General features: G+C 43.1%; 2 protein-coding genes across 2 annotated transcripts; both read left to right on the plus strand.

The window, feature by feature from the left end:
- The first annotated feature begins 4,561 nt into the window (after positions 1 to 4,561).
- Positions 4,562 to 11,223, plus strand: LOC307076249 (uncharacterized protein). Its single transcript, XM_079737183.1, has 13 exons — positions 4,562 to 4,713; positions 5,190 to 5,395; positions 5,548 to 5,685; positions 5,967 to 6,105; positions 6,306 to 6,798; positions 6,998 to 7,139; positions 7,251 to 7,394; positions 7,555 to 7,607; positions 7,707 to 7,891; positions 8,025 to 8,425; positions 10,334 to 10,433; positions 10,518 to 10,701; positions 10,821 to 11,223. Exons 1-13 carry the CDS (start codon positions 4,588 to 4,590, stop codon positions 10,955 to 10,957), a joined length of 2,448 nt encoding a protein of 815 aa, XP_079593309.1. The 5' UTR covers positions 4,562 to 4,587; the 3' UTR covers positions 10,958 to 11,223.
- Positions 11,224 to 26,838: 15,615 nt separating this feature from the next.
- Positions 26,839 to 54,698, plus strand: mapk6 (mitogen-activated protein kinase 6). Its single transcript, XM_079736633.1, has 8 exons — positions 26,839 to 26,935; positions 27,792 to 28,589; positions 34,099 to 34,416; positions 41,239 to 41,383; positions 41,824 to 41,988; positions 51,796 to 51,991; positions 52,097 to 52,214; positions 52,323 to 54,698. The coding sequence occupies exons 2-8, from the start codon at positions 28,353 to 28,355 to the stop codon at positions 53,436 to 53,438; spliced, it is 2,295 nt and encodes a 764-aa protein (XP_079592759.1). The 5' UTR covers positions 26,839 to 26,935; positions 27,792 to 28,352; the 3' UTR covers positions 53,439 to 54,698.
- Positions 54,699 to 55,467: the final 769 nt, after the last annotated feature.

A 55,467-nucleotide genomic window follows, 5' to 3' on the forward strand; every position in this document is an offset into this window, starting at 1 on the left:
CTTTGTACGATGTACAAGCCCTATATATGCATATGATTCTGCTCGTGTTATAAAAAGACAGCAAGGAATATATAAATATATCAAAAATACTTTGCTACACATTCATAAACGTCAGCACTAGTACTTAAATATATATTAACAGTGTATCTGGATGCTTATTGTATTTGTACTAGATATTATTATTTTTAAGTCAAACGCTTATAGATCAGGCCAAAAAAAATTACAATTTCTCAGTCATGTATGATTACCAGTACCTTAGGTCTCCAAAAAGCTTGGTGCCCAAATCACCATAGGGGGCGCTATAAGTTCTGGTCTTAGTTAAACACTCTTCATGGCTTCCGATTGATTAGAAATTCTGAAACTTGGTGTATATGCCTTATTTCCCATGCTGAACATTTCTGCCATTTGGACCCATAATGTCTGTCAGGATAGATTTGGTTGTACAGTGTGATTCTTGACAAAATTTCCAAAATCATCTAAATCAATTTCAAATTTCACTCATCTTCAACGGCTTAACCAGAGTTAGATCGCGGGGGCAGCAGCTCTAGCAGACATCAACATTTTGCAATATTCACTCAATCACACAGTGATTGATGAATGCTAAACTAAACGCTAATCCTCAATTTCCATCGCAAGTCCTCGGCAGAAGGAGGCTGGAACACATCCCTTAACTTGTGTGTTTGTGTTCATTTTGCGTCAATATCTCATTCCAACGTAAAGCATTTTGGTAGAATCTGCAAAAACAGCGAATGCCTCTGATGTACTACGTACCACGTCACATGCATAATCTAACTTTTTTAAACATTTACCTTACAATAATTACATTAATTTCACTAGCATATATTGTATCTATTTACAATAATTGTAATAAAGAACTTAAAGTAGTTATGAATAACCAAACACATAAACACGTATAAAATACATATTCCTCCACGGCAAGTCTCTGGGACCGTTACAAATATTATCACAATGTCTAATATGTAAGGGATAATGTTCATAGAATATCAATTAGGCTACAATATAACTGACAGCAAAATGGTAGAGGCGCTACCAAGCTGCAGTGTTGGATCCATGTATAAGAAAGTCCATGGAGAGGGACTGACTGGATAGGATCACAGATGAGGACAAAGCAGAGGAGTTCATAAAGGTCCTGTACACTTCTACACTGTGTGTATCTAGTGAGAAAACCCCCACCTGTTGACAGATCCTTCTGATACTCATGAAACTGAAGGCCCACTTCACAGTTCAGGAAGGAGACTCTTCATTTGTATCCGACATTAAACAGAAGGTTTTGACTGACCTATCTGGACGTTACCAGGAGGAAAAAATCTCAACAGTTCTTGAAGAGGTGACAGCGATGGACCCAAGGTTTAAAGCCAAAAGTGTCAGGCACACCACCTGGGAACGTTTGCAGGAGGCAGCTGTACCAACAAATGCTACAGAAGCAGACGTCCCAATCCCTGAGTCCCAGGAGGACAGCGACACAACCGAGGAGGCTATGTATGAGAATTCTTGGGTTGAAGTCAGTCCACCACCACAACCCAAGAGTGCCTTGGAGGAGCTATTTGCCGAGGAGGAACAAGAGCGACGGACCATCCATATGAATAACTCCAACAGCAGCATTCAGCAGAGAGTACGTGAGGAAATCCAGCTCTACAGAAGCCTGCCTATGATTTCTAAGACAGAGGACCCAGTTCTCTGGTGGTGGACAAGGAGAGACACCCTGCCCCTGCTAGCGGAAATCTCTCACGGCTACCTTACTGTTCAGGCGTCTTCCACCCCTTCAGAGAGTGTGTTTTCCACTGCTGGGGACACCATCAGCCAGGAGCGTTCGAGGATCATGCCTGGCAAGGCAGACATGTTAATATTTCTGCAAATAAATACCTGTTAATTTATGAGCTGATATTTTATTTCCTTTTGTGTGACACAGCATTTTTTTTTTTAAATTCATATTCATTATGACATTTTATTTTTCATTTGGTGCTGCTGAAATATTCTTTCTTATTGTTAGTTTTATGTCATTTCAAAGTGGCCTTTTACATTAATCATGTTTATTCAAGGCTAGAAACGTTTTTGTTATGCTCACTTGTTAAGCAATAAAAGCAATACCAGTTCTGTTAAAAACAAATTGTCGCGTCCTCTTTTCCACCAAATAATAGAAAAGTATCGATAGTAGTATTGATAAAGACGCGGATCGGTAAGGAGTATCGATAAAGGTATCGATATCAATAAATATTAACGATCCCCATCCCTAGGAGGAAATGCCACCCCGTGGTCTTCTTTGTATCTGGATCCCTGGGTTATCCATCTCTCTTGAAGGCTGTACACCACAAGCTGTATCTTAATAAGCAAGGCCTGGTAGGTAGCCTTTCCCTTCAGCACATTCCATTTCAAGGAGGTCACCCAGTTCTCTGAGCTTGGTGTTGTCTTTGTTGGTTTGTTTTGGAAAATCATCAATCCTTTTAAGCAGTGCCTTTCATATGACTTCTGGAGTCCCATTACAGTCCTCAAGACGTTGCCACACCATGTTGAGACCTGCAAGGGGATTGAAAATGTGCACTGAACAAAGTCTCTTTGCTTGTTCTGCTGAGTCATCTCCTAGCCATTTGACCATCAACTTCAATTCTTCTCTGGCTGTCAAGTTCAAGTTCTGGCTGACACTCACAAAATAAGCTTTCAATGACCAGTAATGGCCAGGACAATCATTAAACTCGAGAAGGCCAGAGATGAAAAGTTCTCTGCGCATGCGGTATTTAGCGAGGTCTTATGCTTTGTGGGGTTCAGGTGCAAAAAAATCTCTGTCAGTATTGGTAGACTGCCGATAATTCTTAGATTGTCGCCTTTTGTTTGCTTCTTCTTCCTTGACCTCAGTGTCTCTCAAACTCACGCATTCTGGGCTTTTGTAAATAGGTGGTTCGGTGTACGGATTCATGAGTGATCTGTGGGATTCCATTGACATCTGTTTCAATGGAGGTTCTTTGTGGAACAACTCTTGAGTGCTGCTGAATGTAGCTACTTGTAATATCGACTAGGTTGAGGGGTTTTCAATAATGTGTGGTCCTGAGTGGCACTCTCCATTTCGTTGTCCTCTTTTTGTAGGCTGCAGCTTAACCCTCAGTGGTGGCAGCAGCCCTTTTGCGTCAAAGAATTTGAAGACTAGCATCAAGGCTAGCTTTCTGTAGCATTACGCTAACTTCTTCTTCAGCGAAAGCCACTTTAGCTTGGGTAGCCCTTGCCCTTGCACAGGCTCTGACAGTTGAAGAAACTGTTGACCCGGACGCTCTGCTGGACTGATGGAATGATCTCCAGGATTTCATGGATAACTTTGACTTAGCATCACGTTTGGGGGCCATATACAAGCAATATATTTTTACAAATTGATAATGTTTGGTTGACTTTTGGCCTACAACAATCATAGGAAAATTAATCCCATATATTTACATTTCTTTTTTTCTTTTTTTTTGGCCAAAGGGCCGTAAGGGCCTAGCCAAAGGGTCACACAGGGGGTACACAAAAATGATCTAGGGGTACGCAAAATTAATCTTTGATTTAGCATACAGTCCTGTTGAACAGCCAACTGCAGTCTCAGTACAAAACAAAAATGCAGGCACCCTAGTGCACCAAAAGAGTAATATTGTAACTGCACCGAAGAAACTGTTGACCCGGACCCTCTGCTGGACTGATGGAATGATCTCCAGGATTTCATGGATAACTTTGACTTAGCATCACGTTTGGGGGCCTCATGGTCCTCGGTTTGCTTATACCCATATTTTGTCTTTCTCTCTTTGCTAACTGCATCTTGCGACTGCATGGAGGCATCGTCATACTGGTTAATATTCACTTCAGCCTCATGGGACTTTTAAGTAAAAAGGCTATACTATATCGTTTAAGGGTGAATATGACCTCATTTGATCCTACAGTCTGGGGAAGACAAGCTTAGTACTTGACCCTAGAGTCTGATACAACACTACACTAAATACAAACATTAAATGCATGCATTAAAAAATGTTCTCTCCAGTGTGCTCAGGTTCCTCAGCGTGCTCATGCCATGAAAAATGTTCGATCGTACTGCGATCAGGACATTTGTTTGTCTTCCTAGTGTTGATGGGTTAGACTTGATGAACGGGGTGAATTCGCAAACAAGTTTCTAACAAGTTTTGTTTTTTTGTGTAAATAAATATTATTGTTTGATACCTGGTTTCACGGTTTTGTGTCATTGCACCCTCACCCTACGTCTGTTGCCTTATGTTGCGCCCTTCTAATGAGTCACCGCTAGGGGGCGTAACACCGGTAAAAGGATAGCTCACAAAAGGATTGTTACTTAGCAATAATGTAGACAGACAAGTTTTTAGAAATGCCCAAGATTTCCTGTAAGCATGCATCCTCCAATTGTTTCCTGTATATACACCCTTTATAGTACCAGAAATACCAGTTATCAACAATTTTGGTAAAGGCAGATGGACTTGGCACCAGATGTGTCAAACATTCTGGTATGTTGTGGGTGGGTCATCGACTGATGCTGAAGGCATAAGATGCTTAAGCACTGCTTATGGTACGCAAGTACTCTGGAGGAGAGATTCGGGCACAATGGCTTCCTTCTGGATTTTCTCAATCCAGTTGCTCCTGCTGATCTCCGTTGCATCTGCATCACATTTCACTGCAGGCACTGTTAGGGTCGTTCCCAAACAAAAAAACCTGGATGGATCAATTGAGGTAAGAACTTAAACAACATATATTTCAAGTAAGGTATCGGCATGAGGATATATATTTAGATTAGATTAGTTACAACTTTATAAATCTCCCGTAGGAGAAATTAGTTTGCCCAGCAACAGTGGAAAAACGCAGGATAAAAACACAATACAATACAAAAATACTTACGGTGTTCATGTTTTCTAATGGTGTGCATGTTAACTCAGGTATAAATGTAAACAATATTTTAACTTTTATTTTATTATTAATCGTAAATTAATGTAAATGTATTGAAAAGTGTTACCAAATATATATGAACAGGATATTAACAAAATACTAACAAAAAAGATTAACTTATGCTACTGCTCATAATGAACTAATTATTTATTAGTCAGAATTTCAACAAATATGACAAAAATGCTGCTACATCAAATTGCCTACCCTAGGCTTGTTGAAAGTTATTAGAAAGTGTTAACACAATTCATTTGTCTTCCTCACAGGTGTATCTATATTTCAGGCAAACTTACAGAAACTGCTATCACTATTTCGATTGGACATGCTTTAATGGTAACTGCGGAAAGAAATTGGAATCAAAAGAAGGTGTAATAGACAGCAGCACTAATTCAGCCCCCAACACAAATCGTTGGTGTGAAACAGAAGTAGTGCAGTCAAGATATTACCCCAACGACAATCCATTTGAACTGAGGTGATTTTTCTCAATATTGAATAATGCTTCTTATGTTATTCAATATATTTAAGTTTTGAGGAAAATAAATCAATCATTGACAAAAATGTGCACCTTTCACAAATAGCTCAAGAGTTCTGCTATTTAGCTGCAACTTTGTTTCCATATATTAGGAAAGCTAGCTGCTGTTGGATTTCCACTGTGAATGGCCTGGGGTCCTGGAGACTGTTCACACATGTGGACTTGAGGGAAAGATCTGATAACTGGCAGCCAAATGGTTCTCCAAATAATGCTATCATGCCCTTCCTGAGGTACATCTTTACCTGAGCTATTGCCCATTACATTTTTTTTTAAAATTATTTAAAGACATTTTATGTTTGGTGAAGCTAAATTAGCTGAAATGTAAGTATCGAAGGTGATACAACTAAAGTGTGTTAATAGTAATGAATATTTATGTCATTTATTACAGTGGACCATAATTGCCTTTAATCTACTGGTGACTTTTGTCACCTTTTATCAAAACATGTATCTTTTTAAAAGTTTATTGTTCTGATGATTGTCTGTTAATTGTAATTTCTGTGCTTAATGTTAGAGTTCCTTCAAACTGCCCAAGATCCTACCATCTGATGACAGTTGACCCTGATGGTGATCGGGTGATTTGCAGATACGGAACCATCTTAAACAGAGAATGCGCTACATGCAATCAACCCCAAGGTTTTGACCTGGATGAGGTTGGTAAAAAAAAAGGCATTCTGTCATAGACACTTACTTTAAGACTACATCTATCTAATGGTTTGAAGAGATAACAGAAGGGAGGGGTGAGGAGCAGAGTCTAGGTTTTCTGAATGAAGACTACAATCTTTAAAAGTGTACCTTTGACTTACATTTGTTCATGTTTCCCAATCTAACTTCTTTATATTCATTTTGTTAGAGAAACTGTGTCCTACACTACCGTTCCACATCATACACTGGGACATATGGGTTTGAGTTGGTGCTGGAAGACTTTCCAAGAACTACCATCTCCTTGATCTCCACAAATGGATCTTCAACTCAGAGGTTACCCTTGCCTTCAAACAGATACAAACGTGGAATCTACACATACTCTTACACCGCTATCCAAGGCCCAACCACCACCACAAGCCCAATCACCACGAAAAACAATATCCCATTGTGGTGGCAATATCAAGGCCCAGCCATCACCACGGCAAGCCCAACCACCACCACTGCAAGCCCAACCACCACCACTGCAAGCCCAACCACCACCACTGCAAGCCCAACCACCACCACTGCAAGCCCAACCACCACCACTGCAAGCCCAACCACCACCCCATTCCCAACCACCCCCATAACCAAAGGAGGGCATACTACCAGCAAACCGTATCCTACTCCTCTCAGTCGAATTCCTCTTCAATTCTCCGTTCTTGGTAGGCAAGCGAGTCACATTTTGTCGTAATTTCATGAATGATCTATGACTATATATGCTATTGTATAAACAGAACAGCATCCTTTTACACTTTGTTTCAATTTAGCATGATTTAAGTACTTACTTGAGATATGCTTTCTCTGTAGCTGTACAACGTATTGCATGCTTTGTAAGCTAAAAGATTTCTACTTAAACTGTAGTGGATTCGCCTGCTCCGTCCTGCACTGAAGGAGAGTACTTGCCTAGGTTTGTTTACCCAACACCAAGTCATGGAGACCATCTGAATGCTCAAGTCAATGAAGAATTTGAAATTACAGTCAAAGCAGTAGCTCAATTTTCAATGTAAGTACATGTGTCTGCCGACAAGATCTTACATTTCAATCAACTTAAGAAATTAAATGAATTACCCACAACTTGAAAATCGAGATAGTAATACATTTTGTTTGAATACAGAGTAGGTGATATCATCTTCACAGGACCCCTGGGTACCACCAAGCACAAGATTGAACAGGGAGCGTTTCATCTTAGATGGACCCCGACTCTACACCAATTTGGAGACCAGGTTCCAATTTGCTTCATTGCGGAGGCAGCTTTATCGTAGGTTTCTTTATTTTTAGCTCCCTCTCTTTATACACTACAATTATATGACTATATTAGTAACAATAGTTATTAATAACATATCACTAATGTATCTTTACAGTGCCAATGGTGAGAATACAATTTAAAGTGACTAATTCTTGGCTCAAATCAATTTCAGGTATCAGCAGCTTCAGTCAGAAATGCGATGCGTTTGGGTGCATGTTGAACATGGTGAGAACTGACATTTTAGGTTTATACTTAATGTGCCTGATTATGTTATGTATGTTTTTACATAAACAAGGAATAACTTACTTCAAATCTCTTCAACAGCTAAAGCACACGTGATCTGCAATGAAACCTCCATGACAGTAGAGTTGGAGAAAGCCGCATTCAAGGGACTAGATGAAGATCACCTGCGGCTAAATGATCCCAGCAGCACAGCCTGCAGACTACACTCCAATGGCACTCATGTCATTGGTTTCATCCCACTTAATGAATGTGGTACTATGATTAAGGTAATGGGGAAACTCCATATAATAAATGTTATGGTATTTTGCAAATGGTAATGTTTGTCTTGACATCTGCTGATTTGGTTAATTTCACTATATCAACTAAAACAGCGTTTTAAAGAGTGTTCCTGTTCTGCAGGAGGACGATGAAAACCTTTTGTTCTCAAATGAGATCACCACCTTTGAGGATGTCAGAGACATCGTTACCAGGAAACATCTTTTGGAAGTTCAGTTTTCCTGCCAGTACCCAAAGCGTGGAAATGTATCCCTGGGGTTTACAGTCCACAGGGACAACCGGACTATTACAGAGAAGGGCTTTGGGACGTTCACCTATAACTTTGAGTTCTACCCAGACAACCTCTTTGGTGCAATGATCAATCCACACTTTTACCCGCTGGACTATGAAGTTGGAGATAAGATTTACATGCAGATAGAAGCCACGTCTTCAGTCAATAACACTGTTCTGTTTGTGGAGTCCTGTAGTGCTTCACCTTACGATAACCCCAATTACCAGCCAACCTACCCCATCATAGAGAACGGGTAAGCTATCTTCCTACCTAACTACCTACTGGTCTTCATTGCATTATTATTATTTTTTTATTGTTTGTTCAGCTAAAAAAATTAAATATATATATATCCATAATAGTGCTGTCAAAATTAACATGTTCAGCTTTGCATTTATTTTGAAAGATCTAACGCTTTAATTTTCTTTATTGCAATTAGCGCGGCTTTGTTTATTTCCTTTGGCAGCTGACCTTTGTGCCGCAAAACAGTTGCTTGATGGATTTCTGGAGAAAACAAAAGTAATCTGCACAGTTTGCAAAGCCCCATTTAATAACCACAGAATGAATTTTGCTTCGAAATATCACCTCAAAGCAGAATACCCTCCCGAAACATCTGGGTTTCCCCGATCTAAATGACAGGAGCGCGGTCAGAGAATTCACTCAAATTGCATCGGAGACACCTTCTATAATCCACCCTCGAACTTATAACCAACTGTTTCAGATGTAATTCAACACTGTGATTTAAAAAAAACAACGTTTTGGGCTGAGAGGTTTTGGAAAGATGGGGGCGTGTTATCCCCATGTTTAAAACCCACAACAACTTCATTATACCTTTTTAGTACCGTCACTGTGTAACTGTTAAGATAGATATAATGAGCGATGTGGTTTCAGACTTGCGCCACACACAGTAGTGTTATACAATAGGTGTCCGGAAAGCCTACCCCTGACTCGGATGCGGACAATTAATGAATTGCTGCTCAGACGGAGCCTCACCATCCACAGAGACCATAGCGTTATTCGAAAAGCTCAATCTTCTTGTGGACAACCACTGCCCAGGCAGAGGTCCACACGTCCACACAAACCGCGCCACTGGGAACCCTTGTTCGTGATGTTATGGTGCGTTTAATATGCATCGTACCACCAGCACAAGTTGCTGTTGTGTTGTAATTTCCTGGCTTGTAGCACTTACAGCCTTCCCGTTTGTCTTTATGGGCATTGCTGCACGACGAGTCAGGGAAGAACAGTCATTGGCTAGTCATCGTTATTGTTAGCTACACTTGCCTCTTTAGCAAACCAGCTCAAAAACAAACAACTAAACTTTACATTGTCTTGCAAGCACAGCAAGACCATGCAATGCATAAATTGGTCACCAGATGAAAGCAGCAATAAACAAATCGACACATTAAAACGATCGTTGTGGTACAAATACAAAGAAAAAACATCTCATTACGGGCGAAGCCATCTTTGTTTGTCGGGTAGTACGGTTATCCTCGCTCTTCCGGGTGGACTCTCAGGAGCACGAGTCGGACAGGTTATATTATAACCAAAAGGGGCATAACTCACTGAAATTTCGCGAGAAAGCTGGGAGATTTCCTACTTTGCAACTTGTGCGGGTGGTGAACGATGCATCTCGAGCGCACCATTAGACTTCCTCGTAGTCTGTTGCCACCTGGGTGCGCAGTAGAGTGGAACGTCCGCATTGTGTTTTGTGGAGAACGGCAAAAACACAGTATTTTCCCCCCTTTTCTCTAAACTGGGGACTTATTTCAGTAACAGACAAAAACTGACAAAATGGCATTAATTGTTGATGATTATTGGACGATTGTTGACGATCATATAAGACAAATGACCACCTTTTCTCTTTATTTACATTGCATTTCTGGAACCACTTTATAATTTACAATTTACACACTACACATTATAATTTATAATTTTATTGTTAATTAATTTTTATTTGTCTAAAACAAGAAAAGTGGTTTTGGGTTAACTGGCTCTATAAGAGAAAGAAAACTATTAATCATGATTAATCCCAGCAAATTGTGCGATTAATTAACAAAGGAATGTAATAGATTGACAGCACTCATATATATATTTTTTTTTTTTCTTCATGTAAGGCATGGAAATGTGAATAATTAATAAATTATAATCTTTTTTTTTTAACTAGGTGTGTACGGGACTCCACTGTTGTCATCTATCCCCCAAGTCATAATAAACAGTTTCGGTTTTCAATCGATGCCTTCAAATTCATAGGATTACATGACCAGGTAGGACATAATTAGTAAATAGGAGTAAATGAGGAACAGCTTGAATGTGGCAATGTATTGACAGGTTATCTCATTATGGGTCAGGTGTACATCAGCTGTTCGGTCATTCTATGTGAGGCTGGGAACTCCAACACCAGATGCTCCAGGGGATGTCTCCCAACCACTCACAATGGTCGGCGCAGGAGAGCGGCTCTTATTGAAACAGGAGTGCACTTCATTTCCCAGGGTCCTTTGCGTCTGCAAAGCACACCGGAAAACAAGAGCAGTGGTAAGTAGTTAAAAACCCTTCATTTTAGCAACAACATCACCTGTAATACAAGTTTGTTTGACTTTGTAGAATCTCTGGAATATCTGTAAAATCAAAAATGTTGTATTTATTTTCTTTAGTAACCGGCCTGAATCTCAACATGGCCTTCGTCGCTGGATGCCTTCTAGCGGCCGTTGCCATGATCTGTGGAGTGATGATTCACAAATTCAAGAGGGCTGCTGTTCGGTATCAGCCTTTGTCAAGCATTGAGCAATAAGTTATCAGTGAACATGGCTGGGATATCGAAATGTATGGGAAGGATATTGTTAATTAGCCTCACAAATTAATTATAATAAATAAGTAATTCTTTCAAAGTCTGATGATACAAAATATATCGTTATTTCTTGTTTACTGTGTCGAGATATGTAATTGGTAATTGGTTCATATTATTATTTTAATTCTCCAAATAATAATCTCAGCTCTAATTTATGATGATGATAATATAACATGATAATTAATAAAGCATTTTTTCTTGCAACTAAATACACATCTGATGTTTATATTATTCTACACAATTATCACATCTACAATATTTTAAATGACGGTTATTTAATGGATATGGATTTGCTGTTGGTCAAAAAGTGATTCTCTCATGCTGAAAAGCATTTTCCGCACATAATTTATTTTAGATATTTTTTTCTCTTTTAATGCAAACATGTTACTAAGCATGCAAGGGGTTGTATAGACCCTATATCAACACCAGGAAGAGAAGCACAATCAAATCGAACACAATAAACACATTTATTTTCCTTTCAATGAAAACTTGTGTTTGCGATTGACCATCATGCGGATTCAGTACCAACGACATTGCCAATTCAATCGCCCCCACACAAACATATATATACAGTATATATAAAGAGACATATATACATACACATACATATATATGTATATATGTATATATATGTTAGACTTCAGCTTATTTCTAAACTGTTCTTATAGACTCTGCGTTGTGTATTTTCCGTCATAGTAGTAATTCTTGAAGTCAAAATCAAAGCAACCTTACAGATTGGATAAGAGTGTTGAAAAGATGGTTTATTCCAGGATCTAATACAGCGAGATACAGACTTAGGTTGAATAATCTATAGTGTATGCGGTTGAGGAGCAGTTTTGAGACGTGTTCCTTGGCTTTCGATCCTTCTTCTCACCCAACCAAAGGGTTTGGGCGAGTATTATATTAAAGAAAATGTGAATAACAAGAGAACAGAAGCGCTCTCACCCTTGAAAAAGGTATATGGCCCTGGCTATGTCCCAGACGAACAGGTTGGTTCATCCTTGTTGAGACATAACAAATGGCAGAGTGTTGGAAATAACACCTTGTATCAGTGTGAGAGACACTTGCCTGTTCCTACACTAGAAATGTGAACACAGAGAGACACTAAAATACACCAACATTCTATATACAGTGGGGCAAAAAAGTATTTAGTCAGCCACCAATTGTTCAAGTTCTCCCACTTAAAAAGATGAGAGAGGGCTGTAATTTTCATCATAGGTATACCTCAGCTATGAGAGACAAAATGAAAAAAAAAATCCAGAAAATCACATTGTCTGATTTTTTAAGAATTTATTTGCAAATTATGGTGGAAAATAAGTATTTGATCACCTACAAACCAGCAAGATTTCTGGCTGTCACAGACCTGTAACTTCTTCTTTAAGAGGCTCCTCTGTCCTCCACTCGTTACCTGTATTAATGGCACCTGTTTGAACTCCTTATCAGTATAAAAGACACCTGTCCACAACCTCAAACAGTCACACTCCAAACTCCACTATGGCCAAGACCAAAGAGCTGTCAAAGGACACCAGAAACACAATTGTAGACCTGCACCAGGCTGGGAAGTCTGAATCTGCAATAGCAGCTTGGTGTGAAGAAATCAACTGTGGGAGCAATTATTAGAAAATGGAATACATACAAGACCACTGATAATCTCCCTCGATCTGGGGCTCCACGCAAGATCTCACCCTGTGGGGTCAAAATGATCACAAGAACGGTGAACAAAAATCCCAGAACCACACGGGGGGACCTAGTGAATGACCTCCAGAGAGCTGGGACCAAAGTAACAAAGGCTACCATCCCTAACACACTACGCCGCCAGGGACACAAATCCTGCAGTGCCAGACGTGTCCCCCTGCTAAAGCCAGTGCATGTCCGTTTGAAGTTTGCTAGAGAGCATTTGGATGATCCAGAACAGGATTGGGAGACTGTCATATGGTCAGATGAAACCAAAATATAACTTTTTGGTAAAAACTAAACTCGTCGTGTTTGGAGGAGAAAGAATGCTGAGTTGCATCCAAAGAACACCATACCTACAGTGAAGCATGGGGGTGGAAACATCATGCTTTGGGCCTGTTTTTCTGCCAAGGGACCAGGACGTCTGATCCGTGTGACGGAAAGAATGAATGGGGCCATGTATCGTGAGATTTTGAGTGAAAACCTCCTTCCATCAGCAAGGGCACTGAAGATGAAACGTGGCTGGGTCTTTCAGCATGACAATGACGCCAAACACACCGCCCAGGCAACGAAGGAGTGGCTTCGTAAGAAGCATTTTAAGGTCCTGGAGTGGCCTAGCCAGTCTCCAGATCTCAACCCCATAGAAAATCTTTGGAGGGAGTTGAAAGTCTGTGTTGCCCAGCGAAGGCCCAAAAACATCACTGCTCTAGAGGAGATCTGCATGGAGGAATGGGCTAAATTACCAGCAGCAGTGTGTGAAAACCTTGTAAAGACTTACAGAAAACGTTTGACCTCTGTCATTGCCAAAAAAGGGCATGTAACAAAGTATTGAGATGACCTTTTGTTATTGACCAAATACTTATTTTCCACCATAATTTGCAAATAAATTCTTTAAAAATCAGACAATGTGATTTTCTAGATTTTTTTTTTTCATTTTGTCTCTCATAGCTGAGGTAAACCTATATTGAAAATTACAGGCCTCTCTCATCTTTTTAAGTGGGAGAACTTGCACAATTGGTGGTTGACTAAATACTTTTTTGCCCCACTGTATATATATATATAGTTAATATTTATCTCCCTTTCGCTGCAAAAGTGTTTCTAAGCTTGCCATGGGTTGCATGGACCTACTAACATCTGGAAGTAAAGCAACATCAATTTGAACACAAGAAGCAACATTTAATTTGAGAAACACATTGTTTGGCAAAAATGATCATTCGCTTTGAAAAGCATTTTTTACCACATAAAAATATATTTCTTTCCCTTTCAATGCAAATATGTTAATCTTGCCAAGGATTATACATGATACAAAACTCTGGAAGTGAAGCACCATAATTTTGAACATAAGACACAAAAGATACACACAATCTGCCCCCAACAACTGGGGCCAGAATATCACCGTCAATATAGGGCATTCGTTCTCAAAGTCCGGCCCGCAGAAACATTCCTTATTTTTTTAAATTCTTATATCAATATTAATTTAAACAAAAATAAATAAATATAAAGAGAAAAGTCGACTCTCTTTAACTTTCAATTAAATCCTGTTACATTTGTTAGTTTTAATTCGACTGTGTAGTGACTACATTATGGGTTCGTGTTCCCCTCTTACTGATCGAGTGGGAGGGAACTGGCTATGAGTCACGGGGGTCTAGGGGGACGGGTTATGCGGTTGCACCAGTGCTAGCCATGCGCTGCGAGTGATTGTTCTGCTCTGTCGTTGTTGGATTAAAACGGTTATTATTACGCTGCCTACGTCCTCCTTTTCCTCCGGCACTACATTGGTGACCCCGACGTTCGTTTTTGTTATTTATTCGTTTACAAAAACCGCACAAGCGAACACTGCAATTCTGCAACATGTCCGCCCGAGGAAGACGTTCAAAGCGGCAGACATCACCGTCTCCTGTCAGGGTGACGCAGGTCGTGCGCACCCCCACTCTTAAGCTGCCAGAGTTCTGGGACTCAACGCCTGCTGCATGGTTCACTATAGTAGAGGCACATTTTTACAAAAGCGACGTTACCGACGACGACGACCGGTACAACCATGCTGTGGCTATGTTAGGCAGCTCAACCGCAGCGCGTGTGGTGGGGTTTCTGTCCGCCCCCCCGGCGACAAACAAGTATGAGCGCCTCAAGGAGGAAATGTCTCCAGGAGCCCTGCTCCTGGAGACATTTGAGCTGTCCACCGCAGAGAGGGTGCGCCGCTTGTTTGACATGTCGGACTTGGGAGACGAGAGGCCCTCTGCACGTATGGAGAGGATGCTTAACCTGCTCGGTACAGAAGACCCCATGATCCTCTTCACGGAGCTGTTTATGCGCGCACTGCCAGCTCAGGTCAGGATGGCGCTTGCTAACACCACCGTCGTTGGACCCCGCGCCCTGGCCAGGGAGGCAGACCGGTTCGTCTTGGCCATGCCTCAACGGTCCCCGGACCTGCTGGCTCCCGCGGCTGCTCCACCGCCGGACCGTCGCAGGAGAGCGAAGGACGACGCCGGACCCTCGGGCCAGCAGGGTAACGCTGCGGGCCATTGTTTCTACCACGCCACTTTTGGCGCCAAGGCCAAACGATGCCGCTCGCCCTGCTCCTTTGGACCGGCGGGAAACGGCAGGGCCAGCGTTCGGTAGTAGCCCTGAGCGCTGGTGTCACCAACAGGCTGCTCTTCATAAAAGACACCATTTCCGGTCGCAGATTCCTTTGTGACACGGGTGCCCAATGGAGCATCATTCCGTCAGGGGGATCGGAGGTGGCGAAGGGGGAGCACGGTCCGCAGTTGGTGGGTGCGGACGGCACGCCTATCCGTTCCTATGGCACTAGAGCAGTGGATGTTTGCTTCGGTGGACAACGCTTTACCTGGGATTTTGTCGTCGCTGCTGTCACGTTTCCCCTCCTGGGCGCTGATTTTCTGTGCGCCCACAACCTGTTGGTGGACGTGGGGAACAGGCGCCTGGTCAACTCGCAGACTTTCGCTTCCTTCGCCTGTACGCAGGGGGAGGCGATCTACAGCGGGTTGTCCAACACGCTCGCCGACGGCGACCAGTACCTTCGGCTGCTCGCCGAATTCCCTGACCTCACTAAGCCCACCTTCTCCGCTCCCACGGTGAAGCATGGTGTGGAGCACCACATCGAGACCAATGGGCCTCCCCTCCACGCCAGGGCCAGGCGCCTCAACCCGGAGAAGCTGTCCGTCGCCAGGGCGGAGTTCGCGCACATGGAGCAGGTGGGCATTGTTCGACGCTCGAACAGCCCCTGGGCGTCTCCCCTGCACATCGTCCCTAAGCCAGACGGTGGGTGGCGCCCATGTGGGGACTTCCGCCGCCTCAACGACGCGTCCAAGCCTGACCGCTACCCAGTCCCGCATATCCAGGACTTTTCAGCGCATCTGGCGGGCAAACGCTTCTTCTCCAAGGTGGACCTGGTACGGGGGTACCATCAGGTGCCGGTGCACCCAGAGGACGTCCCTAAAACAGCCGTCGTCACCCCCTTCGGTCTCTTCGAGTTTCTGCGGATGCCCTTCGGCCTGAGGAACGCGGGGCAGACCTTCCAACGCCTCATGCACTCGGTGCTCCAGGACCTGCCCTTCCTCTTCGTCTACTTGGATGACATCCTCGTCGCGAGCACCACAGAAGAGGAGCACCTGTCCCACCTCCGGACCCTCTTCACGCGACTCAGCCAACATGGGCTGATTGTCAATCCGGCGAAGTGTGAGTTCGGACGACACACCCTTGACTTTCTCGGGCATCAGGTCTCCGCGGAGGGTGTGACCCCCCTACCCTCGAAGGTAGAAGCTGTTGCAGCCTTCCCGCGCCCCTGCACAGTCAGCGAGCTCAAGGGGTTCATCGGGATGGTGACTTTCTACTATCGCTTCCTCCGCCACATAGCTCACATCCTGCACCCACTGTACGAGGCCCAGAAGGGCAAGGCTCTGAAACAACCGGTCGACTGGACGGCGGAACGTGTCAAGGCCTTCCAGGACGCCAAGGCGGCCCTGGCCCGCGCGGCCATGTTGGCCCACCCCTCACCCTCTGCGCCCACTGCTCTCACCACGGACGCATCGGACTTTGCCGTGGGGGCGGTGTACGAGCAGTGGGTTGGGGATGCCTGGCAGCCACTCGCATTCTTCAGCCGCCGGCTGTCTCCCAGAGAGCGCAAGTACAGCACCTCCGACAGGGAGCTCCTCGGGTTGTGGCTCGTGGTCAGACACTTCCGTTTTTTGCTGGAAGGCCGTGAGTTTACGGCCTACGTGGACCACAAGCCGCTCACACACGCCATGTCCAAAACCACGGAGCCTTGGTCCGACCGCCAGCAGCGCCAACTCTCCTACATCTCCGAGTTCACCACAGACATCCAGCACGTGGCTGGGAAGTCCAACGTGGTCGCCGATTGTCTCTCCAGGGCGGTGGTCGGTGCGGTCCAGCTGAACTTGGACTACTCCCGCATGGCTGTGGATCAGGCTGCCGACCCCTCCGTCCAAGCTCTAAAGTCGTCGAACACAGGGCTGCGCCTGGAGGAGGTGCTCTTCAGTGACACAGGGGCCAAGCTCCTGTGCGACGTTTCCATGGGTCAGCCAAGGCCAGTAGTCCCCGCCAACTGGAGACGCCCAGTCTTCGAGGCGGTGCACAGCTTATCTCACCCGGGTAGGAAACCGTCCTCACGGCTGGTGTCAGCGAAGTTCGTCTGGCACGGGCTCAAGAGGGATGTGAGGTCCTGGGTCGACACTTGCACTGCCTGTCAACGCGCCAAGGTGCATCGCCATGTCAAGGCCCCCCTGGAACAGTTCGCGGTGCCCGAGCGGAGGTTCGACCATGTCAACGTGGACCTGGTAGGACCCCTGCCCCCCTCGCACGGCTTCACCTACCTCTTTACCATGGTGGACAGGACGACCCGCTGGCCGGAAGCAGTCCCACTCTCCTCAACGACAGCCCCCGACCTGGCCCGGGCGTTCATCGCGGTGTGGGTCTCCCGCTACGGCACTCCTGCTGACCTCTCCTCTGACCGCGGCCCGCAGTTTACTTCGGGGCTGTGGGCGGCGGTGGCAGAGAATCTGGGGGTCAGGCTCCACCGCACTACCGCCTACCACCCACAGGCTAACGGACTTGTGGAGCGCTTTCATCGCTCCATGAAGGCCGCCCTTCGGGCCGGCCTCACGGAGAGCAACTGGCTCGACAAACTGCCGTGGGTCATGCTGGGGCTCAGGACGGCGCCCAAGGAGGACCTCCGGTCATCGTCGGCTGAGCTGGTGACTTCATCCCCAAGCCGACGGAGCCCTGGTCCGCCTCCACTCAACGCGCCTCCCTGCTGGACGGCGCCAGGGCCTTCGCCCCGGTCCCGACCACGCGGCATGGCGTCCCTGCTTCGCGGGTGCCCCCGGAGCTGCAGTCTGCGGGTTACGTTTTCATCCGCCACGACGGCCACAGGGCTCCGCTACGACCTCCCTATGACGGACCCTTCCGTGTCATCGAGGCGGGAGCTAAGAGCTTCATGGTTGATATGGGGGGTACGCCGGAGTGTGTGTCTGTTGATCGCCTCAAACCGGCTCACTTGGACCTTGAACTGCCCCCGGACTTGGCTCTGCCACCGCACAGGGGCCGCCCCCCCGTCCTGCCCCCCCTGCCACGCCGTGGCCGTTCCCCCCTCCAACCCCTACAAGCCCCCACAGCTTGCGGCCCTCGGGTCGACGCTGCCCCCCGCCCCGCACAACAAGAGGCTGTGATGGACGATGTCACACCTCCTCCCGCACCTCCTGACTTTGCCTACAGTCGTAGGGGCCGGGCCATACGCCCTCCTCGCCGCGGGGATTTTGAATATTGAGGTGAACACTGGGGGGGCTGGTGTAGTGACTACATTATGGGTTCGTGTTCCCCTCTTACTGATCGAGTGGGAGGGAACTGGCTATGAGTCACGGGGGTCTAGTGGGACGGGTTATGCGGTTGCACCAGTGCTAGCCATGCGCTGCGAGTGATTGTTCTGCTCTGTCGTTGTTGGATTAAAACGGTTATTATTACGCTGCCTACGTCCTCCTTTTCCTCCGGCACTACAACTGTACATTACTTTGAAAGGATGAACCTCAGTTTCGTGATTTAGACCTCACTTGACCTCACTCCCAGAGGTTAAAGGTGCAATGTTTTTTTTAACCACTGGGATGCTGACGGCGTTTCCCGCCTAATTCTTTTTCCTTTGGCGGCCCTCAGTCAAATTTTGGGTTCCTAAATTGGCTCTCAGCTGTCAAAACTTTGAGAACCCCTGATATAGGGTGACCTACCCCTAACCCTAACTCTACTTCCGAACATCACCTTCAATGTTAGGTTATGTCACCCTAACACTTCTGCCCCACATTTACACCTGGGGGCAAAACAAGCATCGATTTGAAAAGGAAGACACAACGGTTATGGTTAGAAACACGTGTTGGTCAAAAATAGATTATTTCCCTCTGGCTCTCGCCCTTTCGATGAAAACCTGTTACTAAGCTTGACCAGGGTGTATAGACCTTATACCAACATCTGGAAGTGAAGCACAATTGAACACAAGACACAACGTTTAAGGTCAGAAACACAATTTTGGTCCAAAAAGTCTCTCTTGGCCTGAAAAGCATTATCCGCACATAAAAAGGAAAAAAGGTAGTTATTTATTTCCGTTTCAATGGAATCGTGTTACTAAGCTTGCCAAGTGTTGTATTGCCCTCATATCATCATACCTAACCTTCTGAAAGGGAAGTACAATAGCTTTGAACGCGATGTAACGTTTAAGGTCAGAAACACATTGTGGTCAAAAAGTGATTCTCTCGCTCTGAAAAGCGTTAAAAAGAGAAGTCTATATTTATTGTGTACTAGTGGAGCTAGAACACTTTCAGTGGGGTGGCCAGGGTGAAACCAGAGATTATTTTGGGGTGGCACATAAATATACATATGATATCAGGCATCTTCAAATGTAGGGAATATTCAAGGCATGTACAGTGTACATGCCTTGAATATTCCCTACATTGTACACGCTGTAACTCTACATCATAATATTAACTCAGACAGTGGTGTTATTGTCAAATACACTTTTACTTCATCAATTTCTTGCAGCTACCTATGAGTTGATTTTTTTTTTTTATCCAAGAACATCATCAGAGACTCATCATCGAAAACATTCTGACTCATTTTAAATGTCTCACTTCTAAAGGCCACTTACACACTTCATGTGTATGGATTGAACTCAGATTCGAAGACAACAAGTGCAGGTTGGTCTCAGCTTTTCAGGTCTGTTTCAAAAAACCCACCAGCTCGACCTTCTGATCTAACACTGTAAAGGTAAAAAGTCAAAATGCAGTGCATTTATCAGAAAATAAATTACACAATTGCAAAAACATTATTTTTTTAACTTTTGAATCCCTGCCTCTTACAGATAAAAAAGACATTACCTTGCCATAGATTCATCTTATAACAGCCGAATTCTGCTATTATTGTGGTTTGTAACAAAGCGATTCACAAAGTCACCAAAATCCAGGGCTTTTGCTCATCTTGACTACGCTTAAAACTCCTAGATTGCTGAGTTGAACATCATCCATGGTAGATTTAAGGTAGGTCTTGACCGGTCTGAGTGTGGAAATGCTTCGTTCACAGGTAGCTGTACTCACAGGTATGGCAATGGTACCTTTGCATAACTTGAACAGCTCATTGAATACCTATTTGAATGGTTCAATGATCTTTGTGAGTTCCACAATATTAGAGGGCATGTGTTCACCAAATGTTGACATAAGAGCCAGACATAAATCTATAAAGTCTCTGCAAAAATGCAAAATTATAAAAAAAAATAATAAAAAAAATACGACAAGAGTGGCGGGATGGGGTAGGCGGGATTCAGTCTAGGGTGGCCCCTCCGACCCCTGGCCACCCCTTAGATCCGCCACTGATCGGAGTATCCCTAAAACACTACATTTACCCTTTGATGCATTTGTTGTTTTGACACATACATAACTAGAGGGTGCACTGTACTAGCTGCGCACACCCCTTCTGAAGTGGCGGCTCCTAAAAAAATCTCAGGTGGGGCTATTTTTTTGATAACGATTAAGGTGACCTATTCAATAGGGTTACATGCTGCCATTCAGTCATGCTGCCAGTCCGACATGCTGCCAGTCAGACATGCTGCCATTCAGACACCTTTTAGTTCCGCCATTCCGACAGTCTATCAATCAGTGGCGCGGTCATAAATACTTTCAATGTTCAACCAAAAAGTAGCCATTTCAGAATTATTTATCTGTCATTTATTTGATTAATTCCAAATTTTGGTTGGGATGATGTATGAAATAACGCATTCCATCAATTGACGACTGCATTTTTCAAGTGTGTTACGAGTTGTGGGCCATGCACTTATTAACATGCCCTGGGAATGTATAAATATTCTAGGAAACTTAAAACTGGACCATTTATTCGTTAAGAGTTGGATTTAAACTCAATGCAGGACCACTATTGGAGTGGATTGGAAAAGCATTGGAACGAAATTAATTGTTTGGAGTGCCGTCGCAGAACGAATCAAGGAATGGGTGCAGTTAAATTCCTATCAGCCCAAAGGCAATACAATGCACTTTACAAAGGAGAAAGGCGAGAATATAGCCCGCCCTACACCCACCCCTTTCCACACAGATTCTATTAGGGGATCAATTAAAATAAACCAACAGTTTTTGCCCATAGAAGGTAAATCCATTAAACATAGACTGTTATAAAATATCCCCCAATCTTTTTTTTTACCTATAGGTTTCCACTAACAGGGCCAGTAAATATTCCCTCGCCGGCCGGATCCGTGTATTTGTGTGTGTGTGTGTCTGTGTGTGTGTGTGTGTGTGTGTGTGTGTGTGTAAGACGTCAACCTTGTAGAGCTCCGAAAACATGACCTGTTGCAACCTGGTCTCACAGGAATCCGTGAAATGACCACGGGCGCTTACCTCAAAATCCGGTATCCTCACGGAAACACGCCAATTTCCGTTATATGGCCACAGATTTTGCTCCAATGCAAGTTAACGACACTCATATTCCGTGGCACACCCACAGATCCCCGTTTTAACGACCGAGTCAATCTGGTCTCATAGGGATCTCTGAAATGACCATATATATATATATATATATATATATATATGAATGAAATTCATATTGACGGTATGGCACTATGTCCCTATTCTCGCCCATGCACCCATCTTGAATTTATTATTATATTGTTAGCTTATTGCCTTGTCCTGCGTACTACAGTGAGGGTTTCAGTGCGCCCTAACAATTAATCCACCGCCCCCTCCCTTCTCCGTTCCATTTGGGAACATGTTTGGTTTCATTTCGCTTGTTTTGTATATTTTAATTAATTAATTAAGGGCGGCACCAGAGGGCTTCCCCAACACATTTGCCGCTCTAAGCGATCGCCTAGGTCGCCTATGTATGAAGGTATTATTGTATTGTTATAGCAAAAGTCTTTAGCACCTGTAACTGCAGATTTTGTATGCGTACACTAAAGTCACAAATGCGTAACAGTAATTTTGAAGTCCCAAATATTTATTTTGCATGTGTACTCTAAAGTCACAAATTTGTAACAGTACATTTGATGTCGTAAATATTTTTTCTACCATTGTAAACACTAAATAGGGTCTGCAAGTTCACAAGTCTGTGTTACAGGTGCATAAATCTTATCCTGTGCATCACAACTTCAAAGAGTCATGCACTTGACACTTTTGCTACAATCATTGCAGCGCAGTTGGTGCAAAACACATTCACACACCCGCGTTTCATAATCTGAGAACAAGCACAAAATTTGTGCATTCGCAAACACAAATGTGAACTAATGCATCAGAAGTTGCACATCTGTGAAATATTTCCTCACAAATAAAATGATATAGAACGCCCCCAATATCTTTCTATTTTCCACAGTTTAGACTTGTTATTAATAAGCTACTTTTGAAATCAACGTGACAACATTTTTTTTAATCACTTTCTGGTGGCTATAGTTACGTCACTCTGAAAGATGCGCATGGACATATTTGGTAGTGACACAGCATGTAACCTATTTGTGAAAGCAAAACATCATGCTCATTGATTTAACGGGGCAGGGTTATTTGAAATAATTCATTAAGTTGTCATGTGTGAGAGGTCATTCCTCCCCCTGAGTGTGTATTGACAATTTCTTGTGATTTAAATGGTCATTGCAAGCTTTCTATTGATGTCTAGTGTACCCCTACTGTCCACAAGCACCCCCCCCCCCCCCCCTCTCCATATTGATATGGTGAATTGTTGCCACGCACCAGTGGTGGTGGTGTCATATCTATGAAAGAGGGCATTAAAATATACTGTAATGATCAATTAGGAGGCCGAAGCCCTAAAGGAAGTGATGCAATAGGTAACTTCTGAGTCAAGAACATTAACAAGTAAGCTATAACCTGGGGTCTATTTTATATCAACAGGGGTCTCAACAAGGGATTATCAACTTGTGTATTCCAGCCCTACAAGAAATTACTCAGCAAGTGCTCCATCTCATTGCACCTCACCCAGCGGCAAGATTTTGGCCTGAATTTCTTCCAAAACCTACACCCTAGCCATCCAACATGCATATCTGAGAATCAGGCCTCTCTTTAATAATGACAAAAAGTTACGAGAGAAATTCACATTAACTTTTTATTATGCAATAAGGGTGCCGGCTCCTTTTGCCCTTTTGACCCCAGACTTCAAAAACTTGTCCACAGGCCAGCTGTATCTACACACCTTAAGGCACAAATTTACACCTCCATCCCAACAAAAATGGTGACTAGAAACTAACCTATCTTATGCACATTAACCTTACCGTTGGAGGTCACGCCCTTTTCCCGTCTTTTCAAGATAGCTCGAGGTGCCAAAATGTATATGCAAATTCCCCAGGGTCCCGAGAATGACATATCTGAGATTCTGAGTTCTAGCCCTTACAGAAATTATGCCCCAGAGTTCTAGCTCTTTTCCAAAATGGACTGTTTTTAGGACAAAGCCTCTCAGAAGTGTTGTGTGCAAGACCTGGATCAGAATGTGGTGGAAAGAAGATTTTTGAGATAGGAAGGTCCTACCACCCTGAAACTTGACTACCTTATTCTAGGGCCTAACTGGGATCCAATGTATTACTTTTTCAAGTAATACATGGAAATCTTTAATGAACTACAAATTTGCAGATGACGAAGTTCATCATGAAACTGTACGAGGTTCATGAAGCCATTAGCACTAAAGTTCCAACAAGTCCATGACATCCTCTACAAGGACCCACTAAACCAACTGCCAGGTAATACTTTCAAGTCTCACATAAGGAGATAAACATGTATGCTCAGTGACCTCAAATATACTTGTTGGGAAGATTGTTGCTATGAGTTGGGTGATATCGCTGATGTGATGGAAAAGGCATAAAATGTAGGCATTCAATGTATATGTAGTCTATGGGTAAAATAGCATGCTTACATAGAGAATACCTTCAACCACTTGCACTTTTTGCATATCTTGCTGAATCTATGTGCACTTACTGTTTGTCTGCCTAGTTTTTAGTTAAAGTGCTGCCAAGTCAAATTCCTGTGTGTCTACCTGATGCATTTTGCGAATATAAAGTGATTTTGATTCTGAGATATTGTTTATACTACCTGTACTTAATTTAGCTTTGTCTCTTTTGGTTCTCTGTCTGTTAGGAGAAAAGCTAAATGTTGGCTTCACCACCAGAGCTACCCTCAAGTCTCCTTGAGGCTGGAGACATCACACCTCAGGAGGTGCAGCTATTCCTGAAGGCAGCACTAGCGTTTCTGGTCAGGGCTGTGGAGTATGCAATCAACAAACTCCCCCAGAACAAGGCCCTTCTGAAGCATGCACAATTTGTTGACGTGCAGCAGAGGGCTGAGTGTGGGGTGGAAGATGCCCTATACTTCACAGACAGGCAAGGGTTTCCACATTTTCCAGGATATCAACATATTGAATACGCTGTTACATTTAATTTTGATCATGTTCACAAAACAAATCCCTAATCAGTTCTTTACTCTTGGAGGAATAACTTCCTTTCCAATGGCCACAAAAACAGGACAAGTCGAGTGAGGAGTTCCTGGAGTATCAGCTAATGGACATCCCCATACCCCAAGATCCCACCACCTTTAATGTTGCGGAGTTTTGGGGGAGTATGTCCTCAACAAAGAGCATGGTAAGAAATATTTGGCACCACACATAATTAATTAAAATAATAAAAGCTAAGCATTTGAGTAATAGATGCCTTTGGTTCATTTTTTTCAAGGGTGACTGGTTTGAGCCAGCGTGGGAGGCTTTCAAAGATAGCTGCATTAGTTTTAGTGCTCCCACATTCAAATGCAGATGCTGAGAGGGTTATCTCCATGGTCGGACTCAACAAGACCAAAACCAGTAACAGCTTGACGCTCAATGGAACTCTGTCATCCATCATGACAGTAAAAATGGCTGGCCTGGAACCACAGTGTTTCAGATTGGAGCCACCAACCCCCGTGCTGAAGGCCTCTAAACAGGCCACCAACACCTACAATAAACAACACTAACTATTATTTCACACACACACACACACACACACACACACACACACACACACACACACACACACACACACACACACACACACACACACACACACACACACACACACACACACACACAAACACTCACACTAAGAAATGCGGAATAAAATAAATATTTTTGTTTGTATGAATTGATTGATGTGTCATTTATGAGATCAGACCCGTTCCCACCCCAACCAAACCCCCACCTCTTCCGCCGCCAACAAAATCTCACTCTGAACGAGGTTCAAAACTTGAGAGCCCTGCACATGAAAAGTATCTTGCCATCGGCAATCAAAATACCGTGACCCAGCACAACCTAGTAACTCATAAACGCATAATAGACACATTATAGACAGTCCACCAGCCCATCGCCGGCTGATGGACTGGGGGTATCCAGTCTAGGTGGTTTCTATAGTTCTTCAACGTGGACATGATGTCCTACTGATTAATATTAATGTCTAACCCGACGCGAGAGTTAATGTGTTTGTTTAGCTGAGTCTGCAGATTGTTAAGGTCAGCGTATGCAGCGTGAAGAGAAATGACAAAAGCAGGACTTTCTCATGTCGATTACCAATGGAATTTCTAAATCCTCATTCCTGTAACACCTATTTGGTGGAGTTACCTGAATGCAATGGCATTTATAGGCAGAGATAGACAAAGCCTACTGTATATGATTATAAGCAACCCTATGTGCAAAGAACAGTTCCTCCAGAAAAATGTGGCGTTTTTTTGTGATTTGTTTTTTTTGTTTTGTGGCACGTTTTCTTTAAAAATGCGATGAAATATGCGGCATATTTATGCAGTTTTATTCGATGAATTTGCGGGAACTTGCAAAAATTGCGGGAACTTGCGAAAAATGCAGCTTTTCGATGACGTTCACGTCACTTCATAAGGTTCCCATGGCAACAGGGGGAATTATGATTATGAAATCATGCAAGCCCCACATATTTTGCGCGGAAATCGGCAATTTATGCGGTGAAAGTGCGGCATATTTGAAAAAATGCGGCCCCCGTATATGGACTTTGGCTGATTATGCGTTGAATTATGCGATCGCATAATGGCGTTTTTCTGGAGGGACTGAAAGAAGAACCAAACAGAGATAATACACATGCCATTTAAAGACACATAGTAAGGGAACGAAGGGATATTCCAGTTTTTTTGGACTGCTTTGTTACATACGGCAGGGGACCTACCCCTGCCGTGGTTCGTGCTTTTAGCATCGATGCCTTATACAACCATGATTAATCGTAACAAACACAGAAAGAACCTTGTTCCCGTTTGAGGGTCATTACTTCTGATCACGGCACAAGACTGTGTTTGGTTTTAATGGCGCATAATCCGTCGTTTATCACCTGTCAAACCAACGTTCTCCTTTGCTTTGGTATTATTTAGTTTTGTCAAAGACATCGAACTATATATTTGTAACTTAAGCTATTCAAAATACAAATTGTAATTATATATCCGCGTGTTATCTGTCGTTACTTTTATTAATTTATTACTTGTTATTTTGGGGTTGGTTAAATATTGAGCTGTTTCTGCTATATATTCCCCCCAGCTCTGTCGCTCTCCGATTGTCCACAAGCTCTGCTCCTATCTTACTGACGCAAACAGCGCCTCCTAAAGCGCTAACAGACTGAATGACGATTACAGCATATACGCGGGGAGCACATTCAAACCTCTACTGAGTATGATCATCTATCCGATGCAAAAATTGTGCTCTGTAAGTGTTTTTGATATATATTCCGGGGGTACATTAGTCCTATCATGTTTAATACGGCGAAGCGGTCGTATGTAGTTTGTTTTTTGCTCCATTTGTGAACGATCGTCTGCTGCTTTTTAGAGGAGGAGCGACCACGTAGTCTGCTATGCTAACCTTGCTAACAGCCGACCCCTTTGTTCGAGACTTGGAGCTGCTTATTTTATGTGTTTCTACCCGCTATCAGTTATGTGGTTTGTCCATGAGCGTTGTTTCGATATGATTAAGCCACTACGATTGAGTGCAATTGGCTATTTTCTACACCTCAACTAATAGAAGGGAGAAATGTTGCTAACATGCCTCCATTCCAGGCTATCTCTGTGTAGTTACACAGCGTCATTGCCGCGCTCCTTATTAATGGTTGGACTAACTACTTCTTTAATGACCAACAATTTCTGCCGGTTATACATGATCTGAAACCATTGTTGGAACTTGTGTGTATTGTTAATTCAAATTTCACCGATACTTTGAAACCGGACTAGCAACACCGTAATGGAGCGGGGGAGGGGCTTGCGAGTTGCTCCATGATGTGTTCTTCAGGGGTTTACTATGTTTCAGAGAGCCGGTAAAGCTCCGGTGTCTGTGTCTCTGTGCTTCACTTACTATTATGGTAGTCAAGCACGATATTAAACACCAAATACAGGATATAACTAAAACATGTAGGAGGAGTTGTATAGATTTTCCGTCGTCTCTTGGATTTTCTCAAGCAATGAGCAATGCAACCCAATCGCGATATTAAAAGTGTTTTGGACTTTCCAGAGAATTAACACCGCAAATGTCTTAATAGTTTTTCTCCAATGTTTTCCCCTTTGTGTTTCAGGTAATGCTCTACTGAAATGGAGGATAGTTTCGACTGCGACTGTGGTGAGCTTGAGCCACCTGATCATTGAGGGTGGAAAGACTTTTGGAAAACTTAAGGTCCAACACATTTCAGATATACAGATAAGTTAGGCAAACTGCAAGGACATTTTTTTATAAAGTCCTGGAACATTGCCCTTTTGGCACGCTAGTATGAAACAGCTCAGGACCAGTCCCACTGTCAACGTGTCTGCAGTTTGAGGATGCATTCAACATTACATTGGCTCAAATTCCACTACATTGCAGTTGTTGGAAGTTTATTTTGCAACGATCCATTTTTTGCCTAACTGGACGTAAACATTGCTTCCCTTTTTAATAAAATGGCAAGACGATTGACCATAGATTAATCTCCTGTATTTGGGTTGTGGGCCTTACAGGGAAGCATACCACCTCTGCAAGGTATTTTATTAACATCCAAATAGGAATACAGTAAGCCACATTATTACAGTTTTTTCATTGGACTTAAACTCTGGTCTTGATTTAAAGTTAGTGACTTGGGAGTGGTTAAAGCTCATAACACAAAATGGCTGAAAAGTTTGAGTCCCTGATGAACATACATGGCTTTGACATTGGTCCTCGCTACATGGACCTAAAGCCCCTAGGCTATGGAGGTAATGGCCTAGTGTTTTGCGCTGTAGACACTGCATGTGACAAGTGTGTCGCGGTCAAGAAGATTGTCCTCACCGACCCCCAGAGCGTCAAGCATGCCCTCCGGGAAATTAAAATCATCCGTCGCCTCGACCATGACAACATCGTCAAGGTAAGAACTAGGACTGCATGATTCTGAAAAAAATAAAACAACGATTTTCTTACTTAGAATTGGGATCTCAATTCTCCTGATTTTTTTTTTTCAATATACATTAATTGCACTGATTTACCTTATACAGAATGTAACGCAACCAAAAATATGAAATATGACCAGCCCATCAACTTTGGTAAATAAAAACGTCATGATTCTCTTGATGGCTCTGTAATTGCCTTGTGCCTCCTCAGCCCCACCAAACACGTGGCCTAGAGTGTGGCACTCGAGGCCACGTGTGCCACACTCGAGGCCGCCTTCCATTCACTTTGTATTGGATGTGTGTTTGCATGGGGCAAGGGAGTGTAGGAAGGCTATGTGAGGGCGTGTGCAGGCAGGGGGTCGCGGTGCATTGAAAGGGGAGATGGAAAAAGTTAAACTTCAGTTAACTTAATACAAAGTTAAAGTGTCTTGCAGCATGTTTTCAGCCATGTGATTTTGACAACATTCAGTGAGTACTGGCGGACTATACAGACTTTTATTGAATGTCGTACACTGGTTTTAAGCACTTCCATCGCCAAAGTGATAAACTCCAGAAGCAGCCACTAGAGTGTGCGGGGCGTTGCGACACCCGTTATGATATCTGTGGTTGAGCATCAGGTATTTTCTGACGTTATCTTGGCATATTACACCTGTTATATTGCTGCTTCTTGTAATATTTTATGTGTTTATATAAATGTGTGGTGTTACCCTGCGGTGCACTTACTATGGCCAAACACTGCTTGCAATGCATGCGAGTGCAAGTGCCATGCGCACGTTGGAACCTAAAAAAACATCCATACCATTGAATCGAGATGGCGATTTTAATACAAATTAAAGCTGCAACCAGCGTTTTACAGGGGCCAAGCCCAAGCGGAGAATTAACACCCTGATAGACCATTAAGACCGTGACACAGACCATTAAGACCTTTTTTTGTTTACATACGGTTGACAACGCTGGAATAGCCTAAGCTTGGATCTTGTGATGGGCGAACAAACTGTCATGACCGTACGTCGCTGAGGAGTTATGAGTCTTTAAAGTTTTCAATTAATCGCTTTAGTGTTAATGATCATTGGGTTGATTAAGTTAATTTGGATGATTTTGAGCCTCTGGTGGCCGTGTTGTCTTTTCCATCAACTTCATCTTACTTAACAGTTAGAACCTTGGTCCCCAACAGCCACTAAGTTGGTCTTGCTCAAATCAATCATTCCGTCTAGGAACTGTGGTGATTTAAGTCACAGGCCACTGCCACGCCCATTTTGATGCCACTTCCTAATTGAAAATATGTGGATTTCATCTTGTTCAGAATTCTATCCTGACTTTTGTACCGGACTCAAGAGGGACTCATAGGAGGTCATCTTGATGTCGATATCAGCATTGCGTTTTCAACCACACCCTTTTTAGAAGTCGAAGGCTCCTGGGGGCTTTAATTTGTTTTGTATAAACTTCACTTCATGTAAGATTGAAGACATTGGTCCATAGATGATATGTGCCAAAGGGATTTTGTCTAGGCCGATTGGCCTAGATTGGCCGATACCGATCCTTAAGGAATTTAGTGTTTTTGACATTTGAAAATCATAGCTTGACGATCATAGCTTCTAGAGGCAGATTTGTTCACCATGAGGATATGTACAAAGTTTCATAAACAGCGTGCCAGCGGTTAAGGCTGTGTAAGTCAAACATGGCGGAATAATGATAATAAAAAACAATTACAATAGGTTGCCTCTCACTTTGTGCTTGGCCCCCTTATAAAAACACTAACAATTACAATAGGTGGCCTCGGACTTAGTGCTTGGACCCTTATTACAATAAGTTGCCTCGCACTTTGTGCTCTGCCCCCTAATAATAGTGAAGCAGTAAGAACCTGACGATTCCTTCTCACTACTAGGGTTAGTCTTTCTATACAAAGATGGCGTTGAACTGAGTGGCCACGGCAAAAATAATATGCTGATATTTTTCATATGTCGATGTTTCAGCTGATATGAGTGACTTTCTTCCGTCTAAAGGAAATATATTGATCTTAGATAGATGGATAACAACTTTATTCAGGGTATTATGTTAATACCCTGAATAAAGTAAACAGACATCTTAGCTTCACAAACATTAACAAGATGATTTTTATGAAAAATGTATATCGTTAACAATAAATAAATAATCAATAACTTGATACAAGACAGTCATAGACATCTGTCTCCACCATCCCCATCTTCCATTGATTTTTCTTATTGTTCACTCATTGCGCAGGTCGTAGGAATGTATGCATGTAGGGAAGATATAGGGGAGGGAAGACAATGTTTCCCACAGCAATGTGTAGCAATGTGTGGTGCCCCCCTTTCCCTTTTCCCCCCTTTCCTCATTTCGCGTAGTCGAGTAATCGTGCACGAAATGCATTTCAAAGTGGACCGGCCCACTTCCCGATCTTCCCGATCTCCAGTCCCTGCTGCACAGCAAATTCAAATCGCCGGCAGAATGGACTCGGGGTCTAACACTGTGATAAATATAAACTATAACCGCATTTCACATTAATCACAAATATCCCGCTACTTCGGGTTTTCCTTTTGTAGGCGCGTTGAGAGGAGGAGCGGGTCAATCCGCTGTCAGTGCGTGTGCATGTATCAGTGAGACGCGGCTTTATCCAATAAGTCGTAGTGTACCCGCGCACCATTGGCATGTAGGCATGCTTGTCTCTCTGTGCGTGTGCATGTGTGAACGAGTGACAGGGAGAAAGAGTGCTATTCGGAGCTGAATGGACGGAACGATAGTTATATTTCAGAATCGCGTAAAAAATAAATTAAATTAAAGCAGTATCAATTTGTGGCACTCGGTGTTCATTCTGTTCCGCTGCGCCGAACAATGTGTGGGAAACACTGGAAGAGCTGGTTAAATAAGTTAATAATAAAGCTACCCTGTTGTCTCGATCTTTGATCATTACTACATAATATAATGGTGTCAGGGCGCACTCACACTAGGCAAAGCTGCCCTGTACTGTACTCAAGTACGATTGCCCCCCCCCCCCCCCCGCTGCGCTCACACTACGCAATCCCTACTGGGCTTGAGTACGGATGCCTCTTGTAAATGCGTCATCACGTCGTAATTAGGGTGGGCGATATATCGATATTTGAAAATCGATTTTTTTTCACACAAGATATGGAACGAGACACTTTCGTCAACATCGATATAGTTTAATTTGCGTTGAAAGTACAGCATATTTTATCCAAATAACGGCAGTTACAAACCGCGACTGCTCTCTGCTATTTCGTAACTCTGCTTATCTCTCTCCCGCTCTGCCTCCGGCTCACACACACACGGCCCGGCCCCCCTTCCATTCACCACGCTTTTTTAAATTCTTAAATCCTACAGCGCGAAACATGGAGTTCGGCAGCAAACGCGGCGCAGAGGAGCTTGTATGTAAGCAGAAGACAAATGGCTCCATAGTTTGGAAATGTTTTGGGTACAAGGTGTCTGACGAATGACAGAATCAGGTTTGTTAGAGAGTGCTTCAAATCTGTCGCAACTAAAGGGTTGAGTACTACAACCAAGCTCTTCCATCACATGCAGCAGCAACGTTCTCAAAAATGCGTGCAGCGACCCAAAATCTTAAACTGTCTCGACATTAATTATTTTTTATTCAGATAAAGGCAGTACAGCAATTGTCCCAAAGTGATTCCGGACTCCCGGACACCCGACGGCCACTCCGGCGGGTGTCCGGGAGTCCGGTGCAACTGGACTGCTTGGACACAAGCAATTTTTTTAAATATTTACAATGCTTAAAGGAAGCAGGATTATTGCCAAATCTTCTACTTTATTTAGTTTTTACACATTTAAAGATTATATTTAAAGTCTGTCTTATCTTTTTTTTGTTGTTGTTGACCCGAAAATGATCCGACCCGTGACTCAAAAACCGTGACACGATCCGAACCGTGAGTTTTGTGATCCGTTGCACCCCTACCGGCGGGCGTCTGCTCCGGTGGAGCTCAGCTCCGGCGGGTGTCGCTCCATGTCGCGATTCAATTCTGTGCTTTAGATTGATGAGGAAGTGGAAGAACCAGAGACGTCGTAGAACCCGACCATCGGAGTTCTCCGATGGTCAGATATATTAATAATTTAATTATTATTAATATATAATAAGATTCATAATATTCCGGAGGCGCACACAGCTTTTTGCCGTGATATGATTATATATTGAAATGTTCTCAAATACGAGGCGGAGGCAGTGTCTAGTCCACGGTTTATTCAACCATCAAACTGTATTCAATTCCGAACGGTAGGAATAGTAACGGTAAATCCAAACGGTAGGTAGGTAGGCTATATTAATAACGGTAACCCCACGGTAACTCCCCCCTCCCCCCATCAGCAAGGCAGGTTAACGAGCACAACGACGCAGGCAGGCTGGAAACGAGAGCACAGCGGCGTACCGATGTAGAATGACGAGTTGAAGCACGTTGGCGTTTTTGCACTGTAAATAGTTAATCGCGTTTGTAGCCTACACTCAGACGTGAACTTATTCTTGCATGCGGGTGTCTTCATTAATAAAAAAATAAAAACATTCGGGAGTATGCTTATTATTTTAAAGAGGTCTAGACTCCGTGCGCAGCCCCGCCTTCTCCAGTACCCCCAAGAAAGCCTGCGCCGCGATGAACGGGGGATTTTTGATCAAACACTCAACTTCACTATCGCAACAACGTGAACCCTTGCTGCCATGTTTACTGTTTAATGGGGTAGAAGGGTTGCATGGACTACACGTCATCCAGCTCTGGTTGCGTCATATATGGTCCGTCCTTTCCACAAGATATCCAATGTATTGAAGATTGTATTATAATGGAGTTTCACTTTTTGATCCAAGTGTAAAATAGAGTAGCGAATTGCAGTTCAGGACTGAGGGGGTTTACAATAAATTGGTGAGCATTTGGAGCCTTCTATATCCGTTCAAGTTTTGGAGTTGTTAGATTTTGAGGTCTATAGTTATTGTACAGGTCCCTTTTACAGGTAACAAATGGCAACAATTATAGCTTTATTAATTCTGTTAATAACCATGGATGCAATAAGACGACGGTGTGTTAAGAAATGTTAATAGGCTATTACCTCCGCCATGTCCTACAACATGCATAGTAAAGTGACCCATGGATACTATGAAAAGTTTAAACAGATTTATTCACAGGCTAAAGCTGTTAAAAATCAACCTTGGGAAGATGAGAATATTTTCTACTCAAGTCTTCGAGTGATTGCCTACTTGTTATCCAACAGGGAAACCTCAAAAACGAATGTCTCCAAAACATGTATGTATTGTAGAAGGCACACCCATTCATCATAATGATGAATGGGTGACCAGCGTGATAATTATTGGAAATTACGTATATTCGCAGCGCGGCTGATATAAATTAGTGACGTAACATTTTTGTCCGTTATTAAGCCTTTTATCATCTTTTATTTGCCTCGGCGTGGTGTAAAAGGGCCTTCACACTCATGCTTTTTTTTGTTTGGACATTTTAGGTGTTTGAGACGTTGGGCCCCAGCGGTCAAAGGCTAACGGAGGACGTGGTGTCTCTGGCCGAGGTCAACTCGGTATACATTGTGCAGGAGTACATGGATACGGATTTGTGTAAGGTGCTGGAGCGCGGCCTCCTGTCCGAGGGCCACGCCAGGCTATTTGTGTACCAGTTACTCAGGGGCCTCAAGTATATCCACTCTGCCAACGTGCTGCACCGTGACCTCAAGCCCGCCAACCTGTTTGTCAACACGGAGGACCTGGTCCTGAAGATTGGCGACTTTGGCCTGGCACGTATCATGGACCCACACTACTCTCACAAGGTAGGATAGGCAGCCAGATGGCTATTGCGAAATGTATTGTTGGTATATGACCACTTGCTGTGCTCTTTTGCCTTTCCAAGTTTTCTGTAATACATTCTTTCATATCTGACTCTTTCGAGTCTATCACTCTGTCCAAGGTCATAATATAGCGTTTGTGCAAATGTGTTTTGCAGTGGTATAATGGGGGCTCGGATCCTTTACACTCAAGAGTTTTTGGAACGATCGCTGGAAGCAGTATCAGCCGATGGCGATCACTGGGTCTATTTGAAGCATTCTATTTATTATGTAATCAAATTCAATTGGCATATGTATATCGGCAGTAAGGAGGTCTCCAAGAGTGGTGGTCCCGCTATGACCACAGGTCGTTTTTAAACCTTAACAACTGTGCCCCTCACCCTGTTTTATAAAAATAAAAAAAAATCTTCAACGACCCATAAGGTCCATCGGGACCGATCTTGCTGTACCCTGAAGGTTTTGGAAAACCTTTAAAAAAAAACCGACCTGTACAACCAAATTAACTGATATGGTCCACATACTCCTTAAAACTGTACAACCTTATGGTATTCTTTTGGTTTTGATTATGTTAAAATGTTAATATTATGCAAATGAGCTGCCAATATTCAAGGGTCAATTTCAAGTTTCCACTGTTCCAGGTGCTTAGCTAGCTATTTTTTATAATGGGAGTCAATGTGGGAAAAACTTAAACTTCAACCCTTCCAAAGGCGAACGACTCAGTTGTCAAAGTTGGTATACATACAGAAACCATGCTTAAGCAGGTCTCTAAAAAGTAAAGCACCATAACTCGCAATCAAATAAAAGAAGCAGACTTGTTCCATCCATCACAAGTCTGCTTCAAAGTGGTCCAGGGACTAGAAACTTGACTTGCTCGCTTATTAGCCTTGCTAGCTATAGCATGTCAGCATGCTCACAGAATATTGTGCACACGATGAGTTGGGTCACAGAACCACAGGCGAACATGATGTATTCAGGTCAGACAACACTATTTATACCAAGAACAGCAATTCACTTGCACCTTTCCCAGTCCACACATAACATACAAACTCAAATGCAAGGCAGTTAAAATATAAATATATATGAAAATATTAATAAAGGGTCAGTGAACCCAAACCAGTTGGTTTTATTTGGCCGTGGTAATATTTCTTTATATCCATGCCATTATTTCACTGATTCTTCATCATTTAGAACTACAGGTGTAAATTGTTATGTTTTTGCTGGTCCCACCAACCAATGTCCCAACATATTAATAGCGATGGAGAAATATGTCCATCATAGTGATGGAGCAGTATAGTGATAAAGATATAGTGATATATCCATAGCAATATAGGGAGTGGAATGATTTGCCAACCTACATAAGCACAACCCCCCCCCCCCTTTCATCTTGTGCTCACAGCAGGGTTAGCCTTCCTTCTGGGATAGAACATTAGGTGTGGAAAGCTTATTTTTGGTCAAGGGGATGGGCTGCTGAATCAACTCGGTGTATGATCGTCATGCCACCTTTTTGGGATATTATTTTGGTTTCACCCTCTTCTTGAAAATTTGTCTTGTTTAATGGATGGTATGTTATTTAACACCCTTCTGTTCTTATATCTACATGTGTTGGTCAGTTTTGTGGTCGATATATGGTACATTTGGAAACATTTTAATTTAACTGGTATTCTCTGAAGGGGTGGGGGGGGCCTGGGCTGTCTTTGTGGGGTTTAATAGCTAGTGGTTTGAGAACATATAGAAATGGTTTAGGCAAAGGGAAAAGTCGTGCTGGCAGGAGGGGAAGAGGGCACTTATTCTCTCCTTGCACATGCATCCTGCATTTCTAATCGCTCCTGCTCACATGGACAGTTTTGACCCAATTTCCCCGCTGGCAACATTTTTTTTATTATGGCCCAATCAGGCAAAGCCCTTTTTAAGCTTAAGTTCCCTTGAAATGTTTGAAATGTTTGCTTTGTAAAGTGTTTACCCTAACTAATCAAAGCCTTTTTACTAATTGGAAGGCTATCCATTTGGTTTCCTGCTGTCAAGAAACACACTACTAGGCTTTTCAAACATACATCAAATTCTGACCTTCTTTGGATTAATACCCAGTAGGGCTGTATGTGTAAACAAAAATGTCAGAATCCGACCCTGCAGAGTATAACCTAGCAGGCTCCTAATGTAAAGTCTGGAGAATCGGAGAGCCGGGAATTCACAACATGCGAGTGGGCATGTTGCTGACGATGATGTTTCTATCATGCGACGGGCACGAAAACAGGATTTAGCAGCTCTGTACTTTCCTCATCTCTCCTCCATTTTGAATTACAACTCCTTTCTACTCCTCTGTTGATATATTGCGTATACGTCCAAATAAATGCAATATTTCTATACTGGGGGGTAGTCTTACGATTTCAAGGATACTAATATGTACTGCTTATCGATCCGGTATTTAAACAGTACTCGTATTGTTTATGTATTTTTCGTGCTCATTATGTATTTTTGTTTTTTAGAAGAAAATTATTATTTTTTTCTGATGGAAGATCCGCATATCTGGCTTTTTACTTTTCTTATCCAGAATGTTAATGTATGTGAACACATACAGCGTTGCGCCGAATAGTGTTATAACAGCCCTATTCACATACCACAATGCAAGTGATCAAAACATACAACAGATAGCAATAATTATAGGTCTATGATTGTAGTTTACCACTTTAGATACAGTTAAAACACTGTTGAGAAACTTAGATATGCTGTTACATCCGCCCTGTCCTACAACTTGTACTGTGTCCATGAAAAAAAAGATAACCGAATGTGGTTGGTTAAAGGGATATTCGCTGGCGAGAGCCGTAAAAAATCGACCTTATGTGCGAATAAAATGTGTTTATTTTTCGAAAAATTTGAATTATTTGGCAACAGTCCATATCAACTCAATGATATGTTATTTGTATTATCTCATCCAACAATCGTGTTCAATGTAAAAGCACCTTACAATGCGAGTCAGTGCGACAACACGGCTAATTATATTAAAGCCGTCAAGAGGCCTTTTAACCTCTTAAACCTGAGCGCCCCTGGGGGCGGGGGCAGCTGCGTCAACGTGTGCTGTAAACAGCACCACCATGCTCCAACATGTCCATGGTGCATACCCACGTAACGGGAAGATGCTCGGCTAAAAGCCCATGATAACCATTTTTACCTAAACAAAACACAATTCGAACACCAAGCAACTAAATGAGCCCGTAGCAAAACACGCAATACGTGCATGCACGCATACTGGCCGCCGCCGATTTCGCTACTTCATGCCACCCACGCAAACTATTTGTCATATGAAAGCTGAGGCTCCACCGATTCCAATGATATCATGATATCTCCCATCAATCTATGACGAAAACTCACTGAAATAGCAGCCAAAGAAGAGCAAAATAAATAAAATAAATAAAAAACGTTATACAGTGTTATACTTTTGATTGGCAAATGGTGTTTTTTTACATGGATTTGGGTCCCTCGATATGACTGTCCCTCGACTCTATTGGCTCTGACGGTTCGGTAGAGGGGTCAATCATCCATATTGACCAATGCATACCCAAGATATCTTCCCGGGTTTGACTGGAAGGTCAGCATAATTCGCGCCAGAAGCGCCGAGAACATTCTCAGAGCAGACACTCTGGCTAGATAGAGACATACGATCCTACAACACGCTTCTTACAACGTTTGCATTCCTAGTTACCTAGTAGTTAGCTAGTTATTTTGTATTTTCTTGCCTTTTTTTTTTCCATTTGTTATTCTTTTCAAATAAATAATGGCAGGCAGGAGAAAGACCTATACGTTTGCGGAGGCATTTGCTATCATTACTAGCGACAGTGGGGCTACTGTAGTCCCTCTCGAGTCCTCGTCTGACGACAGTGACTTGCTGTTGCCAGAACTGGACACGGATTTATTGTACTGCAGGAAGTGCCAGGTCCCGAAGTGCTTCACTTCCAAAAAGAACTGGTTCCAGCAGTGGCATGACAGCCCTTAGTGTATATAGTTAGTTTTAGTTAGTTATATTTGTTCAAAGTTGCTGCCAGCATATATATATATATATATATATATATATATATATATATATATATATATATATATATATATATATATATATATATATATATATATATAGTGATTGTAGTCTTTAGCTGTGTTTTTACCTTTTGTTTTTACAGTTTGGTTTCATTATGTTCTCAAAAATATCTGCTCCAGTTGGAGTCAAACTTCATTTCGATTGTATGGTTTTCTTTGACTGGGAAAATGTAAAGAGGTCTGGGCGAATTTTCAAAACTGTTGAATTTGGATGGAATGAATACCTATAGTGATATGTCAGTGAAATAAAATTAGTTTTACAGTCTGGTACCTTAGAAAGGTCAAATGACACTATTTAGTCCGCCTTGACCTACCTGTACTAAAACCTCTCTAAAATCACTTTAACCACTTTATTAGCATTTATCCTGGAACAGGGTACTCATCAGATGTTGTTATATGTTTCCCTAAAGGTTCTGGGCTACTATCCCATAGTTTCAAGGTGGTATTCACTCTAAATAATGTGTTTTCTCTAGGCGAAAATTGAAAATTGACATTTCTTACTATGTTCTAGCTGAATTTACTCTGACACAGTAACATCCATATTGATTCTGACACTTCTGCTGCCACCTCACTGGTGATACCTTCTTTTTGAAACCAACTTTATTCATATAGCCCTTGTACTTGTGGAGGCATACTCTATTCATTTTGGGCATGTCATTTCGGGCAGGAGGCCTGTGAAATAGGCCTAGGGCTTAACAGGTTAATATAATGTAAGCATATATATATATATATATAATATCCTTTTGTGCTGAATATTTACTTGGCAAGAAAGAAATGTTTATTTGTTGAATGACCTCTAGTGCAGTGCTTCCCAAACTATTTTTCTGGGGACCCATTTTTTTAAATAACAAACCATCGCGACCATCGTGAGAAGAACAAATTTGTGCATAAATTAACATTCCTGAACGTTTTTAATCCCTGAACTCCGCATCCCTTTATATATGAACTTAAACCAGCCATTTCGAAGAGATAAATTTCAACTTTGTTTTATGCACTTGTTATTGGAAACATAATACACGTATTAAATACTTAGCCGGAGTTAACATCTCATTATTTTTATTTCCTCTCATCAGTAAAACAAACACAATGTGCATTGTGTTTGAATTATCAGAACAATACAAATACTCAGTACTATCAAAAACATGCTGCTTGTTGAAAGATTTTTGAAATGCTACTGTGTACTTTTTTATTTATTTATTTGGCGACCCAATTCAAATCTCCCGCGACCCACATGTGGGTTGCGACCAAGTCTTTGGGAAACTCCCAGTCTTTCCATTTTATAACATAGCTCAGTTTCGTACCTGCAACAGTGGTTATTTGAAATTGACCCTCTGACCTAATTTTGTTAGCTACCAAAACAAATTACACACAATTTTAAGACCTCTGGGGTTCTCCTTGCATAAACTAAGATGCCTAAGCCATTTTAATCGAAAAGGAGCTTATGGGTCCAAAATGCAAAAAGATTCAGCATCTCAAATGAGCAGAGACATTTTTTATTTGTATGTAATAAATGCACTTTATTTAAGTCATCCTCTCTTTGCGATCACTTTGTTTTAAGTCTTGGTATACCAAGGAATAAACATTAGAAACCAAATATATAATGAAGACTGCCTTCTCCACCATCTGAGCAAAGCTAATACTGCCAAAATGCTATCCGTACGACTTTAGGGATTTTTCAGTGCATACAGTAAACCAAGTTAGACCCGTATGCAGCTTTACAAGGGTTGTCTGGCTGGGACATGTCGCGGTGGATAAACACAGGGGAGCTCCTGGCGATACTCGTGCCGTAGCATGGGAGGAACTCCAGGATCATCTGCATTTGCTCCAGCTCATAGGTCCCTGGTTATCAAGGATAGAGACGGAACCAAAAAAACAGTGTGTGTGATGTCCATGAAATTAAGGAGCTTTTGGCAGGGTAACTTAATGCATTTTTTGAATTCCTCTGAGGTAGGTCAGCCTGTTTAGTACGGAACAGAGCTTCTGTGTCTCGGGCGATGACCTCATTGCTACAAGGGTGTTTTGAAGCAGTGCCATCTTGCCCTTCTTAAACTAGATGGCACTGTGTGTCCCCCATTTATTCATTTTTTATTTAATGTCGGCCTCTCAAAGTGTGGTGTGCACCAACAACCCAGGAGACCTCACTTAGCCATCTTGGTGTGTTTTTTTGTCGGAATTATAACTCTTTTATGTCGGGCCGGGATCATTCTTCCAGCCACTTGGTTTGGGTGGCCTCTTAAAGTGTGTGTGTGTGTGTGTGTGTGTGTGTGTGTGTGTGTGTGTGTGTGTGTGTGTGTGTGTGTGTGTGTGTGTGTGTGTGTGTGTGTGTGTGTGTGTGTGTGTGTGTGTGTGTGTGTGTGTGTGTGTGTGTGTCCGTGCCCCATTGCAGTGGAAGTCTACCACATGCATGTTGTGTTTAATCTGAGCAGTTTTGCTTCCTTATGAATTTATCCACTATTTGTTTGCTTTCATATTCAACCTGTGTTCTTAAAGGTTAATTTTTGTGTTTGTTTTTGCCGTTTATATACTTATATACTTTATATGTATTAAACCAACCAAAGTTTAGAAAATCAAAATCTAATCGGCTTACTGTGAATTGAGACCCATTTCGATAAGGAGCAGGTACAGGCGTTTGGCATAGTGGTCAAGGGTGCCTTGCTGTGGACATGGGGAACAAACCCCATGGGGAACGGCCTGGATTTACAGTGTTTCCCCCCCATTCAGGGTCATCTGTCTGAGGGCCTGGTCACCAAATGGTACCGATCTCCCCGGTTGCTGCTGTCTCCCAACAACTACACAAAAGCCATCGACATGTGGGCTGCTGGCTGCATCTTCGCCGAGATGCTCACAGGGAAAACGCTGTTTGCGGGTCAGTCCGCTTTACTCGGCTCTCATTCTCACAATCCTCTCACCCCCATTGGAGAGGCTTCACTTGCAGCCTAGACAGGCTTGGGTTTGCTTTTGACTAGATGCAGTGCTCCACTCTCCAAAAAAGAAATTTAGTCATTTGAAGTACTTTTTCTTTTCTTGAAGCGACCTCCCTACATTTGGACCTGTGCAGCTTTAATTGATAAAACGGTATGCCTAGAAATAACTTGTATTTGAGATGGGAAGAAATGTATCTTTTTAAATTAATATATTTATGACATTTGAAACATGTGTCCATGTATAAATAAATAAAATCAGTGTATTTGGTACAACCCTCTTAATGTATATGATTTAAAGTCAACATGGGCTTTCAAAAGCCTTGCTCCACATCATATGATGAGGATGGTTCCCTTTCTCACTTTCTCTGTCCTTTATGACCAGGGGCCCATGAGCTGGAGCAGATGCAGATGATCCTGGAGTCCATCCCCGTGCTACGGGAGGAGGATCGCCAGGAGCTACACGGTGTCATCCCAGTGTTCATCCGCCGCGACATGTCCCAGCCACACACCCCCCTTGTAAAGCTGCTGCCTAATGTCAGCCCCCAGGGTAAGCTTGCACGCACATGTCTTTATATATGTATTGCTGTTGTCACGATGCTGGATTTTCTAACTTCAACACAATACCTTGAAAAAGATTGAATGTTGATACCACAGAGAATACATGGCACAATACTAAGTGTAGGGGTGTACGGTATAAATGGTTTAGAGAGTACACCGGTGTGAATTTGCGTTACGGTAGGGATTTTGACGTTAATGTGACCTTTTTAGACGGTGTTGTGTGTAAGGCGTTACAAAGTAACACGTAACCGTAACGCGTAACATAGGGTGAACATATTTCCTGTAACTAAAACGGGACACTTTGCGTGTGACCGTAGTGCTCGTGCATGTGAGGTCATAGACGCAGAGATTTGGCTGAAGTTTAGCACATAGGACTACTGCTCACAACAGCCTTATGGGGAAATATCATGTATGTTTCTGGCAGGACTATTTATACATTTAAGAGAAAATATGAAAATACATTGAGTTTCGTGTGGGACTATCATAATTTTCATTTGGTGACGGCCTATTGCTGTGGAATTGCGGACAGGTGTCATCAAAATTGGCCAATTTAACAAGCAACATCTTTCAAGGAGAATTTCACCGTTGTAGACATGAATCTTATGAAAGTGGGTAATATATGTAGCTGAATAGTAACATAAATTTCTAATTTGGTGCCTTCTTGACAGAGAAAAGGCAGACAGTGACTTTTGGGCGCTTGTGAATTGAAGACGACAACTCCCACCTTGCCAATCAGCGTTCACTCTCTGCAGTCCAGAGTGACCTATAGCATGGAGGAGAAGTGATTGTTGCTGTTGGCAGACTCGCGGAGCTCTATATCTAAATAATATAATATATAGGTATCTATATAATATTATATAATATCACGGCCGAAAGCTGTGTGCGCCTCCGTATGATATTACGAATTAAAGACTGCGTCGGGTTCTCAGAAGTCTCTTGATACTTTCACAACAAGTAAAGACTCGTAGTTGGGGTCATCTCGGCCAGAGACATGCATGGGTTCGGGTACCCGGGTGACCCGCACAATTTGGATGAAACGGGTGAAAAATAATGTACTGTGTCGGACATACTGTGTTGGATATGTTATTCAGGAGCGGAGGAGTCGACTAAATCGTCCAGAGTGGATGATGTCCTTTTGTTGCACAGCAATCTAAAGCACCACGCCAAACACGAGATAGTGTAATTCCTCAGCGTTCCATCTAATGTGTCTAACTTTCCTTCGGATGTGGGTCCGCCGTCGCTATCAATTTATAGCAGGTCAGGTGTGGAATTTAATGGTGGGTACGGGTTTGCCCGTACCCGCGTATTGATTCTAAGACCAGTGTATTGATTCTCGGCCATGGTGGAGAAGGATTTTGGGGAAGAGACGTTGGCTTTGACACTCTGAAGTCCGCGACTTCAGATTGATGTTGAAGGACCAGAGACGTCGGAGAACCCGACGCAGTCGTTTATTCATGATATCATCCAGAGGCGCACACAGCTTTTGGGCGTGATATTATATATTATATTATAGATGTCTATATATTATATTATATCATTGAGATGTAGAGCTCCAGGTCTCCCGGCAGAGCACCCCAGTGCCTAAAACTTGTGTTCGGTGTAAAATGAGCACTAGGTATCCCGCTCGCCTTTGAAAAGGTGGATGCTCAGGCGCTCTGATTTGGAATGTGGCCCCATATGTCGTCATAAGGGGCCAAGTGACCTCCCCTTCCTCTGCCTAGCCCACCCAGAGGATTTGGTGTGTGTGTGTGTGTGTGTGTGTGTGTGTGTGAGATTACACACTGTAACGCAAGTGTTGTACACTTTGTTATTTGGATAACCGTTCGGCTGTTGGTGTTAGGGGGCATAACACGCTGGTTCCTTGACGTCTCTGATATTTCCACAACGAGACTGTAGTTGGGGTTATCTCAGCCATGGTTGAGAAGGAATTTGGGGAAAGGCAATTCGGCTTTGACTCCCTGAAGTACAAGAACCACGACATGGAGGAGAAAGGGATTGTTGCCCGGGGTTGTCTCCCTCCGTAGCCCCGCTGCCGCGAGGCACCACCGCCACAAGGCACCACCTCCGCGAAGCACCACCTCCGCGAAGCACCACCGCCGCGAAGCACCACCGCAGTCTACTTCAGATTGATGTGGACGTGGAAGAACCAGAGACGTCGGAGAACCCTACACAGTCGTTTGTGATTCATAATATCATCTCGAGGCGCACAGCTTTTAGCCGTGATAATATATATTATATGATATAGATATCTATGTATAATATGATATTATTTAGATATAGAGCTTCAGAACTCCCGCCGGAGCACCCGGAGTGTTCTAGAATATTTACAGAACACGGCCAAAGGCTCTGTGCGCCTCGCCATTGCGATACATCCACTGTTAATAGAGCGCATGGTACCGTGGCCGCAAGCTGCTCAGGGCCACACCCCCACCCTCCTCATTGACACGCCTCTCTCCTTATTTGCATTAACGCTACAGACACCGAAACAGTGAGTTTGGGGAAAGCTCAATGTGCGTCTGGCTCATAGTGGCTGTAACTCTCGGGTACGTCTTCAAATACTGTTAGGGGCCCACTAATATCTATATTAAAGTAGCATGCCATGGGACCTTTAATGATTGGGCCATAATAACACCATGTTGCCTATGTAATCACTGACAACGGGACATTTCATAGTGGTTGGTGGAAACCAGGACATTTTAGCGTCCCAACAGGCTTTTGTCGGGACTCAGGACATGCAACTCAAAATTGGGACTGTCCCGCCAAACCAGGACATCTGGTCACCTAAGCGTAACCTTAACGGTAACTACTTCTTCAGTTGGAAAGCAAAGTAACTCGTTGTTACTGAAAATTTGGTAATGAAAGTTATTTTTCAATTCAGCGCAACGTCACTTTTCCCAGGGACAGATTTGACAGGGACATTGCCTTCTCAGGCACACTCAGGACATTGCCTTCTGCCTGCTATTGCGCAAGCAAGCAGGCATGCAGCAAGCACGCCTGCATACTTGCACAATAGCAATATTCCCTTGATGAGCTCTCCTTCCACACGGTACGTGACAGAGGCTGGTAGCTTGAAGAGCGATCATAGCATGCGATAAGCAGCCAATGCTAACTTTTGATGGATGGACTTCGATCTTTGGCTGAAGGCGCAGCACACGAGAAAGAGGAGCAAATACCATTATATGGTCAATCATGGCATAGATAGGATTTTTTGCAATCATTTTTTTTCTACTGCAGTTTTGCTCAATAAATGTTCTTAAAATACTTCTATACTATGTGAAATATGTCCTAAAAACACAAAAGTACAGTAATAGCTGCCTAACAAGTATTATACCCCTTCAGAAGCATTTATATTGAAATTAGAAGATACAATTAGCATACCGTGATATAATACAATTACCGTTTGCCCTCAATCATACCGTGTTATACTTTTTTCCATACCGTACAGCCCTATTTAAGAGCATACAATTCTAGAATTTTGAACATCTTTTCTAGGCCTATTTTCAGGAAAGAATTGACCCTATAACTCCACAACTGCAAGGGCTATTATTGGTACCAAAAGAAAGATGGTTGTGCAACTGAAATATTCAATCTGGTTAGAGTGAATAAAGCTAAAACACAGCATAAGTGGAAGATTTATTTTCCAACTGAGTGAATACAACCTTGTGCATTAACAGTTGGTAGCCCTAAAGTACTATGAAACACATACTGGTAGATATCTTGAGAACCCATTGTACAATTTAGAAAATTGCCCCTCTATTGAAAGGCCAGGGCAAATATAATTGAATGACACACAGCCAAACAATCGCAATTGCACCATTTGGCCACCAGATAGTGATGAAGGACATGTGTTCTGATTTGAAGGCAATTAACCTATTTCCTCAGAAACCCGCTATTAGCCATTGATTGTCAACGGCATGTTTAGTTCCAAAATACGGCACGGACACTGGATTATCCGTTTCTGGTGGTTTTATGCGATAAACAACTTTGAAGACAAAAACAACAAAGGTAAAACATAATTTTTGGTTGTAAAAAGATAAGGGGAAGTTTGTTCTTAATTTGTTATCTGCAAGTTTTAGAGTGGAATCAGTCGATGCTCAGCTTTCGTATAATTTATATTGTGTAGAAGATTGCTATTGTGCACAGTTATGAATTGAGACTAGTGACGAATAAGTGCGAGAGGCCGTACTGCGAGTTACAGGGCTCCAGACTGACCAAATGGTTGCATTTGCGACCAGTAAATTTGCCCTTTTTTATTTTTTTATTTTGACACGTTTAACGTGGCGTGACGTGAGCGTCAGTAAATCCAGAATCTGCAGCAGGCCAATGAGTGTGAGAAGGATGGGGAATGGCCACTGTTAGTGGCTAATGTGTGCAGGGGAAGGGTCCTAGATATTATACGTCTGTGACTCGAACTATTGACTCGTACTTTCGGCTAGTGTGCCAGTGCAAGTCAGTCCTGTACGGGTTTTATTTTGCAAACCCGTACCCGCAGTACTTAAAACCGCATCCGTGTTCCGACATTAGCGCAAATTACATTCCGCACCCGACCAGACCCGCTATAAATTGATATCACGCCCAACCCACAACCGAAGGAAAATAAGACACATTAGATGGAAAGCCGGAGAATTACACTATCTGCGACCGAACCGTGCTGTTCAGGCGTCCGACCCGCACCCTTGTCCAACACAGTTCATCCAAATTGTGCGGGTACCCGAACTCGTGCAGGACTCTACTTCAGGTGCCATAAAGGCATTGTGAATATTCAATATATTTTCATCAAAAATGAATTTCAAACCACATTAACTGCTCAACTTTTCCAAATATGAAGACAATGGGCACATATCTGTTCATATCTACATTAAATTTTGCCTGTTATATAGGTAACTTTTGGCCTAATATACTATTATATAAGCCAATAGAATAAACGGAAATTTTATTAATATTAAGCTTGCCATTAATCTATGGGGTCACAGTGGCCGGTACCTGTGGAGACTAAGAGCGCTATTATCTCTCATTATGCACAATATTTACATCTGATCGCAACCAAACGAACATCAAAAAAGGAATTGTATGCATTTTCCTGAATCACTTTGTAGTGATAAGTTTCAGCAGAATTAAACAAATGCGACTCCATTCAATTGAGCAGAGCAGTTATGGATATAATCCTATTTAACAGTGCGATTGCGTTTGTGCCTAATCCCTGCCTGTTGTGATTCTTGTTTTGTGCAAAGACTGCAAGGCAGATTCAGCGGGCCAAGTCACCGCTGGTACAGCAGTGTTCATAACTAGGCCTATTTCAGATTTATTTTTGGAAAATAACCTACCCAAAGTAAATGGGAGTATATCTCCACAACTGCAAGGGCTATGATATGTAATTCTGAAACCAAAATAAAGTTAACACCTGTAAGGGTGTTGTTCAATTGAAATAATTAATGTAGATATTACTTGGTTAGAGTGAATACAGCTGGATCACAGCATAATGGTGTGTTTAAGATGCCAAGTACACCACCCACACAAGTTGCTCTTTTGACGTCTTTTCCTCCCTTGTAGCACTTATAGCCTTCCCGTTTGTCTTTGTGGGCATCATTAGTTATCGTTATTGTTAGCTACATTAGCCTCTTTAGCAAACCAGCTCGAAAAACAAACACAACTTTAGTATTGCACACACAGCAAGACCGTGCAATGCATAAATTGGTGACCGGATTAAAGCAGCAATGTAATCAAGTGTGTAGAGCATTTGAAATAGACATTAAAACTACCAACGTGGCACAAAGGCGAAGAAAATGCATCTCATTATGGGTGCAGCCATATATGTTTCTCTCGAGTTGTATGTTATCCTCGCTGAACTCAGTTGACTCTCAGAATCCTGAGTGGATACAACCAAAAGTAGGCGTGCCTCTGTGAAATGCCGCAAGAAAGTTTCAGAGATTTTCCATAATTGCAACTGGTACAGGTGGTGTACGAGGCAGCTCAAACACATTATGTGGAAGATTTATTTTCTGCCTGAAATACATTTCATGTTTTAGAATGAATATCACATATTGCATTATCAATTTGTACCCCTGTACTATGTTAGGACCATAGCACAATGTCTGGTGAGTACCTAGCCACTATTTGATGTAGATAAGATAAAAACCGGTAGATAACTTGAGAACCAATTTACAATTGAAGCTTGACCCATGAGAAAAAACGATATTAAATATGTAAACGGTTATAATTTAAACAGTAGGATATACCGTCCCGGCCGGGGGGAGGAGGGAGGGGTTGTGCGTAAGGAGTTTTCTGAACGGTCAGGGCAAATAAAATGGAATGATGCCAAGCCAAGAAATCGCAGTTGCGTCATGCAGCCACCAGATGGTGGCGCAGAACATGTGTTCTGATTGAAGGCAATTCACCTATTTCCTCTGAAACCCTCTCTTGGCTACTATACTATATTGATAACTCCATGGGCCTCGACAGATTTTTTTTTTTCCTAAGCCGTTTTCTGCTTAGGAAATTTCCTTTACTAACGAGATGACCCGGAAAGGAAAGGTTGTTCGAATTCTAAAGATGCTTAGGAAAGGTGCCTAGAGGCAACCTTTAACCCACCTTTAGCAAAGGTTACTCCTGATCAAACTTTACGAAAGGAAAGGAGATATTTTTAACCCATGACAGACTCTATGCAAACACATACGAGAGACGCGGTAAAGCAGAAGAGGAGACGAAAATAAAATTGACAAGACGAGAGTTAACCAAACATTATGGAGAAGAGGGGAAGAATCCAACGAACTCATAAAAGACCAACATCATAATAGTTATTTTCGTAGCCATAATTTACACCATGAGAATACTGGGGGCAGTCAATTTTAACATAAAAATGAGCTTAGCCTCGTTTTTTTTCACATGTGAATTGGGATTCAAGTGGCCTAAAATATTCCATTTGAGTCAGCCGAAGTGATTCTCACTTTTGGCGACAACTTGATTTGAAACCAATAGGACAAGAATGCATGGATCGATTAGTTTAGCTACTCATAGTTATGAAATACAAGTTGAGAATCTAATCTTTCTAGGGGTGTCCAACATGACTGCTCTCATGTGTTTAAAATGCCTTTTAACGCCTTTGCAATTTGGGGCAGAGGGGGGTTACCTAGATACGGGTCATTTCGGGATAAAGTGGTAACTGCTGGAACCTGACCGGGGACAGCCTCTTTTTGCCCTGCTACTATGGCATAACTTTCATTTTTCAGTCAACACCGCTTGACTTGGCGGATTGTTCCGGTTGATTATCACTTTATTATTGAGTGTGAATCTAGAATAAAGATGCGAAGCTCATTTTACAGACATTTAGATATTCACAGTATCAACATATTGTTCTTCTAGGTTGTGAAAAGGTGATTGTCAAAGGTCTTCTAATGTGTGGAGGAGATAAGTATTCCCGTTAAGCAGGGGTGCGTTTCCCAAAATAGTCAAGTGGTCAGCATTTACACAGTAGCCTATAATAGGGAATGCTCAAAGGTAAGTCAACATCATTAAACACTGACTATAGCTTTTTAAGGGGAGAGAAGCCACTGAAAAGTGTAAACCCAGGGGACGCTGTTGTACATTTTCTGCAGCATGCAAGAGCTTGAAACGTAGGCGGGCATGAAGTCGTTCACATGCGGAAACATGCCCAAGCTTAAAACTTTACGTTTGTATCGTCATCGATCACTCGGATTGGGGGTATTCTTTTTGTGAAACCGGGGGCACGTTAGGTGGCTGGAGCAAAACGGTTGATATGCCTCTGTGGTGGCATAACAAGAGCCTAACGAGCGTGCAGAGCCAACACTATTCCGCACTGAGTGACATGATACAGATATGAGGATGACAAATTAAAAGCATGTTGCTGTCGGGCGCTTCTTCCCGAGGCACACCGTGCTTCCACTGGAACTACAGGCTGCTGTCGCTTCAGTTGCGCAATACTGTCGGCTCTGCGCTCTCGTTCCACAGTGGGCAACGGGCTTCAGATAGCCCCACCACCACACCAAACGTAGGCAAAGGGACCTCGGATCGCCCCAAATTGGTGCCCTAATAAATTGGGCTCCTTGACCCACTACAATTACCCTTACGCTGCATATAAATCCAGCCAAGTCACTGCAGTCACACACAGTTCATTTATTTCATACTGCAGTGAAAAAAAATACATTTGATTAGCATTTTGCAGACCGATACATTGGATAGGACATTTAGCAAGGTCCACCAACGTTGCTTCCCACCCCATAAAAAGCTACAGTTGGTGGTTATTGACGTTGATTTACCTATCGCCCAGCCGTAGTACAGACTTTGCTTTATGTCAGATTGAGAACATTGGTCCATAGATGATATGAGAGAAAGAATTTCGTTTAAGTATAAAATCCTAGGATCCTTTAGTGTTTAGAATTTAGTGTTTTTAACAAAATTCATAATGGCGGAAAATCCATCCAGGGGGAAGTCATAGGTTCTTCAGGCAGATTTGTTCACCATGAGGATATGGATCTGTGGGCAAAGTTTCATGGCTGTAAGTCAAAGGGGTCACGAGATACGCTTGTTCAAAGTTTGTATTTTTGGACGACGGCTGTAGCGCTACCTTAATAATTTTTCTTTTGTTAGTCTTGAGACATTCTCTAGAGCTGTGGAACGTTTATAAAAAGCTTGCTAACAGTTTAGACTGTAAGTCAAACGTGGCGGAATAATTAAAATGAACATAGGTTGCCTTCGCACTTTCTACTTAGCCCCCTAATTACATTAGGTTGCCTCGCACTTTGTGCTTGGCCGCCTGTATAATAATAACTTGGATTTATATAGCACCATTTATTGTCCCAAAGGTTGCTTGACCAAAAGGTGAGGAGAAAGACAGGGGGTTGGGGGTCAAAGGACTTGGTGAGTGGTAAGCTGTTCCAGAGTCTGGGAGCATTGGCAGAGAATGCCCTGTTCCAAAAGATCCGTAATCTGGTGCGGGGGAAGGCCAGCAGGTCCTTGTCAGAAGACCAAAGGGAGCATGACTGAGTGTAGGGGTGGAGGAGATCTGTGAGGTATTGGGATGAGAGTCCATGTAGAGATTTGTAGGTGAGCAGGAGAATTGAAGGTGATAAGTGACTTGGCTGGTAACCAGTGGAGCTGTTGGAGGATAGGAGTGATATGTTGCCAGGGCTTTGTGTGAGTTCTGGACGTATCAGAGTCTGCCAAGGGCCTTGGTGGGCAGTCCAGACAGGACACCATTACAGGAGTACAGACGGGAGGGGATAAAGGCGAGTGTCTCAGTTACTGAATGTGTGAGTGAAGGCCGGAGTCGTGAGATGTTTCTGAGGTGATAGAAGGCGGATTTGGTGTTGTTCTTGATGTGGGACCGTAAGGAGAGAGTGGAGTCCAGGATGAAAATATGATTATGTAAAAGAGCTGCCATTATTCATCCAATCCCATCCAGTCTACTTCAGATAACCATAGAGGCCTAAAATGGTGCCCATGAAGGACCACCCCCTTTAAGGTACTGTGGCTAGTTTTGTCTGGATAGGTAACAAAATGATGTCACAGGGTCAGATAGTGCTACAACAAAACGGTTTTGTTGCTGTTAATATAAATAATACAAAAACCTTAGAGGAAACTCTGACTTCCAAAAATGCAGTTCGCAAATTTGCTGCTTAATGGAACAGGACTTGACTTGATGGCAAAATATCTTCTAATCACTCGCCACTCACAAATCACAAACAAAAAACCAAACACACTTATTTGGCCACGATTAAAGATTGAGATCACAGCACTGTGCCTTCATCTTTAATTCATCCCTATTCTGTTCACCTTGCAGCGCTAGATTTCTTGGAGAAGATCTTGACCTTCAACCCCATGGATCGCCTGACGGCGGAGGAGGCCATGGCCCACCCCTACATGTCGGGCTACTCCTTCCCCCTGGATGAGCCCATCGCCCTGCATCCATTCCACATTGAGGATGAGGTGGACGACATCCTGCTCATGGACCAGAGCCACAGCCACCCCTGGGACAGGTACGAACACACACACACCTGCATCATCTGCATCTTTAGAAAAATAATTATACATTGAAAATGGACAATTTGTAATACATTAAGGTTGGTTGTTTCTGACATCAGGTACCATGACAGCCAGATGTCCGAGGTTGACTGGCATCTGCATAGCACCCACGACCCAGACGAGGTACAGTTGGACCCACGGGCCCTCTCTGACGTCACAGATGAGGAAGAGGTCCAGGTGTGTAGGAACACACACAAACAAAGTAACCTTACCTTTACCCTGTTACGGTGAGTGTGTGTGTGTGTGTATCTGTATTTGGATCCTAAACGGTTCTGTCTGACGCAGGTTGACCCCCGCAAGTATACTGACGGCGAGTGGGAAAAGTTCTTCGATGAGCCGTCTTATGACCACTCGTCTCTATTCCCGGTGGAGAGCCAGTGGCACGAAGATGACGAGGATGACGACCACCACCACCACTATCACCACTACCACCACTACCACGAAAACAAGTACTGTGACCAGGAGTGCGGCCGCAATTGCAACTACAAAGCTGCGTCCCCCTCCTACCTTGACAGCCTTATCTGGCGCGACAGCGAGGTGAACCACTACTACGAGCCCAAGCTTATCATCGACCTGTCCAACTGGAAGGAGCAGCAGAGCAAGGAAAAGGAAGAGCGCAAGGCCAAGAGTAAGTGTGAGGTGAATGGCCTTGTCAAGGCCCAGATTGCCCATAAGGAGGGGCTGCAGGACCAGGGCCCCTTTGAGAAGGATCGTGAGCAGGAGAAGCACCAGACGCAGGTCAGCCCTGCTCCACAGAACCCGGGGTTTGACTTTGACTCCTTCATCGCTGGCACCATCAAGCTCAGTCTGCAGCCGGAGCCCTTCCAGGAAGTGGGCCTCCTCAACGAGCTCAACTCCTCCGTTTCCCAGCTGGAGGCATCACGCTCGGCTTCTGTGCCCAAGTCCATCAGCCAGGAGAAGGAGGAGAAGTGCCTTGTCAACCTGGCACAGCTGGGTGGTGGTGGGGGGCCTGGGGAGATGGCCAGGCCCCTCAACCCCTGGGGGTGCTTCGGAGGTGGAGAGCCGGCAGACGATGGCAGCCGGCTGATCAATGAAGTGTGCTGGGACGTTGGCGAGGAGGAGCAGAAGCCGACCCCGTACACAAGCTACCTGGACCGCCTGTTCAGCCGAAGAGAGGATGGCGGGGCAGGGGAGACTCCCGAGTGCCCCCCACCCCCTGAGGAGCCATCGGAAGACAAAGAGCGTGAGGCGTGCTTCCTGGGTAGCAACGACAAGTTGGATTTTAACCTGCAGCTGGACTCTCTGGATCTGCCTGGCTTCAACTGCTCAGAAGACCTGCCGCTGAAGTCCATCCAGGCATCGCTGGCACCAGCTGCCGTCAAATGCTCGCCACAAATTGCCCACAAGACCTACAGCAGCATCTTCAAGCATCTAAATTGAGGAAGATGAATGCAAACAGGAGGCACATTTAAGAATCTCCACACAGTGCAAAGTTTAGGCAGTAATATTGTTTTTTTTATCATAGTAATGTATTATTTTACTTGAATCAATTCATTATGTTTTAATGTATAGTTCATTTATTTTATTTTATATAAACTTAATAATTGACCACTCTGAGCCTTGTACAACCAACCTTTGTGGGTTTCTGTCTGTTAATGCCCATCAATAAACTTGGTATTCACACACAACCAAGTACTGTAGACTGGCTGGGAGGAGGAGGAATAGGAGAGTTGAGGTGGTCTATGCTCAAGGCCAGGATGGAAGACATTGCATTGATATAATTGCTGTGGAAGTTCTTCCAAACCCAAACGCCTTTATTTTAATTTCATTTTTCTGGTATGAAATGACCTTTTTTTTTTCAGTGCATATAACTTATACTTTTCCCAAAGAGAATTTCCTAAACAGCCCTTTTACATACTGTAAATTGTTATTTTGACACATGATGCCAGCAGCAACACTCTTGTAGACGTGTAATTGTGTTCTGTACCTCAAGGTGAGGGCCGCGAGACACACGCTTAGTAGTCGTCGTGCTTCACACTCGCATCCCGTCAGCACAGAGGTGTGTGTGTTTGTGTGTGTGTGTGTGTGTGTGTGTGTGTGTGTGTGTGTGTGAGTGAGAGAGAACGTTTTAGCACAGCGAGGTAGACACTTATTTATTTTGAGAAGACAACATGCAATATTTATTTTTAGGCTTGTTTAATTTTTTTTCTGATGTGGTTTTATTGGACAGTTGGGTAGTCAACCTTCCAGTTGTTGTGATTACATTATTTTGGTAGGTATTTCTCATTTATTTTCTTTGGCTTCCAGAAGAAATTGAAGCCTTCCATCTTACATCAGTTGTCCCCCAAATAGTCATCATTGTTTTTGTTTTTATTCAATTTATTTGGTGCATTATGTATTTCAATCATTTTTGGAGAAGAGTGGGCCTAGAAGGAAGGAGAGGGGACAGTGGCCTGTAGAGTAGCTCCGACAAGTCTTAACTAAACAAATTTAAATGCATAAAAACCGAGTGCATGGATATTCTGAAGGTACAAAACTAATTGTGATCATTCATCTTATTTCAATTGTATGTTATTTTATATATATAATAATTCAATTTTTGGACGTATTGTGAACTAGATTATCTTTTTTCATGCCTTGTAATGCTGACTTCAGATTATTTTTTAAATCATCAGTTCCCCCAGTTCTGCTGAATCTCAATAAAAATACAGGCAAAGTGATATGATTTATTGTTATTTGACTCATTTAGTTAACCGTATCGACATGTGGGGTGTGGGTAAGTAATACCCAAACCCCACATGGCATTCATTGAGTGCCAAAAGTGGCAACCAAATATCCATCCCATCGACTTGCAACTATTCTAATCTTTAACTTTAAATCTGTATGTATTTAAAAACATCAGCTCGTTGCACAGTGTCTGCCCACATACTGTATGTGGAAACAACGGTTAATTCATAGACACAGGCCTCCGTAAATGGGTTGTGACTGACTCACAGCATGTTCCGTTTCAGAATGTGTCCATGTAAATGTGCTTAAGCTAATGGTCGGGAGTGTCTCTAGACATGGCCGTAAGACCCACTACAGTTTATTATAGACTTGGACTGAGGCACCTCAATCTGGACGTCATCAACCCAGCAATAACACGATGCTCTCACTCACAGCCAGAGTGCAGTGCCAGGTTTGTAGTGCACATCTCTTATGACAAGGGACGTTCTAGGGGTACCACAGGAAAATTATTTCAAAATCCTAAACCCCATGGAGTGCGATGACAAACTATGGCTTGATGTTATAGAACAGGAGAGCTCTATTTCATTGGGAATGTTCATCCAGACCAAAATGCTATTAAATAGAAAATAAGTTCAGTAGGATCAGAGTATAAAGGAAAAAAATATGCTTAGCTTTGTCCTTCATTCCGATTCCCAAAAGTATCGACTAACAAAACGTGAATGTCTTAATGTCTGCATAGCTC

The sequence above is a fragment of the Pollachius pollachius genome, assembly GCF_949987615.1.
Source record: "Pollachius pollachius genome assembly, chromosome: 5".
NCBI classification, from domain to species: Eukaryota; Metazoa; Chordata; class Actinopteri; order Gadiformes; family Gadidae; genus Pollachius; species Pollachius pollachius.

Excerpts from the sequence above, each read along its gene's own strand:
- LOC307076249 (XM_079737183.1), top strand. The coding sequence starts at position 4,588 with ATGGCTTCCTTCTGGATTTTCTCAATCCAGTTGCTCCTGCTGATCTCC. Across the intron at positions 6,106-6,305 it reads AAGGTTTTGACCTGGATGAG|AGAAACTGTGTCCTACACTA; the intron begins GTTGGTAAAAAA and ends TCATTTTGTTAG. Across the intron at positions 7,395-7,554 it reads ATTGCGGAGGCAGCTTTATC|GTATCAGCAGCTTCAGTCAG; the intron begins GTAGGTTTCTTT and ends AATCAATTTCAG.
- mapk6 (XM_079736633.1), top strand. The coding sequence starts at position 28,353 with ATGGCTGAAAAGTTTGAGTCCCTGATGAACATACATGGCTTTGACATT. Across the intron at positions 51,992-52,096 it reads CACAGCCACCCCTGGGACAG|GTACCATGACAGCCAGATGT; the intron begins GTACGAACACAC and ends TTCTGACATCAG. Across the intron at positions 52,215-52,322 it reads CAGATGAGGAAGAGGTCCAG|GTTGACCCCCGCAAGTATAC; the intron begins GTGTGTAGGAAC and ends TGTCTGACGCAG.